Here is a 70845-nt window from a genome sequence, read left to right as displayed (position 1 = left end):
ACAAGACCAAAAGGGTAGAAATGGGCTCAAGAAGGAAGAATTGTTCTTAAAGAAGATATGGGCTTGGCATACCCAAGGCCCAAAACCCTTACCCAAACCCATTTTCTGTAACCAAAACCGCCTCCATCTTCAGCCGTCGGATTGGATCCATCTCATCATCCGATGGTCGCTCCTTCATCGCGCATCAAAATCTGAAGCTCCTATCACACACCATAGCACCTAAATTCTAAGCCTTCAGATTAGATCACATTTAGATCCTACGGTCTCTTCTTTGCCTGCTCATCAAATCTCGATACTTCCGCTTAACACTACAGCACCTAACCTCAATCTTCGCCGTTAACTTTGTTGTATTTCACAATCCAACGGTCGAAGTGATTCATCTCTCATACCACCGTTAGATCCACCTACCATCTTCACATCCGACGGATCTCCTCGCTGCTCATCAACTTCAGATGATCCCGCTCAACACCTTAGCCATCAAACCCATCGACCCAAACAAACACCCACCTTCTTCTTCCCCAAAACTCATTTCCCCCAAATTTCTCTTCTTCCCCCGACATTTGCAGAGACACCATGTCCTGCCACCACCATCTCTTCCATCACCACCTCCACAACCAGCCGACCAAGAGACCTATCGAACCCCCTAGTCTATCTCTCTCCCTCATAGCTTCTTCTCACATAGGTGCTAAGATTAAGAGAGGCAGGATTAGGGTTTCGCTCCAAGATAGGGTTTGCAGTGCAAAGAAGACGAAGAATAGGGGATTTCGAGCAGCGTAAAGCCAGTACAAAGCATGGGTTGGGTCGAAATCATCTAATTGGTATGTCAAATTTGATTTTCCCCAAAATCAATTTAGGGTTTTCAAAATTAGGGTTTGTAGAAATTTTAGGGATTTGTAAAACTATAAAAGGGGATGTGTATGAGATGTAAAAGGTGTTCTTGGGTCATCCTAGTTCCCCCTAATTGGGTTAATTTGATTTTTCAATTTCAATTTCAATTATACTGTCATCACTTGTTCTTCACTGTTAAACCATGTTGTGTATGTTAATGTTCTTGTAATTCCCCTGTTTGACTCACATGTTCTTGTTTTGAGTCTTAATGCTTGACAAACATGAAAACTCCTGACTCCAGCATGTTCTAGCTCTCTTGCTAGGGACTTGATGAAGCCCTAGCCCTGTTGTGTAGTTATTCTTGAATGATTAAGCAAGTTTGAATGAACTTAGTTTAGTGACAGATCACTTTCACAATGTATGCCAAGTATACTTTGTAGTTAGGTTCATGAGCTGTTGATAAGCTGTAACTTAAGCTGAATTCATATGTCTTTTGACTAATTGTACCTTAGAAAGACAGTTAGTACTTTGGAAAGAATACCATAGTTGTGTTTAACATGTCTATAGGAGAATGCATAGCTTAAGCTAGGGTGAATTCAATCCCCTAGTTCTCACTCATTCCCCACTGTTCTTCATTCCCATCCACAGTTTCTCTCCCATGTTCTGTTTTAGTAAGTTTTAGCTCCTATCATATTTGCATTTTACTTATTGTTTTACTTCAACACAACAATCTCACTCCATCTTCAATGCTCACTGTTTTGTAAATGCTTCTGTTTAGTGTCAAGTAAATGCTCCTGTTTTGTAACTGCTCACTGTTTGTTTCCCCTCATGCTCACTGTGGTGTCTTAACATCACAATCTTTACTTGTTTCACACACTCACTGTCCATTATTCATCTTGCCTCACTGTCAGTTGCTGTTGCTTCAACTGTCAGTGTTGAACTTGCTTCAACTGTCACTTTTGTTGTTCTTGTTTAAAGTCTCATGATTAGTAATCTGCCCTGGTTAGTGTAATCAGTTAGAAATTGGTTACAATAAGAAAAATAGCACTTGCACCCCCTTGTCCCTGTGGAACTGACCTGTGCTTGCCCTGTGTTGCTTGCCGACACTGTGCACTTGCAGTTAGAATTTTTAGGATCATTTCTAGTCCTACCAAGTTTTTGGCGCCGCTGCCGGGGACTCGGTTGCGGCGCAATTGCTCTTTCTTTCTTTTGGGTTGTTACTGAACTCTGCTTGCTGTAACTCCTATGCTTGCTTGCTGATTTTGCTTGCTGTAACTCCTGTTGAGTTGTTGCTAAGTCTGCCACTGAACTGCTGCTGCTGCCTGAAATCTGCTGTGGTGCTGTGGTGCTGTTCTTAACCTTGCTGCTGAGCTTGCCAAGCTGCTGGGTTGTAAGAACTTGACCCTTGTTGCTGCTGCCCTGCCTGCAAGCCCTGAACTGAACCACCTGCTGTTGCTGTTGCTGCTGTTGATGCTCTTGTGCTGCTGTGGTGCTCCTGCTGGTGCCAGGCCAAGAACCCTGTGAGCTGTTGCACCTGTTGCTGAACCAAAGCTGCTGCACCTGGTGCCAGGCCAACTGACCCTGTGCACTTGCAGCTTTGCTGAACCAAAGCCCAACTGGGCTGTAAGCTGCAGAGGTGAACCAAAGCCCAACTGGGCCTCAGAAAAGCCAAAGCTTAGGATGATCCAAAGCCCAACTGGGCTTTTGCAACCTAACTGAGCAGCTGGGCTGTGCTTAAGCAAGTAAGCCTAAACCCATTAAGAGAACCCAACCTGTGGGCTTCCATTTTTAATTTGTGGGCTTGTAATAATTTTTGTTTTTCTTTATTTTTTTTTTATTTGGGCTTGTAATAATTTTTCTTTTTCTTCTTTTTCTTTCTTTTATGGGTTTGTAATTATTATTGTTGTTTTTATTTTCTTTTATGGGTTGTGCTAATTTATGATAGGATAAAAAAAAAAAGCACCAAAATTTTGCTCCTAATTTCAAAAACCAAAACTTTTCTCCCATACAAAAACCAAATTTTACTTGCTCCCATTTTAACAACCAAATTTTTTCTAAATTATCCCATTAAAACCAAACTTGCCAAAAAAAAAAAAAATGTCTCCCACCAAAACCAAATTTTTCCCAAAAATCCAAACCCTTTAAAAACCAAATTCTGAGCTTTGTAACATAGTTACTTAGCTTTTGAGCCAATCATGTCTGGATTTTGGTCTGCTCCTGGGGATGGAAATAAAACCCTTAGAGAACTTGCTTATGGGCATATGCCACGTTATGAACCTTCCACGGACCATGATGTCAATAGTCATAGGAATTATTATGGACATTTTCAAAGTCCCGAGCCGCAATACATGAACCCTAATGACTATTCATACATGCATCATTTATCGCAACGTGAAAATGAACATTTTGCTAGTGCCTCACTCACCCAATCATCACTTATGGATCAAATAGAAGCTCGAATCACAGCTTTAGAAATGCAATCACATGAGGAATCTGTCACATCTAATTTTCTTAGGCAACCTGAAATCTATGCATGTCCCGCATGTGGTAGTTTAGACCACCCTGTTGAGCATTGTCATATTTTGCATAATTTTAGGCCATCTAGAGAAAATCCAATGTATGAAATGCCCATGAATTGTGAGAATGGTAGTCATTGGGACCATAATCAATCCTTTGAGGGTTGCGATCAATATTTTGTAGACCCTAATGACCATGCACACATGTACCATTCACCACAATTTGAACATGAAGAATTTTGTACTCCCATGAATTTAGACTCCACCACAGAAGCTTTAAGACTCTGTAAGCAAGATTATGATAGATCTACAGCACGAATTCATGCACATTTAGATCAGATTTTGCTTCACCGACAAAAGGAGGAAATTCATGAGGAAATGTATGTTGTCCCTAATGAAGTGTCTAGTCCCATTCATGTAAATAATGTCGAATATGAACCTAATTTAGAGGAACATGAATCGACTAATGACACCACCACTGTTAATGAGGACCAATATGCATGCTACCATGATGATGATTATGATGATTATGATGATATGTTAGAAGAACATGAAAATATTGTGGAACCTGTTGGTTCAATAACATATGGCTTCTCGCCCTCGACCTTCATGAATGTTGTTTTTTCTAATACTCATTGTAATTCATATGATTTTGATATTGACATGGGATTCGTACAATTATTCTGTGAAGATGAGCATGACATAGGAATAGTTGAATCTTCTGTAGACACTAATACATGAAAATATATTTGATGTGTCTGATTCTCTACCTAGGTCACATTGTGATATTTCTCCTGATTTGCCGATGCATGAGAATAAATTTGTTGATGATGTTGATGATTCTGAGTGTGAACTTGCCAATGTGATTGATGATTGTGAGCATGATGTGACATGTGTAGATGAGTTAGAAGATTTTGATTTGATTGATAATAATATGCCTATTCTTTTACCTAAGTCACAATCTGTTGGCCTTCCACCCAACCTAGATTTGGTTTGTACCAATATTGTAAAACCAATTTTTCTGAAAATTCCTAACCTAGGTTTGGAACTGTGTGCTTCCCAAGTCCTCTTGGACTATTTTGCTTCCAAATATAATACATTTGAGGAACCACAGTTGGAAATTGCATGTTTGCCCGTCCCTAGCACAGTTCATTTCGAGCTAGACCTTTTGCATGATGAACCCCCGAAACTGCGCGATTTTGTTTTCAAAATTATATCTTCTGTAAAATCCAGGTTTGGGGGTAGCTCATTTTGTTTCACAGTTTCACTTGCGTTTCTTTCCTGTTATATATGTGTGAAGCTGTTGAAATGTCTACACTTTTTCTTTTGGGTTGATCCTCAACTCTTTAGACTTTTGGTGTATGGTGAATTTTTTGTATATAATCCAGTAGATAAAATTTTAAAAACTTTTGTTCCTTTTGTATATATTTTGCTAATCCAATATGATCTCGGCTGAAATATGTTGGATTGTTTGCCTTGAATAACGGAGTTTTAATTCTGCTTTCGCCGAAATCGGGTATTCTCTCTCCTTTTACTCTACTCAGCATGTCCCTTTCCATATGTTGCATTTTAATTCTTTCCATATTTTGAAACATTGAGGACAATGTTTAGTTTAGGTTTGGGGGTATAGAGTAGATACCATGATAATTTGCTATAATTGAAAACGAACTCCTTCTTCTTTTTGAAAAAAAAATTGAAAAATTCCAAAAAAATTAAAAAAATCAAAATTCAAAAAAAATTAAAAAAATGAAAAATCATAAAAAATGGAGCTCATTTACCTTGAAATGTTGACTCTTGTGCAAATATGTATTTTTATTAGGAGTCTTAGTCTAGATATTTAGGCACCCTGATTCTAGCACAATTCACATAGTGATAAGAAATTTGCACGCGCACGATCTACCAATACATGTTTGGCCTCGATCTTCAAGGTGTTTGATAGGAAGTTACGATTGCCAATCACTTTAGAATACTGAACGAAACTTGACTAGCTTGTTCTTTGGTTGGTTGGGATAGAAGGTGGAGGTTACATTAAGAAAGACAACCATCGAATTTAACTGGGTGCATCAAAAAGGGCTACCTCTTGCAAAGTGTCATGTAATCTTTTGTTTCTTTTTGCTATGTCTCAAAAGTGTTTCTGTTCTTAAAAAAAAAAAAAAAAAAAAAAAAATCGATGTAATATTCAGAAAAAAAAAAAAAAAAAGAGAAAAAAAAATATCAGAAAAATACAAAAAAAAATCAAGTATTTATCAATTCCATCATCTCTTGTTCCAAAAATAAAAAGAGAATTATCAATGTAAATAAGAGTCATGTAAATAGTCATTTTGTTGTTTCATTGTAATAAGCAAGGAGGGTGTATGCCATTGATGTACAACGCGAGTAATTGTGAAATACCTCCAACTCATTCACAATTCTCGTAAAGTCCGGACAGCTAGCTAGATTTCGACCTCAGTTCTTAGCCTGAGAAACTATCTCTTGGTGATTAGTAGTCATAACTTCAGATCTTTCTTTACACATGTGTAGATACACTTTACACTCTTATCACATGTCTTTTTTTGTTATCAGTGCTAGGATTGTGCCTTCGATAGCTAGATTGACATCTCCATTTTGCTGTGAGCTTAACTGTTTTGCACATGTCACATTTGATGGAATCTGAGCTCATATTTTGTCCTTAGGTTTTGTAGGCACACCTCTGGTAAACCTTCACGAGACTTCAACTCGTCCACTAGGGACACTTAGTGGTTTAAAAGGCTTAGTGCATATGCTAAATGCATTCGAGAGACCAGCGACAGTGGTATAGGTAGGATTTCCTTAGTTTGTTTTTACTTGAGGACAAGTAAAATTCAGGTTTGGGGGTATTTGATGAGTGCCAAATATTGTATATATTTATCCCTTTTTGTTGGCATTTAACTCATCTTTTGCGCATTAATTCTACATTTTATCCCATATTCTGTATTTTCATTGTTTTCAAGAATAAATAATTTTCTTAATTAATTTTGCATTTTTAGGTACTAAATAAATCCTGGTTATCTCACGGAGCAAAAAGAGCAGAAAAGTAGTGAAAAGCCGAGAGGAATTACGCAAGGAAGCCGCGAAGAATGTTGTGCACAAGACCAAAAGGGTAGAAATGGGCTCAAGAAGGAAGAATTGTTCTTAAAGAAGATATGGGCTTGGCATACCCAAGGCCCAAAACCCTTACCCAAACCCATTTTCTGTAACCAAAACCGCCTCCATCTTCAGCCGTCGGATTGGATCCATCTCATCATTCGATGGTCGCTCCTTCATCGCGCATCAAAATCTGAAGCTCCTATCACACACCATAGCACCTAAATTCTAAGCCTTCAGATTAGATCACATTTAGATCCTACGGTCGCTTCTTTGCCTGCTCATAAAATCTCGATACTTCCGCTTAACACTACAGCACCTAACCTCAATCTTCGCCGTTAACTTTGTTGTATTTCACAATCCAACGGTCGAAGTGATTCATCTCTCATACCACCGTTAGATCCACCTACCATCTTCACATCCGACGGATCTCCTCGCTGCTCATCAACTTCAGATGATCCCGCTCAACACCTTAGCCATCAAACCCATCGACCCAAACAAACACCCACCTTCTTCTTCCCCAAAACTCATTTCCCCCAAATTTCTCTTCTTCCCCCGACATTTGCAGAGACACCATGTCCTGCCACCACCATCTCTTCCATCACCACCTCCACAACCAGCCGACCAAGAGACCTATCGAACCCCCTAGTCTATCTCTCTCCCTCATAGCTTCTTCTCACATAGGTGCTAAGATTAAGAGAGGCAGGATTAGGGTTTCGCTCCAAGATAGGGTTTGCAGTGCAAAGAAGACGAAGAATAGGGGATTTCGAGCAGCGTAAAGCCAGTACAAAGCATGGGTTGGGTCGAAATCATCTAATTGGTATGTCAAATTTGATTTTCCCCAAAATCAATTTAGGGTTTTCAAAATTAGGGTTTGTAGAAATTTTAGGGATTTGTAAAACTATAAAAGGGGATGTGTATGAGATGTAAAAGGTGTTCTTGGGTCATCCTAGTTCCCCCTAATTGGGTTAATTTGATTTTTCAATTTCAATTTCAATTATACTGTCATCACTTGTTCTTCACTGTTAAACCATGTTGTGTATGTTAATGTTCTTGTAATTCCCCTGTTTGACTCACATGTTCTTGTTTTGAGTCTTAATGCTTGACAAACATGAAAACTCCTGACTCCAGCATGTTCTAGCTCTCTTGCTAGGGACTTGATGAAGCCCTAGCCATGTTGTGTAGTTATTCTTGAATGATTAAGCAAGTTTGAATGAACTTAGTTTAGTGACAGATCACTTTCACAATGTATGCCAAGTATACTTTGTAGTTAGGTTCATGAGCTGTTGATAAGCTGCAACTTAAGCTGAATTCATATGTCTTTTGACTAATTGTACCTTAGAAAGACAGTTAGTACTTTGGAAAGAATACCATAGTTGTGTTTAACATTTCTATAGGAGAATGCATAGCTTAAGCTAGGGTGAATTCAATCCCCTAGTTCTCACTCATTCCCCACTGTTCTTCATTCCCATCCACAGTTTCTTTCCCATGTTCTGTTTTAGTAAGTTTTAGCTCCTATCATATTTGCATTTTACTTATTGTTTTACTTCAACACAACAATCTCACTCCATCTTCAATGCTCACTGTTTTGTAAATGCTTCTGTTTAGTGTCAAGTAAATGCTTCTGTTTTGTAACTGCTCACTGTTTGTTTCCCCTCATGCTCACTGTGGTGTCTTAACATCACAATCTTTACTTGTTTCACACACTCACTGTCCATTATTCATCTTGCCTCACTGTCAGTTGCTGTTGCTTCAACTGTCAGTGTTGATCTTGCTTCAACTGTCACTTTTGTTGTTCTTGTTTAAAGTCTCATGATTAGTAATCTGCCCTGGTTAGTGTAATCAGTTAGAAATTGGTTACAATAAGAAAAATAGCACTTGCACCCCCTTGTCCCTGTGGAACTGACCTGTGCTTGCCCTGTGTTGCTTGCCGACACTGTGCACTTGCAGTTAGAATTTTTAGGATCATTTCTAGTCCTACCAGTATATCAGTTGATAGATTCCCACTTGGAGCCAAAAAAAGGAGTTGTTACCCTGCGTGTGAAGCTAGAAATGCAGATATTAGCCTACTTGTTAAACTGATAAAGCAGTTGCTTGGTGATACTATATCTTCCTGTCCTGCTTCTAATGACTTCCAGTGAAAAAAAACTATACTCCATGTCTCTCTCTTAGGGTAATTGTTATATGTCTGTCTGGCTTTCTCTATCTCATCCTTTATTACTTCATTTTGGATTTCAGGAGTTTCAGGAAATGATCAAGCTACTGATTGTCAATAATCCTATAAACAAAGATGTAGCAAGCACTTGGAACTGGCAATTTGGAAGTGGGGCATGAACTAGGTATATATATCCCTACTAGAACCTTAGAAGTACATTGAACCAGAAACACAAAACTCCACTGCCTAATGACGAGAAAGATATGAAAAATGAAAAATTGAGAGTTTTCTTTTTAAAGCAAGTTTTCTTCTTGTTTTTGTCGACATGAAGAGATTCTGCTCATCAGTTTCGTTTTGTGTTGTACTGGAAATCTGGTCTCTATTTTCCTGTTAGATATTTCCTTTTTTTTCTAGGTTGATCTTCAAATGCTTTTCCGCCATCTCACAGGCTAATCACCTGACTTCATTTGTAGATGGGAAGTTGTGGCACTTGGAATAATGGAGGAACATAAAGCTCCAAAAATAATTTTGGAGTCTTACTTTGTGACTTGAGACTAAAAACTTGCACGTTCTGTATAAATTGTTTGAATTGCAATATAAATTAAGGATATTTTTCTGTTATTTCCCTATTTTTTATTTTTGGTGTTCGGATATCTCTGGCACTAACACAATGTGAATTATGTAAGATAAGATCGTGTGTTGTATCTTTACTAATAAATTTGTTTTACTTTTATCTTTTGCAGCCAAGCGACATCCTAGACGCAGAGTTTGGAGGAGCTCTTGCAGTGTGAGTGTTCACATGCATCTTCAGTAAACAAGACTTGGATTAGACACGCAAAAGAAGTGCAGTTGTGCTTCCGAAACTTTGTTGGAGCTTCGTACTCTGCTATGCGAATGCTTTTATATGTTTTGATACTTGCTAATTATATTGAGATGTCGCTGTTATCAACTCTATTAGAATCCATAATCAAGATAAATGTAAACTATGTTGATTTTGTAAGATACTGTCGGATTCAATGCCATGTTAAGAATTTTAATTAAGATTATTTCACTGTTGCTCCACTTTCTTTTTTGCAAGGCATAAAGATGTTCCTATACATCCAAGTATTTTAGATAGTTTGAAAATTACATATTGGTCACGGTTTAATAAGCAATTCGTGTCCATTGATCAACTTTGGTCACAGTGTATTTCAGCATGACTAAAGAGCCAACTCGTCACGGTGTACAACAAAAACCCGTGACCATTGAAGTTTTGGTCACGGTGGACTTGACATGTAGCCACGGAAGTAACCGTGACCAAATGTTGGACTTTTGGCCTCGCAGGCTTTAGTCACGGTTTACCAAAAATGAATTACCGTGACCATAGGCATCTGGACACGGTAAAATACTGTGACCAAAGGCCATTTTTGTACTAGTGTTTGGATCAGATTTCTTAAGCCTTCCCTCAATGGCATTAGTTTTTATACTTGCTTCAGCAATAGTATCTACTGAAAACATCTTCAACTCCTTCTGTATATACTCATGGAACCCAGAAATATACTTCATATAGATAGTATGATCTTCCAAGTCCAAATCCAAAACCATAGCTTGATTCTGAAATTCCAAAGTATATTCTTGTACGGTTTGGTTGTATGACTGCTTCAAGTTGTACTACTTGAACCATCTCTCCTCAAGGTAGCCAACCGGATAAAACTGTTTCCTTACAACTGCCTTGAATCTTTTCCACGACAATACTCCCTTACCTTGGTTTTGTCTTTGATAAGCTTTCCACCAGGTTAGAGCATGCTTTTGTAGCTTCAATGCCGCGAAAGAAATCATTTCTTTTGAACCATATTCAAAGAAAGAAAAATACGTCTCTAGACGTTCAATCCAATCATCCAGTTTCTCTATGTCGACACTTCCATCATAAAGTGGAATATCAATACGGAAATCAATTTTTAGATTCTTACCATGAAGTTGAGTTGAAGTAGAACTTTTGAGAGACTCACTTTTCTTCTTTTCGTCCTCATCTTCTTCTTATTCTTCTTCTTCCTCATCCTCATCCGAAGCTTCAGGTGAAGGTATAATCTTTTTCTTCGTCTTTGGCTTGGGTGTATGAGAACGAATATATTGCCAGGGTGGTTTGAATCGACTTCATGTCTGTTTGCAGCGTAGCCACCTTTGTTTTCTTAACGTCCTCTAGCTTCTCGAGTACCTCACCAAGTTTTATGTAGAGAGATCTAGTGAAAACCATAAACCATAGGGATCTACCCTAGAAACTAACCTTGCTCCTGGTACCAACTTGATACGGTTTGATCTCTTTACCTTGGAAGCTATTATTATAGAGGCGGAATTCAAAATAATAATAGACGAAAAGACTTAGAAAAAAGAGACACAAGAAAGTAATGTGAAAAAAATTATCTTCTCTAGATTATGAATAAGAAAACGATTCCAATTCTCTCTTTGTTACGCTCACAATCTTCTAAACAGTGGATCAACCTTAAACTGTTTGCTAGGTTTTATGTATCTAGTATTTAGTATATGTCTAGTTAACAAACCTCTCTATTTATAGACTTTATCGTACTCAGCCGACTAGGTATTCTATTAGGAATCTATTTCCTAAACTAAGAGTGTTGCATAAAACAAACTCTTTCTTAACTAGGAATTCTGCCTAAACAAGGATTCTTCCCTCAACTTAGCTTGAGGTTAACTAAGTTCCCTAAGGAGAGCGGATACACCTGTATTAGAATGTCTTTTTTTTTTTTGACGAAATACGCGGTTAATCCGCATCCGGCCCGTACAATCCGCTGATCCGTAGAGGTCAAATCTGCTGGTGATTGGACCGGTCATGGTTCAATTTTCCAAATCCGCAACTTTGACTGTTTGGTTGCGGGTGACCCAAATCCGCAACCGTCCGTACGTTGCACACCCCTAGCGCATATGATCGAATATGCAAAATTGAGATTTGGAATAAACCCGATTAGAAAACAAGTCATAAGAAAACGAAAAGGGACAAAACCAAATGCCCAAATTTCTACTCACACACTTGTCATGGTTTAACAACAAAGAAATCTCGCCAACTTCTTACCTATAAACAACACAGGCGTGTTCCCGGAAAACGTGCAAGGCAAAATTCTCAGCCTAAACCCAATAGTCATCAAGTAGATAATATCACCGTTAGAGCAAGTCTTATGGTAGAATCTATCCTATTTCAAGTGTGGAAAAATAGTGGGATGTCTAGTCTAGTGGTATTTTTCATGAAAAATCCAAGCAATGTTCCATGGTTTCGTGAAATCCATAGTAGAGCCAATCAGATTAGCGTAAAACGCTATTCAGAATAGCACACTAGAAGATGAAAAGCGCTAATCAGAATAGCACACTAGAAGACGAAAATCGCTAATCAGAATAGCGCTCAACACTATTCAGAATAACGTTTTTTTTTAATTCTTAAAATGAGCCATTGAAAATCTAATGGCTGAGAAAAAAACGCTAATCTGATTAGTGCTCAACGCTATTAAAATTATCGTTTTTGTTGTTTCACCACTATACTTGCGCTTCCATCCACAATTACAAATGCGGAGGTAGCGTGGAAGATGGAACTCTTCAACCATAACACTTGCTCTGATACCAAGATAGGACTTACGCGATGAAGTTTCGTGCACATTTTGAGTAAAACTTGTTAGAATGAATGCAAATTGTCAGGTTAAAAACACGTTAGGATCACCTGTGTTCACCCCATAGCCAAAGACTAGTGGTGCGTGAATCCTAATGGTCACGGATAAGATGTTTCTTACACACGAATGATTAATAATTTAATACAACAATTAAACGCTGAAACAACTTTTATCAGGTGACACGCCACTGCATCATCGCATAACCGTCGGATCAATCCGTACGACTGCGCCCGTGAAAAACAAGGTAAAATCAACGGCACCGTCATCGCTTATATATTCCCCCATTCTCCACCTGGAAAGCTCATTTCATTTGGTGAAATCATAAAGAATCCCATTCACTCTCTCTCTGTCAAAAACCCTGAAGCCGTTTCAATACGGATTTAGGGTTTCAATTTCAACACCACCACCATTATCATCTTCATCATCAATCTGCGGCTTCGTAATCTAGAGTTTCCGATCTTGTTTGTTTTGAAGGAAGGAGGTTTTGAAGTTTTGTTCGGAGATCTTGGATTATTAAGTAAGAAAAACCCTAACTCTTTGATTTTGGTTCGATTTTTGCATGTTTCAGTTTCGATTTTGTTTGTTTGGTTTTAGTCTTGATCTTGTTAATGTAGTGAATGTGTTTGTTTATTTGCTAATTTTTTTTTTTTGGACTTTTTCTCACCGATTTTGGTCTTGTTTTGTTACTTGGAATTCCTGTAAGGGGAAATGATTTTTCGTCAAATCTGATTGTGTGTTTTTTTATTTTACACTGATTTTCACATTGTATTGTACCGGTAAGCATGATTTTGGTTTTATCTTGTTTGTTCGTAGTTTGATTAGTGTTATTACATGGAATTTTTCTGGATGGAGTTGGTTTTTCACCAAATCTGAGTATGTTTGGCTTATTTCCCCTGATTTTCACACTGTGTAAGTCAGATTTTGGTGATTTTGAGTGTGTTTTAGTATTTTACATGGGAGATTGTTGTTAGGAAGTTGATTTTTCTTCAAGTCTGAGCGTGTAGTGGTTTGTGTCTACTAATTTCTGCATTGTATTCTACCGAGTATGATTGTGTTGTCTTGATTATGTTGATACTGAGTGTGTTAATTATGCCTACATGATTTATTGTAGTGGAAATGGTTTTTCCTCTTGATGCTGTTTATTTACTCTAATTTGTATACAAATTTGTTCATATGGTGATGGGTGATATGTTTTGCTGGAGGATTTTGTTAGTTTGAGTAATTTTGTTGGATGTTTGAAATGAATTGAATGTTTGAGGATAATACAAGTGGTCTAACTTCCTGTATTGTCTTTGTTAAGTATGAAATCTGTAGTCAATTGGTTTATGGAGACTACCTGTTTGAGGTTTTCATTTTGTTTGCAGTATGATTACGTTCTTGATCTCTGTTGATACTTAATATTCTGCATGAAAATGTTTTCTTTGAAGTTGATTTTTCTTTTACCCTGCATATGTTGTATATTCCGACTAGATCAGGCAGTAGTATTATCCTGCATTGGCGAAAAACTTGTATATCTTGAGGAGTTTGTTAGGTTGAATGAATTTTTTGAGTTTTTAAAGTGAAGTGTTGTATTAAGATTTAGCTTTCTTGTTAGATCTATATGTTCTCTTTTTGGCAAGCATGAGTTCTGTGGTTGACATTGTTCAGTTTTGCAAAATTGGGAGAACGACTGTTAAGGGATTAGTAGGAGTTATTTCTGTGAGGTTGTTCATTACATACTTTTAGTTTTATGAAACAATGGGGATAGCTGAAAGTTGGAGAGGCTTGCATTACTATAAGGGATTAGTAGGAGTTCTTGTCTGTGAGGTTGTTCATTACCTGCTTTAGTTGTATGAAACAATGTAGATAGCTGAAAGTTGGAGAGGCTTGCATTAATGTGCAGGTTGTCAACTGCGTGATTTTGTGTTAATGAGTAACTTCTTATTGCTTGTGCTTTTAGATTGTTTCAATGTAGAGACTGCTTACCATTTGATGGTTATATGACGTTAACAGAATAGGAGTAAATATTAGCCAAAAAGAATCTTGTAGGTTACGCTTGTTTACAGATCTTTATCACTTGATTTAGTGTTGCAATTTTCTTTAGGTGACACAGCATAATGAGCTCTGATGAAGATTCAGACATTAGCGAGTCTGAGATTGATGATTATGGAGATAAGGAGTATGAATTGATGAAGAATGGGAAACACAAAGTCAAATTCGGAGAGAATGTCTTTCGCTGTCCATTTTGTCAAGGGAAGAAGAAGCGAGACTACCTCTACAAGGATATCATGCAGCACGCTACTGGGATAGCAAGTTCTCATAGTAAGAGTGCTAAACACAAGGCAAACCACTTGGCATTGTCTAAATATCTGGAGACGGAGCTAGCACCAGTAGTGGTTCAAGCTCAGCCTGACGTTGATGCTGATCCACCTGCTGAACGGAACCGTGATGAACTATTTGTCTATCCTTGGATGGGTGTTGTTGCGAACCTTCCTACCGAATGGAAAGATGGAAAATATGTTGGAGAAAGTGGTTCTAAGCTCAGAGACCAGTTCATAAGGCAAGGGTTTAATCCTGTGAAGGTTCAGCCTCTTTGGAATTATCGTGGTCATTCAGGTTTCGCGATTGTAATTTTTAACAAAGACTGGCCTGGGTTTCACAATGCAATGTCGTTCGAGAAGTACTTTGAAGCGGATCATCATGGGAAGCGAGATTGGTATGCAAAGAAGCACTATGGGACTAGTCTATATGGCTGGGTGGCACGAGATGATGACTACGATGCTGGAAATATTGTTGCTGAACACCTGAGAAAAAATGGGGACCTAAAAACTACCGCTGATATTGTGGCTGAAGAAGAGAGAAAGACGAATAAACTTGTCTCTAAGTTGGCAAATGATATTGAAGTCAAAAGTATGAAAATGAAAGAAATCGAGTGCAAATACAATGAAACCAATCTATCTCTGAGTAACTTGATGAATCAGAACGATAAGCTTCATCAAAAATACAATGATGGTATGTTAGGAGATTTATATATTTTAAGTTCGGTATTTTCCGTTATGGCATTTACAGCTACAAAAACTGACCCATGTTTGATCTGTGTTTGGCAGAAATTTTAAAGATGCAACAGACCGCGAAGAATCATTTCCAGAGGATTTGCCAGGAGCACAATAAAGTCAAGTCAGAGTTGGACACTCAAAGGAAGGAGCTCGAGCGTCGTAGAGCAGAACTAGAAAAGCGTGAGGCCCAGAATGAAACTGAGCGGAACAAACTAGCCGAGGAAAAATTACAGGTAAGACGCGCTGCAATTTTACTATCGGCTTCTGTGAGTTATTGCAGGATATCATTGTTGTCTTGTTGATCAACTAGTACTAGTCTATTTTAGTTGCTTTAAGGAAACCATAATCTTTTACTGTTCTGGTATGGACTGCTGCTTGTGGTAACATTCTTGTATAGTTGTATGACCTGTGTATATATTGTTTTTCCTTTGTCATGGTAGCTGATTGATGTTATTGTTTGTGTGTTCAGAATGCCACTAAGAATAGCTCTCTTGAAATGGCTAGTGTGGAGCAAAAGAAGGCAGATGAAAATGTGCTTAAGCTTGCTGAAGACCAGAAGGTATAGTATCTAATGACACATCTTGATAGATTATCTGTTGGTGTGTATATCTTTAAAGTCAGCAGAACAATGGAAACACAAATCTTGGAACTTAAATTATTAATTGGTTATGATTGTTAATCACAGAGAGAAAAGGAAAACTTGCATAATAGAATACTTGCTTTAGAGAAGCAATTGGATGCAAAACAAGCTTTGGAGCTGGAAATTGAGCGGTTGAAGGGGAATTTAAATGTGCTGAGGCACATGGGAGGAGATAACGCGGACGAGGCATTCAACACGAAGATGGATGAAATGTCTAAGAACTTGGAAGAGAAAGAGGGTGAACTGGAAAGTCTTGAAGATCTTAACCAGGCTCTGGTAGTCAAGGAGCGTAAAAGCAATGATGAGCTACAAGAAGCTCGTAAAGAACTAATTACCGTAATCTCTCTCTCTCTCTCTCTCTTGATCTACCGTTTTCTGTTGTGGTGATTCTTATGCCGTAATCCTCTCTGGCTTGTAGGGACTGAGAGATATATCAACTGGTCGTGCTCTTATTGGGGTCAAAAGAATGGGGGAGCTTGATAACAAACCATTCCATGAAGCGTGTAAGAGGAAATATGGCAGCGGAAGTGATGAAGCTACACTGATGTGCTCCGCCTGGGAAGAATACCTTAGAGATCCGGACTGGCACCCTTACAAAATCATCAAAGTGGGAAATAGTCATCAGGTATAAATGTGCCACAATTTCTTTTGTTCATGTTCTGTAAATGTTAAAGGCTATAAGGTTATCCTGTCACTAATTCCTTTACAATATTTACATCCAAGTAAAAGATTCCACTTAGGGGAAGGTATAAGGTTAAAATACAATGCAAATTGGAGACCTCAGTAGACCCAAGACCTCCTGCAGGAATAGATAAAATAAAACTCAATTTGATGACAGATTTTAGGATTCATGCGAAAGCACTTCTGGTTCCGTGTCCTAGATAATGCAGTTGCTGGTTAGCCTTGTTTACTATCTTGAACAAGAATGAGTATGTATTTTACACTGAGCATCATTGTTATGCTAATGCAGGAGATTATAAACGAAGATGATGAGAAGTTGAAGGGTCTGAGAAGAGATTTTGGTGAGGATGTTTACACTGCTGTCTCCACTGCCCTCATGGAGATGAACGAATATAACCCTAGTGGAAGGTACATTGTTCCAGAGTTGTGGAACTTCAAGGAGAATAGAAAGGCTACTTTGAAAGAAGTGGTTGCATTCATTCTTAAGCAGTGGAAGAGCTCTAAGCGTAAGAGGACTTAAAAGCTGATGGTATAGTATATAACTTTTCATAGTAATGACCAGTGAGTAGAGTTGGTAGTAAGACCCGTGATTCTTAGGTATAGTTGAGACAGATGAACATATTGACCTCCTGAACGACTATCTTTTAAAGGAATTACTGTACATTCCTTGGCAACACCCTGTTTTACATCTACAGAGGGAGTCTTTTAAAAAATTCAGTTTTAGGTGGTGCACAGTTATGTGGCATCATAAGAGTAGTTTAGCACTTTATTTTTGGTGGTTTCTTCGGGGCAGTGATGCCGCACCCACTTGAAACAAAGAGATGAACCTCATTGATACATGATATTTGATCTTCCACGTCTGATGTTATTTGCTTTAGTTGTTTTTGTGGTTGGTTTTAACATTTCAATTATGTAGCCTGCATAATTAGTATAGTCAGTAGACAGTAAGGATAAAGATTGCATACTGCTTGCTAGAATTGAGGCAGTTTTTAATTAGCATTTTCTATTGATCTTCCTTCCTGTCATTGCAGTCTAGGGTTTTCGTTACTGGCCTTCTTACATGACAAAAAAGAGAACGGGGAATGTTATATGAGATTTCATCAAACTAGAGTAATCATTACTAGGTAGATCTGATAAATGAAGAGCTATTTATTCTCATTCTTCATACATCATTCATGAATGCATACGATTTGTTCTAGCATACATTATTTTTTCATATGGCTAAAAAATTGATCTATACCTGCACGATTCATAGGAGGTCATAGATTGTCCTGCTTTATAGGCCCTTGATTGCTTCGTGGTAGTCTTTTTCTTCCCGCACATCCCCAACGCGCATACCTGAATTAACTGAGGCTAAACTCTCAGTATTCTGTTATGATGTCCTTTTTCATTTTCTTTTAATCTTATTCTCACAACACAAGAACCCTTCTGCCACTCTAAAGGTAAACACTGCTGGACCCTAGTTATCCGAGCATGTAGTAGGATCTCACCATTCTCTAAAGGCACTACGCTTCTTAAGTAGTCATAGAAAGGGATGTTCATGATTAGTTGATTGTCAGTCTTGAACACTTTAGACCAAGACTCTCTAACCCCATAATCCTTCATCACCCATATCTCAAAACCAACCTTAGAAACGCTGCAAGCAGACAAAGGCAACCTCTCAACACATCAACAAATCTGTAGTCAAATTCTGTCCATGCCTTCAGCTAGTGGTATCTCTTTGAATATTTCTTCTTCCAAATTGAATGAAAGTATAACTTGTGATTCTGGATTACTTGTAGGAGGCTTTTTTCTTTTTCTTGATTCAGTACTTGTGCTTGCCTCAGTTAACCAATGTAGAGCTCCATTTAGAAACACCCCAGGCTCTCCTCTAGGAAGTTTTTAAGGAATGCAGGAACCATATGTTTTCCATGAATCCGAACTCAAAGTATATATCTCAACTCCAGAAACATGGATCCATGTTTCGTTCACGAAAAATGGTTACATACTTGTAACTAGAAAGGAAGATTTTCCTCGAAACTCGAGATTAATTACCGAAATAGAATTTTGGAATACCAAAACTGCAAACAGATAAAAACTGATTGTAGCCTTGAATTTCAGCATTCAGATTATTAGGAAAAGATTTTAACAAGCTAGCTCCATGAAAAAGTAAGCAAATCATTGCAAAATAAATTAAACGAAACACTGAGAGATGGAATGAGAAGAAGGTGTATCGATGTGTTGCTGGTCTTAGTTGGTATTAACTTGTAGCACACCAAGCTGAGAAGCTCACCCCAAGGTTCAAACGAAGGGGGACACTGAGAAGGTCATCAACCCAGTTAAATTGAACAGATGGGAGGAATTTGTTGAGATAATATGCTATAGGCTCCTTTTGCAATTTTCCAGGACCCTTTATGCTTAATTTCCTGAGAGAAGAAGTCCATAATCGTTAATCTGGTATATAGATGTCAGATTACTGCACCTTCTGATCTCTACTTCCTCAAGACAAGGGAATGAATTATCAGGTCGCGGAGGTGCAAACCATTCTTCCAAGTTTCCAGAGTACAAGATGAAGAACTTAATTAAGGAAGGGAATAACGTTGTTGTTGTTGCAGAACTATCTTTGCTGTCTTCTTCTTCTTGCTGGTAATAAAACTCTTTACCTAAACACTTGACTGAATTCATTCCTTGTATCCAAAGAGTCTGAAGACACGGGAGTTGACCCAGGCCTACTAATTTTTCACAACTCTTGCAGTTATACAAGTGTAATTGCACTAAATTAGGAAGATAAGAAGACGATGCCATCCACTTCCGAAACTTTAAACCAGGAAAATCTACGATAGTTAATGACTCCAATTTACGGTAAGGTTGGAGACCTTCCAGCACCGTAGTTCCAGCATCAGCTGCCAATTCAACGTCTTGTTGGGATTTCCATTCTAGGTACAAACTTGTAATGTTTTGCTTGTCTTTTAGCTTCGCCTTTTCCGCCTCTATTTTACCACCTCTGACATTCTCTAGATTTACAATTCCCAAAGTCCGTTTAGATGTGCTAATTCATGGATAGAACTGCAAGCGTTGATGGAGACATCATCTTCTTTCCTCAGCTGGTAAGGAGATAATACTTCGAGGCGACTTAGCTTTTCGATACCTCTAGGCGTTATTATACCATCTGTGTTTCCCCAATACTCCCGAATCCTCAGTTCCACCCACTTCTCAATGTTTTGGAGAAACTTGATAAACCCATTTCCAAATTTCACAAACACTAATTTACAGATATTGCTAGTTAAAGACTCGGGCAATTCTGTTATTCCAGTTTCAGATAAATCAAGTGACCTTAGTTGTGTCAAACCTCCAAAGTTACGAGGTAGTGCAGGTAGTGCCTTTAAAGTTGGACTTGGTTAAATTATAGAGAAGACAGATTGAATCAGGTAATTCTGCCATTGTTGTCCATGAAATATCAAGGGATGATAGATTTTGGAGATGACCAATGTTTGTGGGTAAGACACTAATATCCCTACAAGCATTGATATTTAAAGTCTGCAAATTGGTGAGCCTAGTAATAGAATCGGGTAGAAGGTTGGCGTCGGAATAAGAGAAATCTCGATGTCTCAAATTAATCAAAGAACCAATTCCTTCTTTGAGAATGTTCTGAACATTTTGGGAGGATTGAAGGTTTAGAGTTTGGAGATTGTGGAGGCGATGAATGGATTCAGCAGCATGAATGTCTTCAAGATTAGAATAACTATAGCATCCCCAACAGAGTGTAGATTTATTTATTTTTAGTGACACATAGGATTTTAGACTTACGGTTTGGCATAAATTCATCTCCAACAATCTACAAGTTAGGAGGGACCAATTATTAAATATGAAGGTGTTCAAGAAAGTGTTATCTACATCTCCGGTTGCACCTCCACGTCATGTTTCTAACTAATTTTCTTTTAATTCTAAGGGTTCAAATTCTCATTGTTGGAGATGGTATTTTAGATATGAGATTCTATATTTACTCTATGTATATACCCCATAAATAAAAGGACTAAACTAAAAATTCACATAGGATTTTTTGCACCTTCTCTTGGAGATCTCCAATGATACATCCTTATCCTACATATATGGAAGGATAAAGTAAACATCGTTTGCTGATTTGTATTGAAAATTTCCTTAGATACAGGAATTTCTAGAAAATCATCTCCAACCGATAGAGTCTAGTTTTATTTGGGAATCTAGTTGGAACAATTTTATTTGCTACTATTATATTTGAAAAATATATTTTGGGGAACAAATAACTATTCTACTTTTTAAAAATCTGGAAAGATATCTTCACATCCTTTAAATGATCCTATGAAATCAGAGGTTCTGTTTAGAGGATGTTATCTAACTACCTGCCAAATCATCTTCACAGTATATCTTCACATTCCCATTGGAGATGATTTTTAGGAAAAAAGTAGCACAATCCTTAAAAAAGGGAGCCTAACATCTTCCCATTGGAGATCCTCTAAGGTCAAGATACCTCATGTGTTTAAACTTCAAACTGAGAGAAGATATATGAGGAGGAGTTTCCTGAAAACTACTACCAGCACCAAGTCGATGTATTACACGTAGACGCTTGCTATTCAGTAGACTCGGATTAAAAAAACCTTCTTCTTGGAAAAGAATTGTCCGCAACTTTGTAGCTTTGTTTAAAACATCAAAATATGTTTTTGGTGTTCCTTTCATTGTTAACAGTAGCCAACGAATTTGAGATGCATCATTTTATTCTTCACTTGTATGAATCATGACTTCTTGACTGTCAACTTCACTTAACGCAAGATCATGTACAAAACCATGCATTTTGAAGGTTTCAATGTCAAATGAGTTGTCATCCCTTTTCACATCATGAAAGAATGAACTAGACAATAAACTAAGGAAATAATCATTACCAATATTTTCGAGTGAGTTTTGATTACCTTCATGAGATGGATGAATGAATCCTTCGGATATCCGCAATCGAATCAATATTTCTCTGTTATATCTCCAATCTTTGGGAAATTGTTGGAAAAAATGACTTTTTAATTAAAATTATTTTTGTTCGTGGTGTGGTTTAATCTAAGGACCTAAGGGTCTAAGGATACTTACTCATTTTATGGGTGAATGAAATGTTCCTTTAGTCCCATATTATGGAAAACTAAAGAGGAGTTCCACTATATAACTACTGTATTATGGATATATTGACAAACGAGGGTGGAACGGTTGGGGAAAACAATACATGTTCCAACCCATGCGACATACATGTATACCATGCACCAAGTCATTGTCTACTTGAATTTATTTTTGGCGAGTTTTTTTTTCTTTAGGAAATTAATTCCAAAAATATTTTGTACAAGTGTTTTATTTAAGGGAGAATTCCTTTTTTGGTTTTGATTTGTTTTACAAGAAATAAAACGTGTTTTAAGGAAAGCAAAACCTAGCTTAATTTTGAAGCAACTTTGTCTTATAAATATAAAATCGAATTTCTCTTTTTAGTGTGGGCTAGACGCGGCTATGTTTTCTTCTTCGTTTCTCCATATTTTCACTTTGGTTTTCCGCAACAGTGGTTGCATATTTTCCTTCCAAATCCTTGTTGTTGAGTTCGTAATTGGGTAGATTGTATTGTGCTTATACAGTCTATATCGGGCAGTTCTATCCTGGACACATCTCCGCTGATGGGGTATAACATTTCTCATTCTTGAGGAGTACCTGCGGACTAATGTGTTAAGGACAATTTGCTGAGCAGGTGGCTCTGCCCTCGTGTGTCAAGTTGTTGTTTTCAATTAGTTGATTATTTTCAGTACAACCGGGTTCATCTAATGTTTGCAGTTTCATTGTTATCGTTACAACAATCTTAACACATTAATCATCTTGTAACAATGGAGAAGAGCGATCAAAGGCAACGGATTTATGCTCGAGTTTTCTTGCATAATATCATGGTAGTTTTGAGAACGTCAGCGAAGGAGTACTGGAGGCGATTGGATACAGAGACGTCATAGCACATGCAATCATGAGTTTGGGAGCTCAAGGAACTCTGTCTGTAACCTAACTTTTCTAGGAAACATTGGATGGTTTTGGGTATTTCGTGCCGCCCACATTTGATTACGGAAACCAAGTTGCGTTGGTTGGTAGCCAGCCCACACACCCAGACAAAAGAGGGAGTCCATGTGATGGATTTTGGACTTAATTATTAAGGAAGCTATTTGCTTACGAGAGTGGGAAGAAGAAAGTGGAAGGGACCTATTTGTTGGAAGACTAAATGCTCCACCAGGGAAAGGAATTTCGTTCCTTAACCAAACACTTGGTGCGTGGCGCCGGCTGTTTGGACAATGTATGGTGATGTTTATTGACGTTTCTGACTATGTAAATCAAGCTGATTATTTAGCGTGTCTTCACACCTCCACGACCATGAGAGATGAAATGAGTCCATGCGGGTAGATTTAGGATCTGCTGGGCTGTATAATCAGATTTAATCATTAGATATTAAATTGCGGCTAAGAAGGGACCTGCGTTTGGTTTTACACTAAAGCATGTTGAGGATGCTCAGAACATGGAGATTCACTTCTAATGGCGTGATTTAGAAGCGGACATGAGGACGCAGTTTAATCGAAGCCAAAGGCATGGTGATAACTAGCCAGGATTAGAGGGAAGAGATAAACTAACGTGAAATTTATTCACGGCGAGCAGTTATGGATCATGAGTCAGACTACTTTGGTTTCACATGGGTGAAGTTTGGGTCTGTTTTCGGCTACGAGAAACATAGGGGTCAACTAAGTTGGCGCTGCTTGGGGGCATGATCTTTTATATGCAGACTCGGGACATGCTGTTCTGCTACCTTGAGTAAGCATGGTTTCAAAAGAAAATATGCGGGACCTTCACAAGAGGTACTTTTCATAAAATCTTAATCTAGCATTATTAAAATTAAGGGTAATTGTTACGTTAATAGAAATATTGATCATATGACAATTAACTTCTGAGAACGTAAAGACCTTAATAATAAAAAATAATAATGTATTTTGTTGAAAGGAACATAGACAAGTAGAGTGAAATGATGTCTTATGTTATGGTAACCAATGTGAGAGACTGGTGGGTGGACTTTGGAGCCACCAAGAATGATTTTCAAAACATAGATATGTTTACCTCCTAACAGGGGTTAGGGGATGACGAGAAACTCATTTGGGCTGCTCATCTGCATCAGAGGTTGCAGAGAAACAAAAGATTAAACTGCAGCTTACATCTCGAAACACTCTCACATTGAATGAAGTTTTTCTTCTTGTTCCGGACATCTGTAAGAATCTTGTGTTTTGTTTTGTTCTTGATGACAGTGGTTTTTAAAATTGGGATAGACTTGATCATGGAAACTCAATGCACAAATTGGCTTGCGTAGGAAACATACCAAAATTCAATTTAGACAGAGGTCATAATTATGAAATTTACGTAGAATATAAGCATGTTTAAATAAAATTAAATAAGATTATCCTGAGAAATTCTAACCTTTAGAATTAACTCTTTAAGACCTAGTTGTGATGATGTTAGATCACACTAGAGGTGGTTATAAATAGTTTCTCACATTCTTGACTATTTGTACTAGATACTGTCAGATATTTTTTGCTTAGAGGTAAGGATGATGCCTTAGAAGCCTTTAAGAGGTACAAACATGAAATTGAAAACCAGTTATGGGTTTTTACGAGTAAAACCAATAAGTCTGTCGAATGCCGTGTTGATTAGTTCAGGATTATCTGCAAGCTTGTGGGGGGAGGCCGTCCTCTTAGTTTGTTATATGATGAACATAACCTTTAAAGGATCAGATGAAACTTCATATGAATATGGAATGATTAACAACTATCTTATGAATACTTTAAAATGTGGGGGCTCGATGAGACCCGAAATTGTTGATGATATTTTGTTGGCTATCTTGAACATATAAATTAGTGGTTGTGAAATATGATATTTCTGACATTGGGTTGAATATAATTATGGAATCTATGGATGTTGAAATCTTTGAGAATGTTTGCTGTGAAATCTGACTATCGAAAGAGAAGTTTAGATGATCCCCTAGATGTGCCTTCAACCAGTCAGTCATTACCTTTAGAGGAAGACGAAACAGATATATATATAACCTAAAAGAGCTAGGTAGGTGGCTGAAGGCTACAAACAGAATGAAATGTGTATATTTCTTGACACCCATTCACGTGTGATTAAAATTACCTCTATTAGGATGTTAATTTTATATATGTTGTTAAAAACTCAGAGATACATCAGATGGATGTAAAAAGAACATTTTAAATGGTGAATTAGATAAAGAAATTTACATAAACCAACCTGGGGACTTTGTAGGAAAAGGTTGTGAAGACAAAGTATGTAAGTTGAACAAACTTTGAATGGTTTTCAAGTAAGCACGTAAACAGTGACATGAAATTTTTTTTTATCATGTAATAATGAGTAGTGGATTTAAGTTAATGAATCTGACAAGTAACTTGTTAAGGATGCATGTGTATCGTATGCTTGTATGTTGATGATATGCTTATCCTTGATACAAACATAGATGGGATTAATTCCACTAAAAACATGCACTGAATGAGAACGTTGACTTGGAAGACTTAGGCCATATTGATGTAATCTTATGGATGAGGATTAGAAGATAATCTAACTTTTATAGTCTTAGGCGTTTTCATTATATTGGATATGTGCTTAAGAGATAAAATCATTATGATTGAAAGTATGCTTGTACTCCGGACGATTATTTTTGTAGACTCAAGGAAAAATAAGGGTATTGGAGTATCTTAACTTGAATACTTAAGAGATATAGGATGTCTGATGAATTTAATGAACTGTAAGAGTCCAGACATTGTTATATTGTGAGTAAGTTAAGTATATATATACTTGTTGTCCAGAACAAGAGCATTGGGATGCACTTAGTAGAGTATTATGGTACCTAAAATACTCTATTACCTTTTGTTTGATTTATGAAAGGTATCTTGCTGTCCTTAAGGGACTTTGTGATGCAAACTGGATAATTGACTCAGAGTAGTCTAAGTCTATGAGTGGATATGCTTTCACTCTAGCAGGAGGGTTTGTTTTTTGGAAGATTTTCAAAACAGACATATATTGCTCAATTCATTATGGAATCCGAGAGTATTGCGTTAGATAAAGCATGAGAGGGGGCCGAGCGCCTAAGATACTTTTTAGAAGATATTCCTCTCCGGCATAGGCCTGTGCCAGCTATATCTATACATTGTGTTAGCCTAGCTGTAATAGCTAAAGCTAAAGACTAACTAATCTCAATCGACATTATTTTCATTGATTGGGTAGAGTCCAAGGAGAATATCGCGTAACCTTTGACGAAAGGTTTGTCCAAGGAGATAGTTAGAATTGCATCAAAGGGGATGGGGCTTAAGATTAATAATTAAACTTGCCATGAAGGATACTCAACCTTGCTGACGGGAGATCCCAAGATCAAGGTTTCGAATGAGACAACTAATTTATGGTGGGTAAAGGTAAACACTATCATAGAATTTTATTCTCTGTCCCTTTCCTATGGTGTAGACGTGATAGTGTGACTGCATGTGAAGGATGACTTTTAGGAAGTCTTAATGAGTTCTACAGTTTCAGTTTATGATTGAAGTGGGGTGTAGCAGTAACACTCTTTATGGAAACTCACCTATCTGAATGAGGAAGTGGGGCCGCTTCCTATGAGAATATGAGCTTTAATTCTCTAGAGCATTCTGAGAAACAGGATATGTCCAGAGCCAAATTGGACAAAACGGCACGAACTTAGCAGCACCTAGAGAGATATCATGTGTGGTTGTTATCGCAAATTATACCAAACGATGGCAGTTCAAGACATCGCGTTCACTGTCCATCGAGAAGTTTCGGTAATTTCTCACTAAGAAAAGGTTCAAGACCTCATGGACGCCTTCTGCCTAAAAGTGGTATTTCTCGCTTTCTGATTTCTGATTTTTTATCGGTATTTCATTCATGTGGGGGGATTGTTGGAAAAAATGAGTTTTTAATTAAAATTATTTTTGGTCGTGGTGTGGTTTGATTTAAGGACCTAAGGGTCTAAGGATACTTACTCATTTTATGGGTGAATGAAATGTTCCTTTAGTCCCATATTGTGGAAAACTAAAGAGGAGTTCCACTATATAACTATTGTATTATGGATATATTGACAAACGAGGGTGGAACGGTTGGGAAAAACAATACATGTTCCAACCCATGCGACATACACATATACCATACACCAAGTCATTGTCTACTTGAATTTATTTTTGGCGAGTTTTTTTTTCTTTAGGAAATTAATTCCAAAAATATTTTGTACAAGTGTTTTATTTAAGGGGGAATTCCTTTTTTGGTTTTGATTTGTTTTACAAGAAATAAAACGTGTTTTAAGGAAAGTAAAACCTAGCTTAATTTTGAAGCAACTTTGTCTTATAAATATAAAATCGAATTTCTCTTTTTAGTGTGGGCTAGACGCGGCCATGTTTTCTTCTTCTTTTCTCCATCTTTTCACTTTGGTTTTCCGCAACAGTGGTTGCATATCTTCCTTCCAAATCCTTGCTGTTGAGTTCATAATTGGGTAGATTGTATGGTGCTTATACAGTCAATATCGGGCAGTTTTATCCTGAACGCATCTCTGCTGATGGGGTATAACATCTCTCATTCTTGAGGAGTACCCGCGGACTAATGTGTTAAGGACAATTTGCTGAGCAGGTGGCTCTGCCCTCGTGTGTCAAGTTGTTGTTTTCAATTAGTTGATAATTTTCAGTACAACCGGGTTCATCTAATGTTTTCAGTTTCATTGCTACGGTTCCAACAATAAACAGCAATGCGAGATGCATTGTTTCAAATGGGATGGTAAAGTATCGTAACTCAATGTCAATATTGGTATGATTCCACCATTATAATCACCTAATTCTAAGTTTTTGTTGTCTCTCATTGACAACCAATGCCTCTCATCACTATGTGAGTGCATATAACAACCAAAAAAGTTTGCGGCAAGCGGCAACCCTCCACATTTTTTTGCTATCTCCTCTCCTATAATTATCATATTTGGGCTCTCGGATGCTCCACCTGAAGAAAAAGCTATGTTCTTGATAATAGACCAACACTCTACTTCAGATAATACATTTAGGTTGCACGGAGGAATTAAACCTTGCACCATCGATGCAACTTTTTGACTGCATGTAGTGACTATAATTTTACTACCAACAGAGCCGAAATCTAGGACACTCTTAACTTTATTCCATTCTATTGGATACGCAAGTCATCTGGAACTTACAAATATTTTGTTCCTTCTAATTCTTCTCTAACTCTTTTTACTAATACGTCAGTGCAGTTTGAGAAATCTTCGCATGTGGAATTATCAAAAGACTCTAGAATGGTTTTTAAGATTTTAAACACAATGAAACCATCAGAAGTACAAACCCACGACATTTGTGTCAGGAACTGCTTTCTTACTGATTCGTCATTGTAGATGGCTTGTGCTAGTCTGGTCTTAATTTCCAAGTCCCTCAATACCCACTATGGATATGACAGAGACTTTTTCATCCAGATTAGAATTTATAGAAGCTGATGGCAAAGGTATTAACATCTTTACTATCCTTGACTTATCTAATTTTCTTGTTACAATATTTGAAACATCTCTAAAAAATGAAGTAGTTAGCCGCTTGCATTGTTGTTCGTATCCACCAGTAGTACTACTAGTAGTTTGAAACCGAAATCTTTTCATATCAGTTGCAATTTTCTGGAACTTTATATTGATACCTTCGATTTTATGAGCCATTTTTAAACGAAAGGCGACTTGACTAGAAGATGAGAAGAAATCTTTTACCTTAGTGTTCTTAATATCAGTAGCTTTGTAAGAAAATTCATCCAGAACATCATCAGCATCATAAGAAACTTCCTTGAGCCTTTTTAACCCAAGTGAAACCTCGGCATCGTTCACCTGGTTCCTCTCTGCATCAGGTGTTTTAGCGTCAATCAACTCCAGAGTGTCCCTAAGCTGTTACAGCTCATCTTCGACACCCCAAGCCAGATTGATCTCATTTCCAACAACAGCAACCAGCTTTTTCAATGTTTCAGATGCACCAAGAATAAGAACACCCTCGAACGCCATTGTAAATGGATATTAAACAGATTAAAATTGAATTAGCTTCCCTTACGATTAATGTAATAACGAAGAGAGAACAAATGCAGAAGCTTAAGAAAAGTGTTCGTTTGAATGTGTAGAACATTTTAATTAAGAATATAGTAATCCAAGTTGAGTTATTGGTTTGGTATAAAGTTAATTAATGAAATCCGACTACCCCAAGCTGATCAGATCCACGTCCAATGGGTCTTGGTCGTTTCCTGCCATCCCAGCAGCTTCTAAGTTATGCATTTAATAATCGGATTAACAAATCTGATAATCCTGATCAACAATGATGCATTTGGATCCCAGATCCCGCTGACCAGTGCGGAATTTAGACACAAAAAAATTAAACAACATGCATGGGAGCACGTTGGGTGCATTTGCGTTATGTTTTTTATCGTTTGCAGTTATCTGTCTACCCAACCATGAACCATCCCAAGACAACATGTTTTGTTTACAAGTTTTTAACTTGAACTTCTACAAAGATGAATAAAACAACATGGGAGCATATCCAAAACATTATCCATATCCAACGGTAGGTTTGGATATGGTCATGGATGAGGCTAATGGTGAGTGGTCGTGAACAGTTTAGAACAAGACTGTCCAACCCCATAATCCTTGCAAACGCTACAATGCAAGTAAAGGCAGCCTCCCAACACATTGAACTGCATGAAATTCCAACAGATAGTCTGAACAGATACCAATTAAAGAATGAAATATTTTGGATCCATGAAAAATTAGTTCGTCAAATTAATCTGCACCAAAAGCTGGCACAGAGATCTTGTATTCATCACTTCCAATCCCAATCAGATACCATGAAGAGAAGAAGAACATGGTACTATCAGAACATGCAGTCAATTGTGAAGTACATAAAGTAAGCAACCCAAGTCCCTCCCGCAAATATTAATTATGAAAAACGTATTCGCACAACAGACAATCTAGCCCAAAGAAATCGATATGGCACTTGCAGTGTCCCTACAGTGTCGCACACGAGGCAGCAGAAAGGATTTCTGCAGTACTGTGGAACCCGTAGATATACCAACTGGAATACAATGCACTTATAGGTATGCCAGTTTGCCATAAGGCAGACTCTCCACATTTATTAACCCCATAAATGAAATTTCAAAGACACCCTTATTGAATTGATGAAAAACAACAATAAGGGCAATAAAAAGAGAATGAGAAACTTACCAAAACATGGATGAAAGTAGAAAACAATCTATGGTATGAAATCTGCCAAGGTATGAATCAACGATATATTCTGTCTTGGAAGCGTAAGTAAGAAACCAGACCAAGCATTCATATTCTGTGTTGCTGTTGATAGCTGAAGTATGCTAATAAGATTTGAAGAAATTTCAAAGAATATGAATGATTTTATGCCACCAATTGCTGTAACTCGAGAAGCCGTATACCATCTACCAAACTCATCATTTTTGCTGTTTTTGATTTTCACTCCTTTGTAATTCATGATCAGCGTACCTTCAATATATATATGAGCGAGCAGCAGTGGCTCATCATAATCAGCAGATGAGCCACCCTAACAATCACAAAACTTAAATCTTGACTCTCATTGCTCTGAAATGCATGCATGAGTTACCCGACCAAATCCTCCTGATATGCACGCGTACGACTATGAAGAAGAGCTTTACGTGATATCTGCATATCTCATAGTAGTCCATAATCTAAAAACTCTAACTATCAGTTTCAAAACTTAAAACCACTTAAGGAATTTGATTAGTCGTATATACAAAACAGACGTCCACTATTCTTATTGATCAAGTGGAGAGTGGAAAAAGTGGAAGACAAGATTCAGTTAATCGTTCTATTCCTAGTCTTATAAGTCTCCTCAATGGCTTTGTTTAGCAAATCATTCTTATCTTCTTTCTTTTTTTCAATCCTCGTTTAAACATTTTTATACATCAAGCAATATTATCAGATTCTTAAAGGGATTTGGGATTTTGGAGACGATAAGACTTAATCCATCATCTCTAGCATCTTTTACAGGCTCGAGTTACAGAAGAGGAAACCATGGTTTAACCTATGATTTGCTGATGTCACATCTTAGGAATCTAATGGCTATGGACCTGCTAGTTCAAAAGATTTTTTCCTTATTAAATGGTATCTCTTACGCCTGTATTAATTGGCCATAGTGATAACAAAAGAGGTAAAGCTCTCTGTATCTCTCTTTATACAGTTCCTACCTTGATCGATCTTAATTGTGATTAGTACAAAATTTACTGTTTTTCTATTAGAACACCATAAACAGTTGATTTCGAATATGTGTTGGTTACAATGTGAGTTAATTGTGGTTTATTTGGTTTGAGTTTCAATTTCTAGACTGTATAGTCTACTAATGCAATTAGGCAAACATATATAAGTATCAACATAGCGCACACTTAAGTAGTGCGAACTAAGACATTCACACCACATTTGATGTACTCGTATCTCTGGATTATCCTTCCATAAATCCATTTCAAAATAAGAAGATAAGACACATTTCAGGGATGTTGTAGTCTACCAGTGAATCACATTGAAGACTGGGACAAATTAACTATATCCAGAGCAGAGGACACAAAAATAAGTCTTATTTTATCAATTTATTATGTTTTTCACATACCAAAACCTTAAAACACAAACCTTCAAATCTGAGTTCCAACAAAACAACAAAAACTACAGTAGTCCAAAACCAGATTTTCCTACCTTCCAAGCTGCCAATCCATCCTCTATAAAGTCAGTTTTCTAAGAGATGTGTCAATGTTGTCCAAACCTACAATTGCACAGCAAATAAAAATTATCATGGTTTCCATAGACAGGCTACAGGGAAAGATGTCTGGCTGCATAAGAACATGACGAGGTAACTCACGAAGCCAAAAAACAGAATTTCAGTACAATATACCTCGATTTCTCCAAAATTATTTTTTCACGGCTTCAATCTCAGCCTTGTGCTTTTCCAATTCTGATCTACAAAACTCGAGTTCCTTCCTTTGAGTATCCAATGCTGACTTCATTTCATCGTGCTCCTGTTGCATCTCTCTTAACTCTGCCAAATACAAATCAAGCATGGATAAGTTATCATACCATGTAAACGCACATCACCAAGATGAAAATGAAAAAAATATCTAAATCTATTAAAAGAGCATATACCCTCGGTGTGTTTCCGCTCAAGTCTATCATTCTTATCCATCTGGTTCGAGAATCTTAAACTGGTCTCATTATACATGCACTCAATCTTTTTAAGTACCTGATTTTTCTCCATGACCTCTTCATACAAAATACCGGCAACTGTTTGGAGTTTCCCAATTTTACGCAAGCATTCACCAATTACACCTTCAGTCATGTAATCATCCTCTACTGCCATCCATCCATAAAGACGACTCATCTTCTCACCTTCTCCAAACCAATCCTTCTTTCCACGACCTCTCAATTCAAACGATTTCGCCAAAGATGTTGCATAATGGAAACCAGACAAGTCTTTCTTGAATCTAACCAGGAAACTTATTGAATAATCTAGTTGATTCCATAGAGGAAAAACTTTTATATGTGTAAACCCATGTCTTAATACCAACTGGCTATGTAACCCCATCCCACATTCTTCAACATAATTATTGTCATTACCCAAATCACTGGTACAAGGTTTCTTAATTATAACTGTCCATGGACAAACAAACTCCTCCTGATTCACATTCCCCACAAACGGAAGCTCATCTTGATCACTCATGGCTCAATTCCTGGGATGAGGACTGTGATTGGATCAATACACCCACAATACCCTGAACAAACCAAACAAAGGAAACCCAATTCGATTACTAAGCAAAAACTAAAACCAATAAACTCCAATGATTAATATCAGTCCACTCTGATAAAGGGTGTAAAATAAGTGAAAAACTATGAGATTATGGCCAGAATTACTATCTAGATTTGCTATAAATACACCAAATGATTCCATTTATAACAAATAGAAGGCATATAAATATCATTGAAAGGAAATCAACCAAAATTTGTCCCCTGAATTCTAGGGTTGGTAGAGAGATTGAAACCAAAATTTGCTATAAATATACCAAAACGATTCCATTTATAACGAATAACGAGCATATAAATATCAAATGAAAGCAACTTACCGACGGAGAATCTTAGGAGCCTAGTCCTAGACTCCTAGGGTTGGTACCCTAACAAAGAAATCCTAACAGATCGAACGGAGATTGAACTCCGGGACCAAATCGAAAACCCTAAATCTTCATAAATTGGGGATTTTAGGGCAGAATGGAGAAATAAGAGTACTTCCTTCGGTCTCTCGCCCGTCTTATACGAGGAATTTTTTGGACTACTCCCAACTAGAGTAGTGGGATAAGGGGTGTCTTAGTGCACTACCACAAATCTTGGCACTTAGGACCTTTGAGTCTCTAGGAGCACTTGCTTATTTTCTTATGAGTGAATGAAATATGACCTTTAGTCCCATAAAGGGTATAACTAAAGAGGAGTTCCACTACTTAACTAATCCATTATGGGTAGTTAGACAAACAATGTGGATGGAACGAGTGGGGAAAATATATTTGTTTTCACTGAATCTTGGGCTTAAGTCTTTGGCTTGTGTTTACGCCATGGATGTATATCTACCAAGACTTATATTTTTGGTAAAATTACTTTTGAATTATTTCCCAAACAAATTTAAACTCAAATTAAATTCTGTCTTAAATGTGGGGAGCGTGTGACATGGGAGATTTTATTTTACTTACCAAAAACTCTTATGCAGTAATGATGGATTTAATTAATTTAAATATTCTTTTCGTTTTAAAACTTTATTTGATTTAAAGACTAAATTGAATTGGTTGTTTTATTTTCGTTTTTATTTTTAATTCCTAGATTCATGCAAGGAATTGATTTTAGAATCAATTGTCATTACTAATCCTCTCCATTTTTACCTATAAAAGAGAGTCGAATTCTTCATTCACATTTGTGTCCAGAAGAGCTACTATCCTCTTCTTTTCGTCTCTCTCCCTCTGTGTAATTTTTTATTTTCATTCTGTGCCATTGCTGTTGAGTTCGTATGAGTGGGCAAGTATTGTAGTGCTAACAATATTTGTAATGGGCAGTTTTATCCTGGATATGACTTGACCACAGGGTATAGGCATCACTCATTCTTGAGGCGTACCGGTCAACTATCGTGTTAAGGACAGCGTGTTGAACACGTGACTCTGTTCTCTGTTTGCTGATTCCATTGAGTGTTTATTTAAGCGTTTCAGAAATTTATTTCTAACATCTTCTTTGAGTATTCTATTGTTACAGTTGCAACAATCTTAACACGATAGTCTTTTCTATCTGTAACAATGGGTAAGAACGATGTTGATGGGTCTTTAAAATTTTATGTGGAGCTCATCCATTTTTTCAAGCCGATCACTTCCACTATAAGAAAGATAAGTATCAATAGCTTTTGTTTATTTGATTGTTCCTTGTCTTTAATTGTTGCACAATCATGGATATTATTTGTGGAGTGAAAAGGCAAAAAATGAATTTTTGGGTTAGCGTAGAGTTTCGAGTTTATCTCTTAACCTAGAAATAATTTTGATAAACCATTTTGTCATAATGTAGTTGACACCTTGATAGTTACCCACGTAAAATTTCAGAATTTTTGGAGTTATAAAAGTATTTTTTTCGATATTTACAAAACATAGAAATGTTGTTGAAAAATTCTGACGAGCAGAAATTTGTTGTAGACAATATTAGTTTTTATGAGGTAGCCATGAGTTTTTTGAAATGGTGGTTCAAACGAAGTTTGTAAATATAGGTGTTATCTTCAAAATTCAGATTTTATTTTCTGATTCGAAATTGTGGTTTGCGAATAAAGGTGTCATCTACAAGGTACATGGTTAATAGGCGCATGTGGCTGAAAATAAATCTTCCAAAGATGGCAAAGGTGAGAACGTCAAATGCAACACTATGCATAACTCTCGTAAGAAAGGTATGTTTCACAGACCTAAATCTAGCATTACTTTAATTAAGGGTGTTTGTTATGTTTGTAAAATTCCTGGTCAAATTGCGGTAATTGTAGACAACATAAAAACCTTAATGAGTAGAAAGTGAATGCTAATTTAGTTGAGAACAAACTTGTACGAGTTCAGTGGCATGATGTTGGAAGTTATTTTAATAACCAATGTGAGATATTTGTGGATGGATTCTAGAGACACCAAGCATGTTTATTGAAACATAGACCTGTTCACCTTCTATCATGGCAGGTTATAGTAATTCATCAACTGTACTTTGTATCGTTGGTTGATTTTGCTTCGATTATGCATCACTAAATCTTACTAGAGTTAATTAGTATTTGGGTTCTAGATTTTGGTATGATAGAGAATTTGGGTCCTAAATTTGTCCAATTTTGAGTTTGGGTCGTTGACCTGTTAGTCAACTGTGATATTTAGTCAAGTTGTTAAAAATAAACGTCCAAACTAGGGACACGTGATTACTCATATCGGTTTATCTTCCTCCTGAATTAATCCCTCCTATACTACAGTAACAACCACCAAATTCAAAATCTTAGGTTCTTCGGATCTAATCAATTCTAACAAATGAGATACCTGAAAACAATCATAATTGACTCCACAATAAGATAACTAAATAGTGAAAATATTTGATTTTTCTTCGAATTACTCCTCATATCATCCTCTCCCGTCTCCATCTTCCCTCTCTTTTTTAGACGAGGTTCTGTGCAATCTTAAAATCCCACCACCGAAATTGAAAACCCATGTTTTGTTAAATCAACACAAACACAAGTAATCGCTTTAATCAAATCACTAAACAAAAACCTAGAATTCCAAAATCATTAATCAACGGTATTATGGGTGTTTATTATGGGGTTGGAGGGATCTAGAAGATTAGAAGAACAAGTAACCGGTAGTACCAATTTGCGAAAGATAGGGTCCTATTTAGGCACAAAAATTCAGCCAAGAACTGATTTGTCTCTGCTGGTATCTGGAGGTGTTCAAATGAAGGTAATGGATACAAATGTTTTGATTTCAGATCTCTTAGAAGGGGAGTTTTTATTAAATTTTATACCAAAATCAAGAAAACTAAATTGCAGACCTATAACAACTGTTCAATGGTTAATTGGTTATCCTTCTATTTTGTTTACAGGGAAATTTGATTAATTTGCCAGACTTAACGGGTCAATGATGAAAATATAGTTGACTAACGGGTCAACGACCCAAACTTAAAATTGGACAAATTTAGGACCCAGATCCTTTACCATACCAAAATCTAGGACCCAAACACTAATTAACTCATCTTCCTATATCACACACATAAGCGTTTTGTGTGGAGGGTCAAGGGTGAATGCATTTTCATCTTCATTTTGGAACGTGCCAAGCTACTGTTATGTACATGAAAACTCAAAAAATATTTTAATTTTAAACGAACATTTTGACATTTATCGACTTTGTTTGAATTATTCTTTTGCTTAGAATTAAGGTTGTCAAAGTTCTTCTAGGTTGGTGTAACAATTTTCGATATTCATTACCAGAAGGAAAAAAATGGGTACAGAAACAAAGAGAAGAAACTAACAAATGTATATCAATTAGAAACTTATTCTTTTAATGAGTTTTCCATCATTTTTTAATTTTTATGCATAAGCACTTAACTATTTATTTAATTTAATGGATGTTACTTTTTATTTTAGATTTCAGAATATAATCATAAAACTAAAGTCTGCAGATATCCAACTAAAAATTAATTGGCAATAAGTAAAGCGGCCCTTCCATATTATATTTAGTATTCGTTAAGGGTATATAGTAATTTGAGGCTATTTCCTTTACACGCCCTCTCAGGTGTAAGGCAATCTTTGGGTCTCTAGCAAGTAGACCTTTTTACGGGTTAGCCGTTGGGTTTTCACTCATCGTACATGCCTAGCACTGTTACCAAGTTAAAGTCGGTGGACATTCACCTCAAAACTAATTGACAATGAGTATGGTTGTCCTTCCCTATTATATTTAGTGTTTGTTAAAGAGGTATAATTAGCAACACGGGACTATTTTCCTTCACATAGAGTTTTTTTATAGGGTTATGTTCTACGCAATAATTCATTTAATTTATTTTATAGGCGGTATCAAGAGGGAGCAGGCATTGTTTTTCTTCACTCCAGGGACACGTACAAGATTTAGAATCAGTACACGTGCATATGCCACATGAATTTATAAAAATATTTAGAACAAACTCAAGGAATAAGCGTCAACAACATCTAGACTCCATGGAGGATACATCTACGTAAAGAAATTGGAATTCCCGGAGAGAGGATTTTCAAGGTCATTAGCTGGACAAATACCTATACATTCAGTTTTGGATGCGAGGAAAGTAGAACCGATGGTTAATTATTTGTTGTAATATTTTGGAAGTGATTTGGATTTATATATATAAAGTTACGAATGTGACCAAGGAATTCTTTTAAATAAGGAATCAGTGAGGAAATTTAGGAATTTGTTTAAAGACTTGTACCAGAATTCTCTATATAAAAACAGAGTTTTTTCGAGCAACGTGGTTAATCGGAGATTCTGGTTGATTCTGGTTTAATTTTTGGTAATATTATCTGATATCAACCAATAAAATTCGAATAAAATATTTACTGTCCCACAATATAGTTTTTGGCCAATCACGTGAAACAAAAACAAAATTACTTAAAACAACTAAACCATAAATATCAAGTTGCTGCCGAAAATATATTAAAAAATTATTCTAAATATATTTAAGATTCATAAAAATATGGAAATAAAATCATATCAGAATATGTATTGTTCATCATGATTTTATCAAAAAATCAAATCAATCATAAAACATAAATTTTAAAAGAATATCAAATGTCCAATGTCCAATTACTTTTATTAAAATTAAACCAATTTAATTACGATTTCAAACCAGTAACTAATTTAGCCGAACACTAACTGTGATTTATAATTATAGTTCTGAAAACTAAAAAAGCTTTGATAAAATTCAACTCAATGATTATAATTTAAATACATAGATTTATGAATACTCACATGTAGATCGAACAGTGCTTCCTTCTCCGCAAAACAAAATGATCGTTCATCCTGCCCAATAATCAAATATAAATTATTAAATACGAAATTGTGATGAACAATACATACTAAGCAAAAATTTGAGAATTGGAGAACATAAAACGTTACTAAAAAATACAATAGACAAAATGGATGAATTTCGATTTTAATTTTCTAAAAATGGTTAAATCCATAATAAAAAAAATTATGTTCCTAAACATGCAAGATATATTCAAATATTTTTGGACAAAGTTTTATTACAACTAAATATGGCCATCTAAAAAATATTATATTTCATTCCTCAAGAAAGAAAGAAAAAAAGAAAATAAATATAATTTGGACTTGAAAATCTTCACGTGTGATTTGGTTGGTGTATTTATAACTAACAAATAATTGTAACTTAGGTAATTTCAGATTTAAAAGAATATTATTTAAGCTAATATTTTATAAAATAGAAAAAAAAATATTTAAAAGGACAATTCTTTTTCCTTTTTACCTAATATACTAGCGTCTTAAATGATTAAATAAGAATGCTTGCCAATTATTCAAAGAATGATACAACGAGTAAGATATACACGCCGAGAAAATAATAAAATTCTGTATTTATTCAGATCGACATTATTTTCAGAAATTGTTTTTCTCTATATAAGGCGTTGGAGCAAAAGCCAAACTCCGCTTCTAGCTTAATATTTTTTTTTTAAATGTCGGGTTTTGTTGTCTGATATGCCTCTATTGTTTTGTTTGCAGCTTTTAGGAAACAATGCAGTTGATTGCTTCTTCTTTTTCCTCCCTGCGTGTTGCTTCTTCGGCAGTACTCATGAAACATTAGAAGTGGTAAGATTTCTCTTGATTTTTTGATTTTTTTGCTGCGTAGAATAATCTTCCATTTTTTATGCTTAAACCACCATTTGTAAGGCACTACTTATCCCCAAGAACTCTTAATTGTAATCGATTTTGTTGGTGTTCTGTTTTGTATGGAGCAAATGAAACAAAGCTTTCGCTTCAAGCTGGTCGAGTTCTGATGACAAGATTTAAGGTATTGTTATTTCATCATGTTTGTTAAAAGGTATTGTTATTTCATCAGTTTTGTTAAACAATAGCCAATATTTATATTAAGATTTAAGGAAAAAAATAATAGCAACTATTGTTATGTTTAGTACTCTTTCCACAATTTACTGTACTTTTTTATAATTTCATCTCTTGGTGCTTGTGTTTTTTCAAAATTTTAAGCTCAAACTGATATCCAAAGTGGGTTGATGCTTAATTTTTCATAGTGAATCATTTTTGTAATACTTATGTTTTAGACTATATATACTGATGTATACCAATTATTCTCTCATTTTGCATGACCTTTTTTGTTATCAAGAGTATTTTTTAACGTATGGTGTATGAATTTTGAATCCAGAATGGCCGGACCAAATAATTCTTATTCTTACAACCACAAGTTTTGGCACAAGGACAGTCAAAAAGGGTGGGGTCAAAACTGCTTAACTTTCTTTGTTATACTAGCTACTACATATTTTTTTTTTATATTGTGATCTCTGTTACATATTAGGCTTTCCTTTTGATTATTCATTCCTCTGCACTGATGGAACACAAAAGTGAAGTCATGCAGGGTCTTTGTAATTCCATTTTAAAATTTTTTTTTTTGCGATCGTACCTATTCTGGAGTATTCTTCAGCACCCACCTCTAATTCCCAGAGTTTTGGAAGCGGGTTCTGCTAAAAGAACAATACATACCTCTAATTCCCAGAGTTTGGGAAGACATGTTTTGTGAACCATAGTTGTACTAAATTATCAGATCAGACTAGGGAAATCGCTCCAGCTATATGTAATGACTAATAATTTAGAGTTAAAGAATATTTGGAAAATGAGACATTTAACATTGTTTTTAATCGAGTAAGACGACCCAAAGTTACAAATGTTGTAAATTGTAAAGAAAGTTGATTGTGTTGCTCCAAAAATGCGCATCCATGCAGCTAATGAAAGTTGTGCACTGTACTTCTATGTGTGTCATGGTACTTAAAGATCATTTCAAGCAAATGATGTATGTGTGGATAATAAACTTAAATTATTATCCACCCAACAATTTACGAGTACACTGTACACATATTAGAGTCACTCAATTCACAAGTTCATATTATACAGTTCCTGGGTGTATCCATATGTAAACTCACTCTCCCAATTTTTCAAGAAAAATTAATCTATATATATATATATATATAAATATATGATTCATTGTAGAATATAAGGTTCATTTGTAATTTAGTATCATTCTTATGCTCTCTTAAAAAACATTGGTTCGAGGGTTATTCTGATAATTTGGGGATTCATCTTATAGTTCCAAGAGACATATACTCAATCGATCTTGATATATTTACTTAATTTGAATCCATTTTTTTAGTTATGCTGAAATGAAACACCTTTGTTCAATACATAAAAATTTCAGAGTACAATATAAATCATTGACGCGAACACAATGTATTGACGAGTTTAAAACCACACGTATATTATAATTCATGCAAATTCACAGACTTAATTACAATTGATATATATATATATATAGAATTTATGTACACGCTACATATGTATAACTCTGGATTTAATAATCTACGTGTTACTAATACTCACACATAATGGAAGTCCAGTTTCATACACGGTAAGAAAAGCAGCTAAAGCTTCCACCAAAAAAGAATATTTCCAATTCAACGTGATTTTTATCCACAAACATAAGTTAGTTCCTACCAAGTCTTCTTAACTTTTTGTGGTTCTTCTGAGTATAACTAACCAATAAACAATTAACAGGAAAAACAATATGGTTATTTCAAAAAGTCATTATGAAAATCAAAAGAATAAGTTTAAGGAGCAAAATATATTAGTGATGACAAATTTCGTAGTTTCGATTTTCAAAGATAAATATAAGCATGTCCTAAAAAATGGAATATTGTATCTCACTGTTCAAATGCGTATTACCGTGGTTACGAAAGACTACGAAAATATTCCATTGCATAATTTTAATTTTGCCGAACTATGTTGGATATTTTCAAAGTTTGCCTCTACGCAGAGTTTTCGGTGATCGACCTGTAAAACCTAGAAGTTTCCATTCAAACTTGAACAGACGCGTCTCTTCCCATAAGCCACCATTAACGTATTTTGGAAGCGTCCGTTGGTGATGAAACGACATTACCAACACGCATGAATATCAGTATAAGTAGCGTAGATGTTCTCCCATTCTACACATCAATTCAACCTGTTTTCTCTCTTTCTAATGCATCATCAGAAACCTCTTTCGTGTGTTCTTGATTGGGTCAAGGGGTACAAACCTTGAATCCAATTTACTGCTGTAGGGCTTTCATTTTATCCTGAAGGCATTATTTCGCATATAATTGTAATCGCCAATTGATATTGGGAGGGTAGAAATAATCGTCTAAAAAAAATCTATTCGATCCTTGAAAGTCATGAGTACAACAATTTCTTTGTGTTTATTTCATCCTCTATTTGAACCCATTTTCCAACAAACTAGAGGATATACATATCCACTATATAGTTTCTCATAATACTCTTTATATATAATTTCTTCATGTTTCGTATTTGATTCTATTTTTACTATGCTATTTTAATTCTAATTTTTTCCTAAGTTTGATGATTTCCATGTGAAAATATGTTTAGATTTATGTACAGAGAAAAAAAAGCAAAAGAAAATCATTAGTTTACCAAAGAAAATCCCTTATGATATCCATTTTACCCTAATAAAATCAAGCGGTTAAATGACATCTTTTTAAAAATATAATACATCACGATCTCGAATGACGATTCTGCTGACGAAGTAAAGGCACATAATGACTGGGTAGATCAAAAAGATAAGAATATATATATATTAGTTTAAAATTTAAAGAATATCAAAATTTAGAAAAGGATTAAAGTAACATAATTAAAATTTATAAATTTACCGCAAGTGTTTTAAAATAAAGATTTTCAAGCCTGGAATTGCAAATTCATTGTTCAGCATTTTTGGTTGATCTATATTTAAAATTTGTTCCTTGAATTGCCCTCATAGTCAAGCCTGGAACAGTAAGATTGAATCTGAAGGCATAAATGAGGTAATGAGCATCTTTTTTATATGGTGATCTTTGTTTCTTAACTTTATTCCTACGGTCCTTATGATTTTATCAAACTAAAATATCAAATAATGCACAGTACATGGACGTGGTAATAACAAGTTCATTTTTATCGCCATTTTTCGGTTTAATTAGTTATGGATTTTGTTGATCCAATTTAATCTAAATATTAAATTGTAGATAGATTTTTTTTGAAAATGTTGTTTCAGACCAACAACATAAAGTGGGTTTTGAAGGAACAAAAGAGTATAAGTGTAGAACCAATATGCTACGGCTGAATTTTCATGTACACGTCTGATGATTTTCTTGCAGTTATAGTTATAGATGAATAGAGTGTTCATTTTGTACTTACGATCGCCTCTCTATTCATTTTTTTGCTCATCATAATCAAGATATTTTGTTCCAATAAATTATATTTGCAGTCAATCGATTTTCTTAAGGGTTTAACGCAAGCAGACACTTATGCATGTACCAAGAGAATGGTGTTGTACTGCGAGTGACATAAAATCTCTAAAAATTATACAATAATGTATATTCTTATACATTCACTCGAGACCTATATATGAAATACAAGCCAAAATTGAACCCATACATCTGTTGATCTTCTGAGAAGAATACAAAATTATGCTCACTCCCGACCCATTGGTTCAAATTCTCTATAAAAATAGTTTTTTCGAGAGCTCTCACAAACCAGAGCTTCTGGTTGATTCTGGCCCCGCCATTTTAAATTTTAGCTAATAAAATTTGAAAATAACTTTTTAGCCCCACAATATGTTATTTGACAAAACACATTTTAGAAAATAGTTACCTAAAATTACTAAATCTTATCACATTAATAAATAAATATAAAAAAATATAACATTACCAAAAGAAAAAATGGTTAATTAAAATTAAAATGTCCAATGTCCAAAAATAATAAATAAATAATTTTTATTAATTAAGTGACCAAAAACATTAAATTAAATAATAAATTTTTCAATATTTTTTAAGAGAATCCCAAAATTAAAACATTACTTTTTTAATGGATAAAAAGGGAGGCCTTTAATTTGAAAACTCTAAACAAGGAGAGTTTGTCGATGTAAACAGTACTCTTAGTACAAGAAACTCAAGATAATGAAACAATGATGTTCATTCAAGAAAATCCAAGAAAACAATCGTTTCTTAACAGGACAGAGAAGAATACTTTACGGCCAGGAAAAAGAGAACATGGAAGAATGCTAAGATTCAGGACTGAGAAGAATGCTTTACGGCCGGCACAAAAAGGATGTGGAAGAATGCTAAGAAGAAGTTTCTTTTCATTGCACTGCCTCACTTGAACTTATATTTGTTTTAGTCCTTTTTAGTTTATTTTATTTATTTGCGCATCAATTAAGATCTTAATTTATTAGTTTTTTATTTGTAAAATGATTATCATACTTACTGATGTAAAGTATGATAACAAGTGTCTAATATTCCTTAAATAAGAAACAGATCCGTGCATCGCACGGGTGAAAAACTAATTTGTTTAACAAAAGACTTATACCGAGTATTAGGATTTGGAGGCCGAGGCATTAACAGTTAGTCGGGCAGAGTTGACGGTGGTTATAATGGGTCTAGACATGATCTCAGCCGTCCATGTTGATTGATGTCAACCATTCTTTGTCCATGCCCGAGGCATACTAATCTCACGTTTCCATCCAAGAATGGGTACGCGGTATCCCAGTGCGGAAGCCGAGAAAGAATCAGTCCGAGGGACAGAACGGATTAGCTAGCTAGGACCTTAAGGTTAATTGGGCCGCGGCATGATCTCTACCGTCCAACCAAGAGATGATTTTGGTCGTCAAAAGACACCACTTTCCTTAGAACATTGATTAGTTTTTTTGTTTTGTTTTGTTTAGAAGCATCAATTGTCATTAGTTGTTGTTTTTAAATTTATCTGCAGGATTACATCGAAAACTTTGATACTAATTTGTAAATGGGCAAGCAAGTAAACTAGTAGAATCAATATTTTTCTAATCAGTACCAGAGTGTGGGACTTCAATTTTTTACTATTGGGAAGCTACTTTTGAAAATATTGTAGTCGAACACGGAACACTTGTATGTAAAAGGTGTGACATGGACCTTTGCCTACAAAATAATTAATTCATTATGGAAAATACTGGAGGACAACAACTTGCAACGAAACTCTTATGTATAGGCTGGTAGAAGTTTTCAGTCGCTGTTGCCAAATCAATATTCAGCAATGTTTTCTTCTTTGGGAAATATCAACAAGGATGCTATTAATATGCCTTGTCTGTTAGACACAATCATTGCCTTCTAAGCCCCATCGAGCATGTGGAGGGATGCCACTAAATTTTGCAGCATCATAGTCATCATCAATATTATCCGGCCTTCTCTTCTTCTCATCTATCTTCAAAATTGTCTGCATTGAAAAGTCAATTATAACGCAAATGTACGAAAAATCTACCTTTATAATGGTTAATATATATCTCAAAGAGTTCAAGGGAGTTTTGAGAAGATGAGAATGGTTTTGGAATACTTATTTATTATGGAGACCCCCCAAGCGCAATAACCCAACTGCATTTTCATGTCGACCACAATTTCCACCAACACGTACACTACTCACTACTAAATTATACACGCCTTAACTAGTATGGTTAGATAAATTGCATTGTCTATCTATCTTTCTTCTAAGTCTATAAATTAAGTTGAAAATCACACTCATTCCCTCATCGTTCTCAACTCTAACACAAGAGAAACACTAGCTACTTTTGTATAATGGGTAGCATTAGAAACACTGCCAAGCTTTTCATTTTCTTGGGTGTTTTGCTTGCTGTCGTTTCGTTAATCTCTTCCGAGGTTTCAGCAGCTAAGGATTTGGCTGAAAAAACAAGTGAGTGGACTCATCAACTGTACAATTTTAATCTCACAATAATTAATTTGTGAATTTTGTTTATTTATGATTAGCATCAAATTCCAATATTAATTGTTATCATCGTCGGGTATTGCAGAAGAAGAGGAGACACCTGAGGACTATGGTGTATATGATCCAGATTATCCGAAGTTTATTAATGGTGATGGGCAGCAAGGTGGCAATAGAGGTGGGTACAAAGGAGGAAATGGAGGTGGGTACCAAGGTGGCAATGGAGGTGGAAACAAAGGAGGAAATGGAGGTGGGTACCAAGGCGGCAATCGACGTGGAAACAAGGGAGGAAATGGAGGTGGCAACAGGCGTGGCGGTGGCGGACGTGGTGGCGGTGGTGGGTGCCGACATGGTTGTTGTGACCGTGGTGGGTACTACAGAGGTAATTGCCACAATTGTTGCTAATCTGCTGCTCCAGCCAAAGCCTTTGCTGCTGAATCAACGACTACAACAAGTACTAGTACTACCGATAATCTCAAGCCTTAATTAAGAGATATAGCTCACACTATCTATCTAGATGAATATGCGGTATTATTATCATTGTGAAATATCTTCACGGAATTAATAATCGCTCGATTTCAAGATTTTATAATTTCAATAAATGAAATAAGATATTTTATGTCGTACCTCTGGCTATCGAATTCTATTTTTTGATGGAAAATTAAATTATGTATTAATACGCATAAATACTTTACATGGCTGTGATTGGAGATAATTTCTTCCAATGTTACTAATTAAAAACAAGAGAATGGGGTTATGAATGAAATACATTCTTACATTCAGCACAAATTCATTTCTCATAATAATGATTTGTCCTCTCGAAAGCATTTCTGGGATCCAAATATATATGTGATCTTCATTTGTTTTTGGTGTTTCTCTGTGAACCAACTCCGGTTAATCGGGTACCATTATGTTGGATCTGGAAGCTCTAAGTTAAAAAAGGATCATATTGATGTTCATGGATTAACTAGTTCAGATCCTATGCACTTGATGTTCGAAGGTAGTTGGTTTCTCCGACATTAGGTTTTAGTGCCTTCTAACGAGTGATTTTACAGTCATAATAGGAATCAGCTTATAATGTATGTGTTTATGTGTAAGTTGTAATAATTCTTCATTTAATCTGTTTTTCATATATCCTCTGAATATGATTTGTTTTATTCTAAGTGAAATGGGGTCAAATGCCCCAAACTACTTAGTTGCCTACGAAACAAAGAATCGGCTAAATTGGCCAGAAATTAACAGGCCAGATTCCAAGCATCCTCCGAACGGCCAATTGAAAACTAAAAGTATCCTAGTTTGTTCTCTTCTTGGTTGAGAATCAGTTTTGGCCAAACTTTGCATATGGTGAGCTAAGGAAGACTAGCATGTGTTAAACATTAACAAGCACCAGTGGTCTAGTACCTTGCCAAGGTATATTACATAACATTAATCGGTAAATACGATGATGAAAAGAAAATTGAGTCTCTAGTCCAGAAATGCATCCACTGCTCCGTTGCAACAACTAAGCACGCGGCAGTAATGAGAACCCAAAGTTATCCATTGATTTCTATTGCGAATACAACCTCAGGACCACTAGTATCTATTCATGTTGGCCAACTTGCACCCAAAATAACCAACCGAAAAAGACTCTCAGTACATTAGACGACAGACTCTTATACCTGTATCATCGGCCTTAAGTGAAACCCAAATCCGAAAAACAAGCACGGCCCATCCGGCACTATTATTAGTCACCAGCAGTTGCATATTGTTCCTAGTTTGTGGGTACACGAAGTTATTCAAGTTACTCAACCATATTTTTCTTTGCCCCCGTGTTAATGTATCATATTTCGTGGCTAGCGCTTTTTCGATGTCGGTATCGCCAAATGTTCCTCCAAAATCTTGATCAACTGTTGTTTCATGGAATGATAATTGTTTCCAAAAGGATCAACATCTTGTATCGGAGTAACTTTGTCATTGTAATTGGCTATGACATGCCGATATGGGAGGCCCAAACTTGTCATGTTAGGACAAACACACTCTCTTCCGTCAAAGTTACCCAACTTAAAGTGTATCACTTCTTTCGTGATCAAATCAATTGCACGATGCGACACTTTATGAATAATTCCATTAAGCCAAGGATTGTTTTTCCATTCAGTTTGTCTACTAGATCGGTTTTTTTCAAAAGCCTCGCTAACTCTATCAAGATCACGGAGGAAATAGGTGTGCATGGCTTGGAATACCGTAACAAATCCACCATCACCACTATGAAGCTTCTTCTTCAACCGGTTGTGAAATGATTCCACCGTACTTGTAGCTTGGTTTCCGAAGTGTCATGTTGGTTCTTGAATGCGGCTACGAACTTCTCTTTGTACGGATCTGTTGATGGTGGTTTTTAGCTTAGGGTTAAAATCATAAAACCTTAGTCGAACAGTGACGTCACACTTGAGTAATAATGTCGCCACTAGCACATTTATTGAAACATTCAACATGTCTGCGTAAAATTACCAGGGTACCTTTTTTATGTATATGCCATGCTGCACGGCAGGGCCCTCGGTATTGACTGACATCATCTCTACACATGCCAGTAACGCATGCTATCCAAACGTGCCAATGGCATGCTATTCCAGCCACATCTCCGCAACAAAGGCATGCCGACAATGCCTGCCGCACCACCGTGCCAGCCACATCTCCGCGCCGAAGGCATGCCAACCATGCCAGCCGCACCAACGTGCCAATATCATGCCATGCCAGCCACAACTCCGCGCCAAAGGCATGCCAACCATGCCAGCCGCACCACCGTTCCAATGGCATGCCATGCCAGCCACGTCTCCGCGCCAAAGGAATTCCAACCATGCCAGCCGCCCCACCGTGCCAATGACATGCCATGCCAGCCACGTCTCCGCGCCTAAGGTATGCCAACCATGCCAGCCGCACCACCGTGTCAATGGCATAATATGCCAGCCACATCTCCATGCCCAAAGGCATGCCGACCATGCCAGCCACATCTCTGCACCAAAGGCATGCCAACCATGCCAGCCACACCACCGTGCCAATGGCATGCCATGCCAGCCACATCTCTGCGCCAAAGTGATGAGTGCCAAATATTGTATATATTTATCCCTTTTTGTTGGCAATTTAACTCATCTTTTATGCATTAATTCTACATTTTATCCCATATTCTGTATTTTCATTGTTTTCAAGAATAAATATTTTTATTAATTAATTTTGCATTTTTAGGTAATAAATAAAGTTCGGATGAGTCGCGGAGCGAAATAGAGCAGAAAAGTAGTGAAAAGCCGGGAGAAATTACGCAAGGAAGCCGCGAAGAATGGTGCGCACAACCTCATTTTCTACACACAAAAGCGCCTCCTTTCTCAGCCATCAGATCAGTTCTCAGAAGCATCCGATGGTCGCTCCTTCATAGAGCATCAAAATCTGAAGTCTCTGCCAAGCACCACAGCGCTGAAATTCCAAGCCTTCAGATTAGATGGTAGTTGAATCCAACGGTCGATCCCTTGCTGTTCATCAACGTTTGATATCTCCGCCTTACACTACAACACCTAACCCCATCTAGAGCCGTTAACTTCGTTGTATAAAAAAATCCAGCGGTCGCTACAAGCTTCACTTCATCTCACCGTCCGATTGATCTTTCATCTCCCTATCCCACGGCTCAGCGTCACAGAACATCAAAATTGGATGAAGCCGCCTCACACCCTAGCGACCGAACCCATCCACCTAACCAAACACCCTTCTCTCCCAAACCATCGAACCCTTTCTTCTCCGCCATTACCCTGCTGCAGAACCACCTTCCTCACCTGCCGCACCACCATCATCACCACCTCTCCCTGACGCCCCCAAATCACTCCACTATTTTCTCCCCAAATCACTCTACCTATACCCATCATCACTATCACGTTTTACATCAACTAATCTCCTCAATTTCTCATCTCTGCCGACTGAAACCCTAGGTGAGAAATTGAAGATATAAGTTGATGTTAGAGCAGCAATTGGAGGGGGAGATGACTCAGGAAGAGAAATAGAAGGATGGGTCGACGAGATGGAGCGAGAATTTCATCAACAGTAGGTAAATCAATTTTTCACCAAACCCTAGTTCTACTGACTTTGGGGAAAAATTGGGGAAACCAAAATTATGTGTATTGGGTATAAATGGGTGTTGGGTGAAGTGTGTAGAAGACACTATTTACCTCTCTGGACTAGCCAGTAGAGAATTGGTTCAAATTTTATTTTTCAGTGTTCTTCTCAGTTAACAGTGCAAGTTGCTTATGTGTTGAATTATCTGATATGTGCTAGTTATGTATGAATTATCTATGTTAGTGTATGCATGTTGTCACTTCATGGTTAGCATGAGCTAATCATCTTCAGGCCAAGGCTCAGTGAAGCCTTGTGCACTGTCAAGTGTGAATGAGCTAGTTGGTTACTTCCTGTTGCTGTGTTTGAATGTGTATTTGAGAGAGGCCAATGCTCATAGAGCCGTGATTGGCTGTACTGTCAAAAGACAGCCAATGCTAGGGGTAGACTAGTGAGCAAGTTGGTGTTCTTTCATTTCTAGTTGTATGCTTAGGAATGAACTTAACCTAGACCATGTCACTTGATTAGGATACAAGGTGGATCATATGCCTTGGCTTACCACCACTACTCTTTCAGTCACTTTTAATTTCAGTCCTGTATGCTTGTATCACCTGTTACTTTTCTTGCTTTTTATTTCCCTGCATCTTGTAGCTACTGTGCACTGAAGTCAGTGCACAATCCTGCCTCTTGCCCTTGGCTGCCAAGCCTTGGTTGTTTGTTGCCGTTCTTAGCCTGCTTTTCTATTGCTTTACCTTGTGTTCTTATTTCTCTGCCTGAAACCTTGCCTGCCCTTAGCTCATTACACACCTTAGCTAGGAAAACTTCTTATATGCTCCTCTCCCTGTGGACAAACCCCTACTCATCATTATATTATAAATCTTGACCTTGTATACTTGCAAGTGTATTGTGTGCATCTTAATCATCACACCAAGTTTTTGGCGCCGCTGCCGGGGAGCTGGCTGCCATCTTTTTGAAGTTTTCAAGCTGCTGTTGCTGCTGTTGCTGTTGCAACTGCAAGTGTTGCTCTGCTGCTGCAAGTGTTGCTGAAGCTGCTGAGGAGCTGCTGCTGCCAAGCTGTTGCTGTTGCCAAGCTTGCTGCCAACTGCTGCCAAGCTTGCTGCCAACTGCTGCCAACTGAAGCTGCAAAGCTGCTGCCAGGCCTGCTGCCAACCTCTTCTGCTGGGCTTGTGCAACAATCTCTGAACTGGGCTTGAACCAACTGAGCTGGGCTTGAACCAACTGAGCTGGGCTCAGTAATCTCAACTTCTGCTGGGCTTGCAACTTCTGCTCTTGGGCTTGCAACTTCAGCTGGGCTCCGTTGCTGCTGCTGCTGGGCTCTGCTACACTTGCTGCTGCTGGGCTTGGACGTGAGCTGCTAGGACGATCCTAAAGCCCAACTGGGCCTTGCAACTAAAAGGGGACTAAAAGCCTATTTTTGGGCTTCCCTCCAAAAACAAGTAAGCCTAACCCATGAGTTAACCCACTTGGGCTCATTTAAAATCAAATTTGGGCTTGTAATAATTTTTAATTATTTATTTGGGATTGTAATAATTTTTATTTTCTTTTTCTTTTTTTTTATATTTGGGACTGTAATTATTTTTTTTTTTTTTTTTTTTTTCTTTATTTTTCTTTTATTTTTCTTTTTTTTCTTTTTTATGGGTTGTTTAATTATTATTGTTTTTATTTTCTTTTATGAGTTGTGATAATTTATGCTAGGTTTAGTTCAAAATTTTTTTCAAAAACCCAAATTTTTAAACCAAAAACAAAACCCTTCTTTAAACCAAAACCCATTCAAAACCAAATCTTCATAACCCTTGGGCCAAATTGTTTCCGATTGCTCTGTCTGACCAACATGTTAGTTAAGGTACCTACTAGGACATGATTGTGACCTACAGAGACCAGACAAACAGACTTGTTAGAATTAACCCAGACGAACCTATCGAAATTCTAAGTTCTGAGGGAGACAGTCCAGATCAACCAGAAACAATGGGAGAACCACGTACCTCAAGGATTATATGTACCCAACTAGAGCCAGTCAACCTTCTTGTATTTTGTGCCCGAGGCTAATGGCCATTATGAGCTGAAATCTAGCACAATACAGATGCTTCCTATTTTTAGAGGTGTTGAGAATGAAAACCCGTACCACCACGTGAGAGAATTCGAGGAAATTTGTGGAACTCTGCGTTTCACTCAAATGACCGACGAAACCCTGAAGTTAAGGCTTTTTCCTTTTCCCTGAAAGATAAGGCAAAGGCCTGGCTCTATGCTTTACAGCCTCAATCCATCATGACATGGGATGACCTCATAAAGGAGTTTTTCAAAAAGTTTTTCCCGAACCACAAGACTGCGACAATTCGTCAAAGTCTGAATAGCTTTGTGCAATTAGAAGGTGAGACCTTAGCTAGATACCTGGAGAGATTCAATGAATTATTGCTCCAATGTCCCCATCATGGTTTTGAAAAATGGAGACTTGTGCAAATTTTGTATGAAGGTCTAGATGTGTCCACCCGAACAACGGTTGAGTCGATGTGTAATGGTCTATTCGTAGATAAAACTGCTGACGCGTCTTGGGACTTCTTATTGAAGTAGCTGAAAAGACGCAACAGTGGGAATCCATCCGTGAAACCAGAAAGACTACATCCGAAGCAAAGGCTTTTAGGATTGAAGCGGATTTTGAGGGTAGAGCAAACATGGCATCAATAGTTAGGAGATTAGAAGAGTTAGAACTACATAAAAATTCAAAACCTTCCACCACTACTCTCCGAGAACATGTCGCTTCATCTGTTTGTGCTGCTTGTAACGACCCCAACCATCAATTCCAAAATTGTCCAGATTTGCTTGCAGTCCAGGAGTCTAGGCTTGAACAGGCACATGCCATGTTTCAGAAACCAGAGCATAACCCTTATTCACAGACCTACAATCCAGGATGGAGAAACCACCCTAACTTTTCATGGTCAAAAGGACCCACTCAAGGAGGACCATCTCAACCCAATCAGAGCTATCAAAACAATCAGGGATATCAGAACAATCAAGGTTATCAACACCCGAGAAACCCTCAACAACAATCAAACTCTCAACAACAATCATATCCTCAACACAATACCGACAAGAGATTGTCCACCTTAGAGGAAATGTTCCAGAGTTTGATGCAAAGTCAGAAAAATCTAGATCAAAAGATGGATCAAATATGTGAGAGAGAAAAGGGTAAACTTCCGAGCCAACCCCAACAAAATCCAAAGAGGATATTTCAAACAGGCACAACATCCTGCACTGAAACCTCACCTGATCAAATCCATGCCATTACCACCCTCCGAAGTGGTAAAGTCATCGAGAACAACGTAGGCGAACCTAATGAATCTGATACAAATTCCACGTTCTCCACAACCCCAGAAAACCAAAGAATCTGAGCAAGTTGGAAAATCTGACAATTCTACTGCTGTGAATGTCCCTTTGCCAACTCATCTTCCTGTTGCTCCATTTCCTCAAAGATTGATCTATCAACAGAAAAGTACCCATTACAATGAGATGTTAGATCTGTTCAAGAGAGTCAACATCAACATTCCTTTTCTTGAAGCAATCAAGCAAATCCCTGCTTATGCCAAATTCCTCAAAGACTTGTGCTCAAAAGCGCAAGCTCAATGTGCAAAAACGTGCTTTCTTAGCTGAGCAGGTAAGTTCCATCATTCTGAACAAAACTCCACCCAAGTTTAGGGATCCAGGATGTCCAACAATTTCTTGCACTATAGGAGAACACACGGTCAATAAAGCGTTATTAGACCTAGGTGCAAGTGTTAACCTACTGCCATATTCTGTTTATGAGCAGTTAGGTCTTGGGGAGTTGAAACCAACTCTATCACTCTACAACTGGCAGACCGATCTGTCAAGATTCCTCGTGGAGTGGTGGAAGATGTTTTGATCAAGGTTGACAAATTCTATTTTCCCGTAGACTTCATTGTCTTAGACACTCAACCTGTACAAAACCCAGACTGTCACATTCCTGTCATCTTAGGACGTCCTTTCTTGGCTACGTCCAACGCGATCATCAACTGTCGGAATGGAGTGTTGAAACTGTCTTTTGGTAACATGACGGTAGAATGAATGTGTTCGATATTAGTCAACAACCTGTGAATCTTGATGATGGATGTGCATGAAGTTAATATGATTGAAGGATTAATGCAAGATTCGTTGACTAACATTCTATCCGTCGACCCCTTTCAAGCATGTATGGAGAACTTTAACCCTGATTTCTATGATGATGCATACTGTAGTGACGTCCTATCTCTGCTCGAATCTGTACCTCAAATGGACGTCACTGAAAGGAAATATGAAGTGGAACAACCCCTATTCTCTGATTCCAAGCTTATTCCATCCATTGTTGAGCCACCCAAGCTTGAATTGAAACCATTGCCTAGTACGTTGAAGTACGCATTCCTAGGTTCTTCTGATACTTTACCTGTCATTATTTCATCATGTTTAGACACGGAACAGGAAAGTAAGCTTTTAGAAGTACTTAAGGAACACAAAGAGGCCTTAGGATGGACCATCTCAGATCTCAAAGGAATTAGTCCCACCATTTGCATGCACCACATTAACCTTGAAGAGAATGCCAAACCATCGAGGGAAATGCAAAGGAGACTTAATCCTAACATGAGAGATGTAGTCAAAGGAGAGATCCTGAAACTACTTGATGCGGGTATCATATACCCAATTCCCGATAGCAAATGGGTTAGTCCCATTCAAGTTGTGCCTAAGAAGTCAGGCATTACTGTTGTTCAGAACGACAAGAATGAATTAGTCCCTACTCGTACAATCACAGGATGGCGAGTATGCATCGACTACAGGAAGTTGAACACAGTAACAAGGAAGGATCACTTCCCGCTCCCTTTCATTGACCAAATGCTAGAACGTGTGTCTGGACACAGTCACTACTGTTTTCTAGATGGCTTTTCCGGTTATAACCCCATTTTGATTGTGGAGATTTTTGATGTTTGGGGGATAGACTTCATGGGTCCATTTCCCATGTCTGACAGCAAGTTGTACATCCTAGTCGCAGTTGATTACGTTTCTAAGTGGGTAGAAGCCATAGCAACCAGAACAAATGACCACAAGGTGGTACTTTCATTTCTAAAGGAGAACATATTTTCACGTTTTGGTACCCCTAGAGCTATCATCAGTGACGGCGGTTCACATTTTCGTAACAAGTACTTTGAGTCTTTAGTACGCAAGTATGGCATAACTCACAAGGTTGCTACTCCGTACCACCCTCAGACTAGTGGACAAGTGGAAGTGTCTAATAGGGAAATTAAGCACATTCTGGAGAAGACGGTCAACCCGTCCAGGAAAGATTGGTCATTGAGATTGAATGATGCTTTGTGGGCCTATAGAACAGCTTATAAGACACCAATTGGCATGTCCCCCTATCGTCTAGTGTATGGAAAGCCGTGCCATCTACCTGTGGAATTAGAACATCGTGCCTACTGGGCAATCAAAGAGCTGAACTTTCTCTGGACGAAGCTGGAATTCAAAGGAAACTTCAACTCAACGAGTTGGAAGAATTGAGAAATGAGGCTTATGACAGTGCCAAGCTGTACAAGCAGAAGATGAAGATATTTCATGACAGCGTATTCTGCGCAAATCCTTCACTCCTGGTCAGAAAGTCTTGCTGTATGACTCCCGATTACATCTTTTTCCAGGAAAACTGCGTTCCAGATGGAAGGGTCCGTACCTAGTACGCACAGTTTTTCCTCATGGAGCTGTAGAGTTGGAGGATGTCTCCAACAAGAACGTTTTCAAAGTCAACGGGCAGAGATTAAAGCCATTCCTTGAGCCATTTCCACCCGACATTGAAACAACCGACCTGGAGGACCCAGTCTATGTGGACTAAACTGGTCCACTCTTTCCCTAAATAACCAAACAGTTTTCCAAATGTTTCCCTAAAAACCAAAATTTTTCGTTTTCCCATCAAAACCAAAATTTGTCTTTTCCCAACAAAACCAAATTTTTTCCAAAAAGTCCAATCCCATTAAAAACCAAAATTTTCTTGTAGATAATGTGTTAGTTAAATTTCCTTTTGTATATTTTGTGCTCATCCATTGTGACTGCTAATATGATGGATTTTTGCCTTGAAATAACGGAGTTTTAATCGAGCTACCACCGTACAATCGGGTATTCTCTCTCCTTTTACTCTACTCAGCATGTTCCTCTTCATATATTGTTTTATAATTCTTTCCATGTTTTGAAACATTGAGGACAATGTTTAGTTTAGGTTTGGGGGTATAGAGTAGATACCATGATAATTTGCCATAATTGAAAACGAACTCCTTCTTCTTTTTGAAAAAAAATTGAAAAATTCCAAAAAAATTGAAAAATCAAAATTGAAAAAAATTAAAAAATGAAAAAATCATAAAAATGGAGCTCATTTACCGTGAAATGTTGACTCTTGTGCAAATATGTATTTTTATTAGGAGTCTTAGTCTAGATATTTAGGCACCCTGATTCTAGCACAATTCACATAGTGATAAGAAATTTGCACGCGCACGATCTACCAATACATGTATAGCCTCGATCTTCAAGGTGTTTGATAGGAAGTCACGATTGCCAATCACTTTAGAATACTGAACGAAACTTGACTAGCTTTTTCTTTGGTTGGTTGGGATAGAAGGTGGAGGTTACATTAAGAAAAACAACCATCGAATTTAACTGGGTGCATCAAAAAGGGCTACCTCTTGCAAAATGTCATGTAATTTTTTGTTTCCTTTTGTATATGTATCAAAAGTGTTTCCTTTTCAAAAAAAAAAAAAATGAAAAAAAAAAATGAAAAAAATCAATCAAGTATTTATCAATTCCATCCTCTCTTGTTCCAAAAATAAAAGAGAGTAGTCAATGTAAATAAGAGTCATGTAAAGAGTCATTTTGTTGTTTCATTGTAATAAGCAAGGAGGGTGTATGCCATTGATGTACAACGCGAGTAATTGTGAAATACCTCCAACTCATTCACAATTTTCGTAAAGTCCGGACAGCTAGCTAGATTTCGACCTCAGTTCTTAGCCTGAGAAACTATCTCTTGGTGATTAGTAGTCATGACTTCAGATCTTTCTTTACACATGTGTAGATACACTTTACACTCTTATCACATGTCTTTATTTGTTATCAGTGCTAGGATTGTGCCTTCGATAGCTAGATTGACATCTCCATTTTGCTGTGAGCCTAAACTGTTTTGCACATGTCACGTTTGATGGAATCTGAGCTTATATTTTGTCCTTAGGTTTTGTAGGCACACCTCTGGTAAACCTTCACGAGACTTCAACTCGTCCACTAGGGACACTTAGTGGTTTAAAAGGCTTAGTGCATACGCTAAATGCATTCGAGAGACCAGCGACAGTGGTATAATTAGGATTTCCTTAGTTTTGTTTTACTTGAGGACAAGTAAAATTCAGGTTTGGGGGTATTTGATGAGTGCCAAATATTGTATATATTTATCCCTTTTTGTTGGCAATTTAACTCATCTTTTATGCATTAATTCTACATTTTATCCCATATTCTGTATTTTCATTGTTTTCAAGAATAAATATTTTTATTAATTAATTTTGCATTTTTAGGTAATAAATAAAGTTCGGATGAGTCGCGGAGCGAAATAGAGCAGAAAAGTAGTGAAAAGCCGGGAGAAATTACGCAAGGAAGCCGCGAAGAATGGTGCGCACAACCTCATTTTCTACACACAAAAGCGCCTCCTTTCTCAGCCATCAGATCAGTTCTCAGAAGCATCCGATGGTCGCTCCTTCATAGAGCATCAAAATCTGAAGTCTCTGCCAAGCACCACAGCGCTGAAATTCCAAGCCTTCAGATTAGATGGTAGTTGAATCCAACGGTCGATCCCTTGCTGTTCATCAACGTTTGATATCTCCGCCTTACACTACAACACCTAACCCCATCTAGAGCCGTTAACTTCGTTGTATAAAAAAATCCAGCGGTCGCTACAAGCTTCACTTCATCTCACCGTCCGATTGATCTTTCATCTCCCTATCCCACGGCTCAGCGTCGCAAATCATCAAACTCGATACACTCGCCTCACACCCTAGCGACCGAGCACCTACACCCCAAACAAACGCACCCTCCCCCATTCTGTCGAACCCATCTCCTCCATCAACCCCCTCTGCAGAACCACCTTCTTCACCTGCCGCACCACCATCATCACCACCTCTCCCTGACGCCCCCAAATCACTCCACTAATTTCTCCCCAACTCTATTCTACCTAAACCCATCACGTACCATCTCTTTAATCATCATTTACAACCTCAATTTCTCATCTCTCTGCCTGAAACCCTAGGTGAGAAATTGGGGATATATATGATGATTAAAGCATCAATTGGAGCTGGAGAGGAACGAGAAGAAGCAGGAGAAGATTGGGTCGACGAGATGGAGCGAGTATCTCATCAACAGTAGGTAAATCAATTTTTCACCAAACCCTAGTTCTACTGACTTTGGGGAAAAATTGGGGAAAACCAAAATTATGTGTATTGGGTATAAATGGGTGTTGGGTGAAGTGTGTAGAAGACACTATTTACCTCTCTGGACTAGCCAGTAGAGAATTGGTTCAAATTTTATTTTTCAGTGTTCTTCTCAGTTAACAGTGCAAGTTGCTTATGTGTTGAATTATCTGATATGTGCTAGTTATGTATGAATTATCTATGTTAGTGTATGCATGTTGTCACTTCATGGTTAGCATGAGCTAATCATCTTCAGGCCAAGGCTCAGTGAAGCCTTGTGCACTGTCAAGTGTGAATGAGCTAGTTGGTTACTTCCTGTTGCTGTGTTGTGAATGTGTATTTGAGAGAGGCCAATGCTCATAGAGCCTGTGATTGGCTGTACTGTCAAAAGACAGCCAATGCTAGGGGTAGACTAGTGAGCAAGTTGGTGTTCTTTCATTTCTAGTTGTATGCTTAGGAATGAACTTAACCTAGACCATGTCACTTGATTAGGATACAAGGTGGATCATATGCCTTGGCTTACCACCACTACTCTTTCAGTCACTTTTAATTTCAGTCCTGTATGCTTGTATCACCTGTTACTTTTCTTGCTTTTTATTTCCCTGCATCTTGTAGCTACTGTGCACTGAAGTCAGTGCACAATCCTGCCTCTTGCCCTTGGCTGCCAAGCCTTGGTTGTTTGTTGCCGTTCTTAGCCTGCTTTTCTATTGCTTTACCTTGTGTTCTTATTTCTCTGCCTGAAACCTTGCCTGCCCTTAGCTCATTACACACCTTAGCTAGGAAAACTTCTTATATGCTCCTCTCCCTGTGGACAAACCCCTACTCATCATTATATTATAAATCTTGACCTTGTATACTTGCAAGTGTATTGTGTGCATCTTAATCATCACACCACAAAGGCATGCCGACCATGCCAGTCGCACCATCGTGCCAATGACATGCCATACCAACCACACCTCCTCACCAAAGCCATGTCGGCCATGCCTCCATGCCGCTGGCTGCCAAACGAAGGGTTGCAACAATCAACGGCCAACCTTCCTTCTAAGATACAAGTCTCAGCCGTCCCAGTTCGCCACCAAACGCGTGGCAAATTTTGGCCCAATGCCAAGCCCTAATTTTGGCCGCGCCTAAACTATGCCAAAACCCTAATTTGGTCGCGCCTATGACTATGCCAAAATCCTAGCTTGGTCGCGCCTAAACCATGCCGCTGGCTGCCAAACGAAGCGTTGCAACAATCAACGACCACCCTTCCTTCTGAGATACAAGTCTCAGTCGTCCAAGTTCTCCACCAAACGCGTGGCAACTTTTGGCCCAATGCTAAGCCCTAATTTCGTCCACGCCTAAACTATTCCAAAACCTTAATTTGGCCGCGCCTAAGACTATGCCAAAATCCTATCTTGGTCGCGCCTAAACCATGTCAAAGCCACGTCGGACATGCCTCCATGCTGCTGGCTGCCAAACGGAAGGTTGCAACAATCAACGAATATCTTTCCTCCTGAGATGCAGATCTCAGCTGTACAAAGTTTCCACCAAACGATTTTTGGCAATCTCTTGGCTACGGTGCCAACTCTTGGACACGGTGCCAAAACCCTAATTTGGCCACGATGCCAAAGCCCTAATTTAGCCACACCAAAGCCATGCCGGCCATGCCTCTATGCCTCTGGCTGCCCAACGGAAGGTTACAACAATCAACGACTGTCCTTCCTCCCAAGATGCACATCTCACCCGTATAAACTTGCCACCAAACGACTTGTGGAAATATATTGGCTACGGTGCCAACTCATGGCCACGGTGCCAAAGCCCTAATCTGGCCACGCCAAAGCCATGCCGGCCATGCCTCCATGCCGATGGCTTCCAAATGGAAGGTTGCAACAATAAACGGCTATCCTTCCTCCTGAGATGCAGATCTTAGCCGTACAAACTTTCCACCAAACGACTTGTGGCAATCTCTTGGTTACGATGCCAACTCTTGTCCACGGTCCCAAAGCCCTAATTTGGCCACGCCAAAGCTATCCGGCCATGACTCCATGCCACTGGATGCCAAACGGAAATTTCAACAATCAACGGCTGTACTTCCTCCTGAGATGCAGATCTTAGCCGTACAAACTTTCCACAAAACGACTTGTGGCAACCTTTGGCTTTGCTGCCAACTCTTTGGCCACGGCACATACTTATCTATGCCAATTCTTTGATCACGACACAAAACCCTAATTAGCCACTCCAAGAGCATGCGCAAGCCATGCCAGCACCGTGACTACGCCATTGGCTACCAACGGAAGGTAACCACAATCAACGGCTAACATTCCTCTCAAGATGCGAAATCTCGGCCGTCGAAAGTCATCACCGAACCGGCAAGCCTTTCAATCCTAACTTTCCAAACAATAGCAACATGCTACACGTTTTCCACGAAAACACTCGAGACATCAAGACATGTCACAAACTGGGGGATGCTCATCAGGGTATTAGTCTGGCGGTTTACAGCGTGCGGCGTACACTACGCCTGTTACAAGAAAGTGTCATAAGAGTGAGTCGTTTAGTAAATACAAGAAGTAATGGTGAAATGTTTCCTTCATTATGGAAACATCAATTCCAAGCTTTACCCGTTACCGCTTTCTTCCATTTACTCAACCGTTTTCATTTCTTACGAGACCAGGGTACGTTTCGTTGCGACTTGTATAAATAGGTCTCACGTATTTATACCAAAGAACAAGTTTGGGGTCAGGAGCATACAACACTCAGAAATCACTTGTTAGCTTTCCCATCTGTTAGCTTTCCACTTTCTGATACAAGTCGCCAAACAACTACTCTTCCCGAATCAACTATTTTGGTCTCAACACCCTCTTCGCTTCCCGCCCTAGACCAACCCTTCTCTTTCACTTTGTGACCGAAGGAAGTCTGGAACGGCCATTTCTTGGTTTAGGCCGTATTTGTACAAATTGATCTCTCGAATCAAAGTACTCCCTTGCAGTACATTGTTTAGGGTTTAGACTCGTTTCTCACCCACACACTCGAAATTACCAAAATAAGAAGAAATTGTTTTCACCCTCAAACAATTGGCGACTACAGTGGGAGATTAATCTATCGGTCACAATATCAATTCTCGATTTCTGATTCCATCTCTTCAACCCAAATATAGAGATGATGGAAGCAGACTAGGCACCGCCTCGTTATCAGATGACTCTGAAACGACTGGGGACATAGGAATGATTGAGGAATTTTCACAGTCACGCCGCCGCCTCCCAGAAAAACTCAGATTTACATCAGGGAGATCCATTTTGTTGGGAGACTCTAAAAACCAAGTAAGTCTCGTCAGAGGAGTTGCATGTTCTACTACCTAGGATTTTCACATAGATAGTAGAAACCGACATCCATTTTATCCCCATGTTTCATCCCATACTTTTTACTGACAACAAAACATTCAAAACTCCATGAATCTCCTGGGGTATTTATGCCACATATAGTCATAACCAAAACAACATTATTCTAAAAAAACAAACAATTCATTCCAAAACCCTCATAGGTAACAATTATTTATCAACCAAAGAATCCAGAAACCAAACCATAAGGTAGGTGCTCTGTTCGCATTCAAAAAACAAAAGAAGCCTAAATAAAGAGTTTCAAATGAGAAGAGTACATTCAAGGAGAACCATCTAGTAATGGCTTGCTCTTCATGGTGAAAGCCTCCTTCGTGCTTTCGAGAGCCGCTCGTTTCAGCTTCAGCTCTGTGGACAACCTTTCGATTTCCGCCTCCTTCTGTGCAACCTCATCCGCGGAAGGGCCTTCAGCCGCCGTAGTCTGCAACTTTTCGATCTCAGAGAAACCTTCAACAAACCAGGGAACATTAAAACCGTGGTCTACGCACACATCACGATGGAACTTTCATCTTGAGACTACGTCCTAAGAAACTGTATGGGCAGTCACTTTGCACATATCGTCAATCGAAGATAAAGCTTCCTCCACACGCTTGACCAGCGCAAACCAACTAGTGATCTTTTTAGTTGTGGTGATGTGTCCATACCTTTCCCATATCTTGGTATATAACGTCTCTTATTTGGCTGGCACGCTGAAGCCGCCGATCAACACATGATATGGATAAGGAAATAAGTATAGAAGAGTGAAAACGACACCCGCAACCGAACCAGCAACTGGCAAGGTATTCGTAACTACAATGGCGCCAGCGGACGCTGGAGCACTCTCCACTACTTGAGACGCAACAATATCTTCATCTTGATCGACCTCCGTTTCCGGGGCGCCAGGCGCAGCTGCACGGTTGGAGACAAAGCTGTATCTCCACGGTTTTCCGCCTCGGGGCCATCTTCAGAAGCGGTTTCTCCCTGCGATATCGTGGTTTATACTTTTTTCAAAAAAAAAGAGAGATAAAGGAAGAAGAAGAACTCGTAAAAGACTCACCGATTCACTTTCAGGCTGACTAGAAGAAGACTCGGCGCTGCTGTTGGAAGAGCTATTTTCATCATCACTAGATTCCAAGCTTCCCTCCTTTTAGAGCTCTTCTTCACCACAAGAAGGCTCGGCATTATCACCCTCTGCCGCGAGAGCCGCCGTTCTCTGAGGATGAGAAGTGCCACCCTCTGCTGCGAGAGCCACCGTTTTCTAACTACGTGCAAGATGGGCAAAGGCGTTCACACCCTAGTTAAAGAATAAGGAAAGATTTTCAGTAACGAAAGAACTGTGCGATCCGATTGAGTGAGCAAGAAAAAGAATACATACACGAACGTTGGAAGAACTGAAAGTCACAAGGGCTGTTGAATCTGATCGAAAATCACCCGCGCGATCTTTCGACCTTCGCTCCTTCTTTTGGGGACTGTCCATGTCCGTGTTAGGAGATTTCCGTTTGGGCGAGGAAGGATACCTTAACAATGGATGTCTTGCTAAAGTTGCAGCAGAAGGATTACCACAGGTATTCATCACTACGTCATTCACGAATCCATGAATGGCATGGAACTCGTCCTGCCAGAATATGTTATACTTTGAAGTTGTTGTCGGATTTCGTACCGAGAGCAAGAAGGGAAGACTTATACCCGGCGCAAGAGCACTAGCATCAAGGGAAGCTGGTAAAAAGTTTTCTGGAACGGACGACTGACGAGGGAGAGGGAACCCTTGGTCAAATACCATATGTCGAGCCGCCCTGTCAATGTTGTAAGAGACTGCCTGACAAGATCCTCGAAAGAAAGACGGTACATAACCAAGCGTGCAACTTCTCATGAACACAACCTCGCCAATGCTCGTATTCTTTTCGGAAAGAAAAAATGTATTCGGAACAGAGGAAAAACTGTTTATTTGAACTATGGAGACGTTCACTGGAGCCCATGGACGAAAGTTGATTGTGTAGGAGTTGTCAATGAAGTCAACCAGGTTCGATCCAAATTTTGGGCGCCTGTTCACCCAGCGAAGTATCCTAGAACCACCCCAAGACTCGGGAAGTAAAGCCATCGGTTTGGGAACGCACTTCTCAAAATGCTCCCACAACCACGGTTGAAGAAAAGCAACATGGACGTACGAGTCCACTTTCATGTAGTCGTTTTAAGAACGCATGTGCGCTACCAGATGATCCAGATGTGTGTCAGAGAACCGAGAAACAAGCCGCCAATGGGAAGAACAACACCTTTCGATAATTTGATAGCAAATTTAATGAGACCCTGTCTTATTTGTACCAGAGCCGTCGTCAAAAATTTCCCTAGATAACCAAAGAACCAAGAATGCCGCGACATGAAGTGTAATATTATTTTGATCCGGCTCTGACTCATCTGGGAACCATTGAGACACCCACCAGCTGTAGAAACACCTCGTCTCGTTTTCCTTCCTAATAAAACCTTTTGACTTCGCAATCAGAGAAGCATGCATTTTTTCTTCATCTTCAGACAAGGTGATATCAAGATTCCTTGTTATGGGAAGGTTCAGCAAGACAACCACATTTTCCAAAGAGACAGTCATTTCACCCCACCTGCATATGGATGTGTGAGTATTTGGACACCATCGAGATCCGAAAGCAACTAAGATCGGGATATCTTTCCTGATTTGAAGCGCCGCAGAAGCTGTGACAGCGCCAATGATTTGCGATTTGATCAAATTTGCTTTTGCGCAGTCCTGACTTATCATGAATTTCATCCACTTGTCGAAAGAACGCAACGGACTCTGAAAGATTCTGAAGTCAATGGAAGAAGCAGGATACTCTTTCCAATGAAGGAAAAATCGTATTACACAACCTGGTCGAACCGACTGGGTGTCTCCTTCACCCTCTAAACCGGTCAGAAGGACAGGCACAAACTTAGGATGATTTCTCCTAGCTGTGGCGGACGTTGTGAAAAATTCATCATCCATGTTTGGCCTAGAGCTGCCAATATTTTTCAAAGCCGCGGCAGGTACTTTCTGAGGCGACATCCTAACGAAACCTTCTTAAGATACTTACGCTTCCAACTACAACAAAGAAAGGGGTACGAAGAGAAGTTACTACAAAGTGCATGAAAACTACTTTATCAACAACGAAGAATCCATTTTGGACGCGAACCAATATGTTTTAAATTGCAAATCATAACGCTCATAACCGAAGAAATGGGGGACTGGCAAACTCTACGTTTCCGCGGAAAGCACACCCCTTGTCGAAGCCGTACCTTGCAGCCTAAAGTACGCACCCGGCCAAGAAAGTGCGCCCCCACCGCGGAAACTATGCACGCGTCACCCCAAGCAAAAGGAGGAAACCCTAAAAACTAGGTTTTCGTGGGAAAGGAATTAGTGGCAGTCACCTACCCGTGCATGCCTATTTTACATAATAATTGAGGTGGCTAACATTACTGCGGTGTTCGCGCTAGAAATATTTCTACAAGTTAATGGAGGGTACACCTATGGCTAAGGTTTTCACCAGTACGAAAAAAATTTTGAAACAGAAACGCTGGAATACATACCTGGAATATGCTTGCCCGCTTTATTGCTACCACTCTACATCTAGCACAAGGACGTGAGAACAAAGATACAAGATAAAAAGGAGAGCAAACCCCTTTTATAGGCGTGACACTTTTGGAATTTGAATAAGGAAAGTATTTCCTATTTGAGTTATGTATGGAAAAAGGAAATTGGGCCCGGAAGAAAAAGATCCACAGTGCCAACAATCCGCGCCACGCCAAGCCAGCACCGTGCCAATCCAACGACGTACCATTCCAGAGCCTACACCATGCCGTGCTAGCACCCACGTCACACCAAGCCAGTTCCCAAGCCCAAGCCAACGCTCACGCCAATCCAGAAACGCCAACAACTCCGCATTCCCTAGGCTAGCCAAGATGACGCCAATTGTTTGCATCCCGGACAACAACCACCTCTACCACTCAACAACCTAGCTAGCAGCACCACAAGCAGAATCTACGCAAATCCACCAAAACAAGAATCACGAATTATCCTTACCTCCAAAAAAAGTTTAGACGGATCTTCCTGACCATCTCTTCATGACTTGCCATTTCGATCTTGTCCTTGTTTGTCACCATCTTATGCTTACCTCGCAACAAAGCCCCTGTTCCGAGCTAAGCAGGGGACTTAATGTTGATGGTGGTTTAGCTTAGGGTTAAAATCGTAAACCTTAGTCGAACAGTGACGTCACACTTGTGTAATAATGTCGCCACTAGCACATTTATTGAAACATTCAACATGTCGGCGTAAAATTACCGGGGTACCTTTTTTTATGTATATGCCATGCTCCACGGCAGGGCCCTCGGTACTGACTGGCATCAATTCTACACATGCCATCCACGCATGCTAGCCAAATGTGCCAATGGCATGCTATGCCAGCCACATCTCCGCGCCAAAGGCATGCCGACCATGCCAGCCGCACCACCGTGCCAGCCACATCTCCGCACCAAAGGCATGCCAACCATGCCATCCGCACCACCATGTGATGAGTGCCAAATATTGTATATATTTATCCCTTTTTGTTGGCATTTTAACTCATCTTTTGTGCATTAATTCTACATATTATCCCATATTCTGTATTTTCAGTGTTTTCAAGAATAAATATTTTTATTAATTAATTTTGCATTTTTAGGTAATAAATAAAGTTCGGATGAGTCGCGGAGCGAAAAGAGCAGAAAAGTAGTGAAAAGCCGGGAGAAATTACGCAAGGAAGCCGCGAAGAATGGTGCGCACAACCTCATTTTCTACACACAAAAGCGCCTCCGTTCTCAGCCATCAGATCAGTTCTCAGAAGCATCCGACGGTCGCTCCTTCATAGAGCATCAAAATCTGATGTCTCTGCCGAGCACCACAGCGCTGAAATTCCAAGCCTTCAGATTAGATGGTAGTCGAATCCAACGGTCGCTCCCTTGCTGTGCATCAACATTTGATATATCCGCCTTACACTACAACACCTAAACCCATCTAGAGCCGTTAACTTCGTTGTATCATATAATCCAACGGTCTCTCATCGCTTGCCTCCGCATCACCGTCCGATCTACCAACCATCTTCGCATCTCGCGGCCCATCTTACTAAACATCAAGACTCGATGAAGCTGCCTCACACCCTATCACCCGAACCCATACCACCTACCCAAACACCCCCCTTCTCCCAAACAGTCGAGCCAACTCCTCCACCACCCCCCTCTGCAGAACCATCACCCTGCAACTGCCGCACCACCATCTTCTTCACCAACTCACTGCCACCACCACACCTCCACCATCATCACCCTATCCATCAAAGCAACCAATACCATCTGTTCCCTTCTCCTTAGCCACCTATTTTCTCAATTTTTGCACGTTCTCTATCAGAAACCCTAGGCGTGCAAAATTGTTAAATTAGGTTGAGCTAGAGTGAAATTGAAGGCATGGAGTGATACAGGAGAGTCAGAGAAAGGATGGGTCGACATCACAATGGAGAAATTGTGCCACAAAATTAGGTAATTTGAAAAACCTAATTCAACTGACTTTTGGGGAAGAACCCTAATTTTGTAATTTAGGGAAATTGTGTTTGTGAGCTATAAATAGACTGTGGGTATTGTGTTAAAAACCATGCTTGGAGTAGCCAACATCCAGAACTTTCAAGTTCTGTTAAATGTTAAAATTGTTAATTTTTAGTTCACTTGCTCAATTACAGTTCACTTGTTATGCTTAATGTTTTTAGTTCAATTTGCTGCTTGTTTAATGTTCATGTTCTGTTAATTCCTATTTAATGTGATGTTTCTGTTAATGTTTTTAGTTTCATCTCCTGTTAACATGTGTCCTGTTTAGATGTTGTTCAATGTTAGTTCAGTTAGTTGTGATCATGTTTGTTGTTGCTCCTGTCACTGTCAGTTACATAATGGAATGCTAGGCTAGATACATTTGAAGCTTTGTGCTAATTGTGTAATGGAAGAAATCAGTGCTTAAAGCAAGCTGATTTTCTTGCCATTCCCTGTGTATGCTTAGGTTGCACTTTGATTGAGCATTGGGAGAAACTAGTGCTCATAGCAAGCTAGTTTTCTTCCCATTCTATTTGTTTGCCTGTATGCTGCCTTAGTATTGCTTCATTTCAGTTTCTTCACCACAACCCTGCCCTTGGCCTTAGGCCTTGGTTCATTCTTGTTTTGTTTTTCTTTTGTTCACTGTTTTGCTGCTATTTGCTTTGTTGCACTTGCCCTGCACCTCTTTCTCCTGCACTGCTGCAGCTGTTGCTGCCACTTCTGCTGCTGCTGCCCTTCTGCTGTGCAGTCTTGCCAGGCTGCTGCTGCCCTGCCACTTCTTCTCCTGCTATTCGTCAAAATATCAATTGTTTTGTCCAATTGGATGAGGAAACTGTTTTTCACTATTTTGAACGTTTTAATGATTTGTTGAGTGAATGTCCGCACCATGGAATTGAGAAGTGGAGACTTGTCGTCATCCTCTATGAGGGACTAGACTTTAAATCTCGAACCATGGTTGAGTCTATGTGTAATGGTGAGTTTATTGATAAATCTGTGGATGATGCATGGAATTTTTTAGCCGAGATTGCAGAAAAAACCCATCAATGGGAGTCCGTTAGGGAAACAGGAACAACACCACATGATATGAGTCATCCCCATGAATTAGAGTTTTATTCTTGTAATAGCTCCGACCTTAGGATTGAAAATTATCCTAGATTGCAAAATGCCTATCATGATGATGATGATGATTATGATGTTATGTCAGAAGAACATGTCTATACTGAAAATGTTATGGAACCTTTGGGTTCAAATACATTAGGCTTCTCTGCCCCGACCTTAATGCATGATATTTCTTCTAGTATTCCATGTGATGTTTCCCCTGATTTGCCGATGCATAAAAATCAATCTGTTGATGATGTTGATAATTCTGATTGTGATCTTGGAAATTTGATTGATGATTGTGAGCATGATGTGACATGTGTAGATGAGTTAGGAGATTTTGATTCGATTGATAATGATATGCCTATTCTTCTACCTAAGTCACAATTTGGTGGCCTTCCACCCAACCTAGATTTGGTTTGTACCAATATTGTAAAACCATTTTTTCTGAAAATTCCTAATCTAGGATTGGAACTGTGTGCTTCCCAAGTCCTCTTGGACTATTTTGCTTCAAAATATAACACTTTTAAAGAGCCACAGTTGGAAATTGCATGTTTGCCCATCCCGAAAACAGTCCATTATGAGTTAGACCTTTTGAATCCTGAACCCTTAAAATTAAAAGATTTTATGCTTAAAAGTAAACCTGTTGAACAATTTAGGTTTAGGGGTAATTCATTCGGTTTTTCGCTCTCACTCCCATTTAAGTCCAATTTTAGTGTTTTGAAACTTCCTTTGTCTCTACACTTTTTCTGTTGGGTTGATCCTCAACTCTTTAGATTGTTAGTGTATGGTGAATTTTTTGTATATAATCCAGTAGATAAAATTTCTTAAAAACCCCTTTTGTTCCTTTTGTATATATTTTTCTAATCCAATATGATCTCGGCTGAAATATGTCGGATTTTTGCCTTGAATAACGGAGTTTTAATTCTGCTTTCGCCGAAATCGGGTATTCTCTCTCCTTTTACTCTACTCAGCATGTCCTTTTCCATATGTTGCATTTTAATCTTTTCCATATTTTGAAACATTGAGGACAATGTTTAGTTTAGGTTTGGGGGTATAGAGTAGATGCCACGATAATATGCTATAATTAAAAACGAACTCCTTCTTCTTTTTGAAAAAAAAAAAATTGAAAAATTCCAAAAAAATTAAAAAAATCGAAATTCAAAAAAATTAAAAAATGAAAAAATCATAAAAATGGAGCTCATTTACCTTGAAATGTTGACTCTTGTGCAAATATGTATTTTTATTAGGAGTCTTAGTCTAGATATTTAGGCACCCTGATTCTAGCACAATTCACATAGTGATAAGAAATTTGCACGCGCACGATCTACAAATACATGTATGGCCTCGATCTTCAAGGTGTTTGATAGGAAGTCACGATTGCCAATCACTTTAGAATACTGAACGAAACTTGACTAGCTTGTTCTTTGGTTGGTTGGGATAGAAGATGGAGGTTACATTAAGAAAGACAACCATCGAATTTAACTGGGTGCATCAAAAAGGGCTACCTCTTGCGAAGTGTCATGTAATTTTTTGTTTCCTTCTGTACATGTATCAAAAGTGTTTCTTTGTTAAAAAAAAAAAAAAAAAAAAAAAAAAAATCGATGTATATATTCAGAAAAAATATATCAGAAAAATACAAAAAAATCAAGTATCGTTCAATTTCATCATCTCTTGTTCCAAAAATAAAAAGAGAATAGTCAATGTAAATAAGAGTCATGTAAATAGTCATCTTTTGTTGTTTCGTTGTAATAAGCAAGGAGGGTGTATGCCATTGATGTACAACGCGAGAAATTGTGAAATACCTCCAACTCATTCACAATTCTCGTAAATTCCGGACAGCTAGCTAGATTTCGACCTCAGTTCTTAGCCTGAGAAACTATCTCTTGGTGATTAGTAGTCATGACTTCAGATCTTTCTTTACACATGTGTAGATACACTTTACACTCTTATCACATGTCCTTATTTGTTATCAGTGCTAGGATTGTGCCTTCGATAGCTAGATTGACATCTCCATTTTGCTGTGAGCTTAACTGTTTTGCACATGTCACGTTTGATGGAATCTGAGCTTATATTTTGTCCTTAGGTTTTGTAGGCACACCTCTGGTAAACCTTCACGAGACTTCAACTCGTCCACTAGGGACACTTAGTGGTTTAAAAGGCTTAGTGCATACGCTAAATGCATTCGAGAGACCAGCGACAGTGGTATAGTTAGGATTTCCTTAGTTTTGTTTTACTTGAGGACAAGTAAAATTCAGGTTTGGGGGTATTTGATGAGTGCCAAATATTGTATATATTTATCCCTTTTTGTTGGCATTTTAACTCATCTTTTGTGCATTAATTCTACATATTATCCCATATTCTGTATTTTCAGTGTTTTCAAGAATAAATATTTTTATTAATTAATTTTGCATTTTTAGGTAATAAATAAAGTTCGGATGAGTCGCGGAGCGAAAAGAGCAGAAAAGTAGTGAAAAGCCGGGAGAAATTACGCAAGGAAGCCGCGAAGAATGGTGCGCACAACCTCATTTTCTACACACAAAAGCGCCTCCGTTCTCAGCCATCAGATCAGTTCTCAGAAGCATCCGACGGTCGCTCCTTCATAGAGCATCAAAATCTGATGTCTCTGCCGAGCACCACAGCGCTGAAATTCCAAGCCTTCAGATTAGATGGTAGTTGAATCCAACGGTCGCTCCCTTGCTGTGCATCAACATTTGATATATCCTCCTTACACTACAACACCTAAACCCATCTAGAGCCGTTAACTTCGTTGTATCATATAATCCAACGGTCTCTCATCGCTTGCCTCCGCATCACCGTCCGATATACCAACCATCTTCGCATCTCGCGGCCCATCTCACTAAACATCAAGACTCGATGAAGCTGCCTCACACCCTATCACCCGAACCCATACCACCTACCCAAACACCCCCCTTCTCCCAAACAGTCGAGCCAACTCCTCCACCACCCCCCTCTGCAGAACCATCACCCTGCAACTGCCGCACCACCATCTTCTTCACCAACTCACTGCCACCACCACACCTCCACCATCATCACCCTATCCATCAAAGCAACCAATACCATCTGTTCCCTTCTCCTTAGCCACCTATTTTCTCAATTTTTGCACGTTCTCTATCAGAAACCCTAGGCGTGCAAAATTGTTAAATTAGGTTGAGCTAGAGTGAAATTGAAGGCATGGAGTGATACAGGAGAGTCAGAGAAAGGATGGGTCGACATCACAATGGAGAAATTGTGCCACAAAATTAGGTAATTTGAAAAACCTAATTCAACTGACTTTTGGGGAAGAACCCTAATTTTGTAATTTAGGGAAATTGTGTTTGTGAGCTATAAATAGACTGTGAGTATTGTGTTAAAAACCATGCTTGGAGTAGCCAACATCCAGAACTTTCAAGTTCTGTTAAATGTTAAAATTGTTAATTTTTAGTTCACTTGCTCAATTACAGTTCACTTGTT

General features: G+C 38.2%; 3 protein-coding genes across 4 annotated transcripts; 2 read left to right on the top strand and 1 right to left on the bottom strand.

Annotated features, from left to right (window-relative positions):
- Positions 1-12563: 12563 nt before the first annotated feature.
- Positions 12564-17487, top strand: LOC113344971 (protein INVOLVED IN DE NOVO 2-like). Its single transcript, XM_026588839.1, has 7 exons — positions 12564-12771; positions 14338-15245; positions 15341-15522; positions 15759-15848; positions 15975-16265; positions 16348-16554; positions 16900-17487. Exons 2-7 carry the CDS (start codon positions 14351-14353, stop codon positions 17128-17130), a joined length of 1896 nt encoding a protein of 631 aa, XP_026444624.1. The 5' UTR covers positions 12564-12771; positions 14338-14350; the 3' UTR covers positions 17131-17487.
- A 13785-nt stretch (positions 17488-31272) lies between these two features.
- On the bottom strand, positions 31273-33003 carry LOC113345057 (protein INVOLVED IN DE NOVO 2-like). 2 transcript variants are annotated; one of them, XR_003357982.1, is made up of 4 exons: positions 32844-33003; positions 31967-32495; positions 31622-31765; positions 31273-31492 (listed from the first exon to the last, which is right to left on the bottom strand). XR_003357982.1 is itself a non-coding variant. In XM_026588920.1 (4 exons), exons 2-3 carry the CDS (start codon positions 32441-32443, stop codon positions 31638-31640), a joined length of 702 nt encoding a protein of 233 aa, XP_026444705.1. In that variant the 5' UTR covers positions 32444-32495; positions 32844-33003; the 3' UTR covers positions 31273-31492; positions 31622-31637. The 2 variants fall into 2 exon arrangements, 1 of the variants encoding a protein (XP_026444705.1); XM_026588920.1 differs by having other exon boundaries at positions 31870-32495.
- An 11635-nt stretch (positions 33004-44638) lies between these two features.
- On the top strand, positions 44639-45188 carry LOC113344921 (glycine-rich protein 3-like). The gene is made up of 2 exons (XM_026588800.1): positions 44639-44753; positions 44872-45188. Exons 1-2 carry the CDS (start codon positions 44639-44641, stop codon positions 45186-45188), a joined length of 432 nt encoding a protein of 143 aa, XP_026444585.1.
- Positions 45189-70845: the final 25657 nt, after the last annotated feature.

The sequence above is a fragment of the Papaver somniferum genome, unplaced genomic scaffold, assembly GCF_003573695.1.
Source record: "Papaver somniferum cultivar HN1 unplaced genomic scaffold, ASM357369v1 unplaced-scaffold_80, whole genome shotgun sequence".
In the NCBI taxonomy this organism is placed as follows: domain Eukaryota; kingdom Viridiplantae; phylum Streptophyta; class Magnoliopsida; order Ranunculales; family Papaveraceae; genus Papaver; species Papaver somniferum.
The sequence above is the reverse complement of the archived record's forward strand: the minus strand, read 5'-3'. Positions and strand labels throughout refer to the sequence as shown.

Coding starts and splice junctions, on each gene's coding strand:
- LOC113344971 (XM_026588839.1), top strand. CDS start 14,351: ATGAGCTCTGATGAAGATTCAGACATTAGCGAGTCTGAGATTGATGAT. Junction 15,246..15,340: donor TCATCAAAAATACAATGATG/GTATGTTAGGAG, acceptor TGTGTTTGGCAG/AAATTTTAAAGATGCAACAG. Junction 16,266..16,347: donor CTCGTAAAGAACTAATTACC/GTAATCTCTCTC, acceptor TCTGGCTTGTAG/GGACTGAGAGATATATCAAC.
- LOC113345057 (XM_026588920.1), bottom strand. CDS start 32,443: ATGAGTGATCAAGATGAGCTTCCGTTTGTGGGGAATGTGAATCAGGAG. Junction 31,766..31,869: donor TGAGCGGAAACACACCGAGG/GTATATGCTCTT, acceptor TGTATTTGGCAG/AGTTAAGAGAGATGCAACAG.
- LOC113344921 (XM_026588800.1), top strand. CDS start 44,639: ATGGGTAGCATTAGAAACACTGCCAAGCTTTTCATTTTCTTGGGTGTT. Junction 44,754..44,871: donor GGATTTGGCTGAAAAAACAA/GTGAGTGGACTC, acceptor CGGGTATTGCAG/AAGAAGAGGAGACACCTGAG.